Source organism: Amia ocellicauda, chromosome 3 (assembly GCF_036373705.1).
Source record: "Amia ocellicauda isolate fAmiCal2 chromosome 3, fAmiCal2.hap1, whole genome shotgun sequence".
Taxonomy (NCBI): Eukaryota; Metazoa; Chordata; class Actinopteri; order Amiiformes; family Amiidae; genus Amia; species Amia ocellicauda.
The window spans coordinates 3878020-3941776 of record NC_089852.1 but is presented as its reverse complement, the minus strand read 5'-3'; the positions used below and the strand labels follow the sequence as shown (position 1 = coordinate 3941776).

The 63757-nt window shown below is 40.0% G+C and overlaps 4 protein-coding genes across 4 annotated transcripts; 2 read left to right on the top strand and 2 right to left on the bottom strand.

Annotated features, from left to right (window-relative positions):
- Window positions 1-3794: 3794 nt before the first annotated feature.
- Window positions 3795-8828, top strand: fbxw12 (F-box and WD repeat domain containing 12). The gene is made up of 10 exons (XM_066697777.1): window positions 3795-3983; window positions 4870-4907; window positions 5468-5631; window positions 5776-5897; window positions 6218-6424; window positions 6737-6901; window positions 6984-7194; window positions 7514-7695; window positions 7782-7912; window positions 8450-8828. Exons 1-10 carry the CDS (start codon window positions 3885-3887, stop codon window positions 8547-8549), a joined length of 1419 nt encoding a protein of 472 aa, XP_066553874.1. The 5' UTR covers window positions 3795-3884; the 3' UTR covers window positions 8550-8828.
- Window positions 8829-20290: 11462 nt separating this feature from the next.
- Window positions 20291-26864, bottom strand: LOC136747010 (tripartite motif-containing protein 54-like). The gene is made up of 4 exons (XM_066699964.1): window positions 26688-26864; window positions 25168-25326; window positions 24722-24892; window positions 20291-20908 (listed from the first exon to the last, which is right to left on the bottom strand). Exons 1-4 carry the CDS (start codon window positions 26862-26864, stop codon window positions 20291-20293), a joined length of 1125 nt encoding a protein of 374 aa, XP_066556061.1.
- An 827-nt stretch (window positions 26865-27691) lies between these two features.
- On the bottom strand, window positions 27692-45757 carry ptpdc1a (protein tyrosine phosphatase domain containing 1a). Its single transcript, XM_066697776.1, has 10 exons — window positions 45591-45757; window positions 35942-36037; window positions 33723-33894; window positions 33184-33264; window positions 32537-32655; window positions 31792-31929; window positions 30322-31511; window positions 29895-30080; window positions 29566-29676; window positions 27692-29316 (listed from the first exon to the last, which is right to left on the bottom strand). The coding sequence occupies exons 1-10, from the start codon at window positions 45661-45663 to the stop codon at window positions 29182-29184; spliced, it is 2301 nt and encodes a 766-aa protein (XP_066553873.1). The 5' UTR covers window positions 45664-45757; the 3' UTR covers window positions 27692-29181.
- Window positions 45758-55529: 9772 nt separating this feature from the next.
- On the top strand, window positions 55530-59245 carry barx1 (BARX homeobox 1). The gene is made up of 4 exons (XM_066697774.1): window positions 55530-56227; window positions 58071-58362; window positions 58507-58591; window positions 58901-59245. The coding sequence occupies exons 1-4, from the start codon at window positions 56029-56031 to the stop codon at window positions 59051-59053; spliced, it is 729 nt and encodes a 242-aa protein (XP_066553871.1). The 5' UTR covers window positions 55530-56028; the 3' UTR covers window positions 59054-59245.
- The last annotated feature ends 4512 nt before the right edge of the window (window positions 59246-63757 follow it).

Genomic DNA, 63757 nt, shown 5'->3' with positions numbered 1-63757 from the left:
TATATTATTGTATCGTTTAAATTAATTATAATAAAGAAAATGACTTGAAATTTGATTAGTCGGCTTATCTATTCTACTCCAGTGTCTTTTGATGGTTTTCTGTTTGTCCTGTTTGGTATTTAATTGAATTTGCGTTGCATGGCCTAGCTGTTATATTTTTGCTCATTGAAATGCTTGGTAACCCTACTGTTGATGGGTTGTGAAGTTGACTAGAGTGCAGCTCAGTGTTTGTGTCCTTTGAAAAGGCTGTCTTTACCCCTTGACCAAAGCTTGTGTAACTGCGCCACCTGCTGGACTCTTATATCCAGACTGAAAGCTAACAGTGCAGTTCAAATACAGTCCCATTGTCTTCAACTGTATGTGAACGAGTTGTTGTTGTTGATTTACCTCACGACCCAGTTTATATGTTTGTCAGAGGCATTTACAAACACATAAAAAACAGATGAAAACAGAAACAATTCCTCACAAGGTGAACTCTACTGTTAGGAATGGCCCATTATGTTCACTTTAGTATCTGCTTAATTAAGTTCTGTAGGAAGCTGTTATCTTGAACTTGAACTTTAGGATATTATGAAGTTTATATACATTCGTTATGATCCTGAAGAAAGACACGTTTCAGGAAATTGTATTTCAACGGTGTCTGCATTTAATTGTAGCCTTGGAAACCTCTAAATCAACACTGCTGTGTATATCATGGATGTTGGCTGTCACGTTTGGAGTGATATTTGAATTTGTTTATGCAGATCAGTTCTTCTTGTTCAGTGTTCGAGAGTAACATGGTCCAGTACATATAGCGACACACAGGCAGATGCAGTGTTTGGTGTTTGTGAAGATTTACAGGGTTACCTTGAGAAGGCAGTTATCACAGCTAATCCGCCCTGTCGAGGTCCTTCCTACGGATAATTATTGTAGCAATGATTCATCCCCCAGTCCAATCCCAGCCCTTCCTCACTGCAGCCGTGCGCCGCAACTCCCTGCAGCGGCCCTGGGTCAGGCTCGTGCCACACATGTCTCTTCCTTCTGGGCATCTTGACAAGAAATGGGAAGCCAAGGGTCACGTTTCCCTTATTAGACCTCTGTCAGCCGAAAAGTCAGCCCCAATACTACTAATAGGCCTCCACTGCCTGTGTGGGACTTCAGGGCTCGGGAGTAACGGCAGGGAAGGCGGAGCAGCTTCTCCTATCAGGGTCGGGGAAGCACAGGCCTCGCCGTGCTGAGCTGAGCAATCTCACCACGGCTGTCTCCGACGGTGCAGAGTTATCGTCCGCACATCCTGACTTCGGTTCGTCACCTCATTAGTTATCATCTGGCAGTGCAGATATGTGTGTAAGTGGGGTACCCATCAGGGGAAGGGATTAGTTCATTTCTTCGGTTTAGGAACATTAAGGGATGTGTTAATTTATTTCTACTCCACTTATCGGCTTTAAAGAATATATTAGGTGTTTTACACAAGGTCTGTGGGTGGCGTGTTTCTTCTTGCTGTTCCTTTCTCCTCTTTTCGATTTATTATAAAAGGTTTTCAGAGGGGTCCTACAGATTGATGTAGTGAGGCATGAACCTAATCATCGCTCTCATCACTTCAATAGGATGCTTTTTTTTAATGAATTTCTGTATGTATGCCTTATGACGTCCTGAGCAAAGAGATTCTGCAGCCATTCTTCAAGCAGCAGTAAATACTATAAAGCAGTTTCATCAAAATAAAAAAATCCAAGAGAGAAAATCTGAAATGTTTATACACACTACATATTAGTATACGATACACTTTCAGATCTCATATTCTGACTACTGGAATGATATTGAAAGAGTGTCAGTTTGTCCCCCCACTTTAATACAGACAAGATCATTCACCGACTTTATTTACATGGTGTATGAAGTCCCGCCTGAACTCTGTGCCCCTGCCTCCTCCTATCTTGTACTTTACTGTTTAATTATAAAGTATAATACATTTTTTAAAATTCCCCTTAACCTGGCACATCTCACCAGCACAGTTTGTTTTGCTTTGTAATCATTTCTCCAGCAGTGGCACAGAAAAGGGGCTTTCCTTGTTTCAATTGCTCATCTTTTGGTGTGTGAGACATGCACACACTGGCACAGAATGTATGACAGCTTTGGAGTAAACATGGTAAGTAGCTGCGAAAACCAAGGGGCCTTTGTTTTAGTCTTCTAATAGTTTTAGTCATCAAAAATAATTAAAAATTCTCCGACGATGTACTTTCAACAGGTATTGTGATTCTTAATCTGAGCTGCGGTGGCTAACTGGAAAATAAACTGGAAATGTGGGAATCATAACCACATTACTGACCTGTATAAATATTTGGAGTATTTGCTAACGAGCATATGATAATCTTCCGGCAACATTCAAACCTAAACTATATCTACCACCAACACCAGTCAAACTGCATGTACAGGGGCTGCCATCTGACCCCGTAACACTTCATTTGTGTCAACATAAGGGATAGGTAAAATCTCTTATTTTCGCATTTCCCCTTGATGTCAAGTCTGTCTTCTAGCTGTGTATCTCATCATGTTTAACCTTCACCAAACAGGTAGCGTCCACTTATAGTAACCAATCTCTTTGTTGACTGACGCCCATAACAAAACGTCTCAGGCACTTGTGTTTTGGTTTTTCAGCTGGATCTCGCCTTGAACCCTTGATTTATGTTTTTCTATGCAAACTGCAGTTACATCTGTGAGCCTCTGGTGACCTTTGTTCAGAGGTGAGCTTATCATATCCATCTCTTCGAAGCTGTGGAAGCTGTGAGGTAATTGGCGAGATACATTTCTTCTCAGAACAGTAAGCCATTATTAAGTGTATTCATTTAGAGGTGGGGGGCAGGGGGTATTTTCATAAGTTATACATAGGAATGTATTCCATCAAATTAGCAGGATCAAGCAGTCTCCATATCTGTCTTCATTAAATCATCACAGGCAAGCTGGATTCTCCTCTTTGTTTTGATTTCTTCCTTTCCGTTAATCATATTAAATGCAGTCTTGGCAATGGAGAGCAAATCATGTGCAATTTCAACTGTGAAAGAACATAACTTAGCTTTTCAGTCAAAGTACAGCAAAATGTGTTTAAATAAACTATGATGCCTGCCTTAAGAATAAAAAAGACCAAATAAACAGTCTCTCTGAGGCTCCACTCATCTTAACTCAAGCTTATCATTTCATTTTGTTCCCCAATAAGAGTCAGCATATTGCTTAACTGCAAATCTTTGTCTCTTAAGTGTTGTCTGGAAGAAGGGTGAATCACACTGAAGAGCTTGAATAATTAACTGCAAAAGGAGACAACAAAAAATGCATTTAGCCAATCTGTTGGCATTACTTACAATCCCGTTAACACATTTATACACAGAACACCTGTATAAAATGGTGAAAAAATAACTAAAAACAATGCTGTTGTAAACATATATACCCAGAAAACAATGACTGCTGACTGCTCCTCTCAGAAGTCAATTAAAAAGAAAATCAAAAACTTCACACGCCAGGGCTTTGTCACTTGCCAGCTATAGTCCATTCATGGTGAATTACACAGCATTAGGTATATATTAGGTATATAGGCATATCATTAGGTCAGCACCAGTGAAAACAAAAGAGAACAGGCAGTCCATAAAGCCACTAAATCACATGCTAGACCCTCCTGGACCACTTCCCACCAGAGCAGCGATGTTCCCGCAGAAGACAATCCACAGGAAACTGTTTGTACAGCTCCGAGCGGTTGTAGGACGAGAGGATGAGATTTGGATACAAGGTAGAGAACGCATTTTCTCATGTGTCCCTCCTGGCGCACTGTAGCAACAGAAAAGTCCAGGAAGTGAGACCCAAACACGGACCGATGGTGGCAGCAGCTGCAGAGCCGCCGTTTGCGTCTCCGTTTTGACACCATGGACTGCGACTCACCTGAGCTGACTCTGGACTCTCTGATCTGCATCTTCTCCTACCTGGGGGAGGAGGACCTGATCAGAGCTGCTCTGGTCAATAAGGTAAAATCCTAGAAACAACAACAGCCCATATTATTATTGTTGTTGTTATCATCATCATCATCATCATCATCATCATGTCGTCTTACGGCGCAGATTACAGATCCTGGATATTATTGATCTGTTTAGGCTCAGTCATCGTTGGTCGTATCTGTAATATTTGAGGTTTTGCATATTTCTAGAAATAAAATCGTGATTTAAATCAGGGATTCCCAACCCTGGTCCCGGAGGACCCTGGAGGTTTTGTTCCAAACAAACTCTCAATTACTTAATTGAACCTTAATTGAAATGACAATCTGCTTAGATTTGTCTTTTTAAATTAAATTTAAAAGAGCTGGTTCTTTAATAAATTCTTTATACAATTCTATACTTGACTTAAACCCCCTACTGTTTAAAATAATTAAAAGGCTCTGGTTTAGGAAATTATTAGTTAAATTAAGGGTGCAATTAAGTAATTGACAGCTCTGTTGGAACAACCAGCAGGGTGGGGGCTGCTCCAAGACCAGGATTTGGGGACCACTGACGTAAATGAAAAGGAGAATCCTAATTTAGAAAATGTTGCCTAAGCTATATTTGATTTAGGGACACAGATGGAGTTAGGACTAGACTTCAGTCATGATTACATTTAGGTTATGTAGAAAGCATTATTATTGAATCAACTTTTGAGTTAAAATTATCCACTTACAAATTAATGTTTCATCAAATTAATTACGATTACATTTGGGTCAGTTTACAGTTAGTGTTTGAGTCTCTGGTAAACTTTTTCGTTGGCTGGCACTGGGGTCAGGCTGCTGTTAAAGCCTAAAATGGGCTTAGTAAGGTTTTAACTCATGCATGTGTGTGTGTGTAATGTTTATTTCTACTTTATTATACACTTTCTTCTGCACAGTTCTGGAATGAAGCTGCGGAGACGGCCTGGCTGTGGCGGTAAGACTGCGCCTCTTCTTCTAGAACTGGTTACAGTGCATCTTCTGCTTGGCATCTGTGGCCACTTCACTGGTATTACTTAGGGTTCAGACTAGGGTTCAAAGTGACCAAGGTTTTGGTTAGATTTCACAGGAAACCTAACTGTGATGATTGGGCTAGGGTTCTGGTTAGACACTGGTCAGACTTCTATCTCATTATGCGTCCATTTTGGTGTTGGCCAGGGTTTGAGGTCTAGCCAGTGTTCATAAAATATTAATAATATGATAAAATAATATAAACATAGAATTATTCTTCACAGTGAGATTGAGTCCACTCCAAGTTCAGAAATCAATGTTAAGTGGGCTCTTAATTTTTCCAAGCTGTATATTTACCACATCAGGTGTCAGGAGTGATATCTTTATGTCCACTAGAGGGCATGCTAAGAACGTGGTTCTTAACGGGTGATTTACGGTTTCTAATTGGTGTCAGACAAAGTAGTGCTGATTCCTAATCATCTGTTTTAGAAAACTCAAATTGTTGAAAGTGTGATGTATAATTGTGAGACTCTGCTCTCTCCACAGACAGATGTCTCTTAAGCGCTGGAGTTTCTGCAATCTTTCTCAGCTCCCCGCAGGAATGCAGACATGGAAGAATTATTATCTGCGTCGGTCCAGACTGGAGCGCAACATGCAAACCGGTCGTGCTGCGGCTGACTACACCGCTAAAACCTTGAGAGGTCACACCGGTATGCACTGTCCTTTCACCCCCCCCCCCATGGAAACCATTCATTTCAATATTCAATCTCTTCCCAATCCGTTGGCTGAATGTGGAGAATTAAGTGTTTTTGTCTTTGTCCTTCAATCCTCCTTTACCTTTTTTTTTTCCCAAGGCCGTATTGTCGGTTTGGCGTATGTCTTGGGGAACAGCAGTCTGTCCGATTCGTGGAAGTCCATGTCTGTCGTCTGTAGTGCCTCCACGGACGGCACGATTCGAGCATGGAATGTTCAAGAGGTAATGTATCAATTAATCTATTTATCTATATAATGCCATCCATATAGAGCTGTGTCCATGGCAGCACCCAATATGGATGTCATTCAACTTTCCAGCAGATATTAAAACTTTTGAATTGACATTAAACCATAACGCACTTAAGCACCAAATACAACTAAGTCCGTGAATGTCGGTCTAGAAGGCATCTATCTCCCTAATTTTATTTCAATATCATGTCAAACTGTTTCTAGGGTTCATGACAAATACACTTTTTTGACAATGAGAATAAGGGCAAATTAACATTTCTTTAATTGGTGCCAGTTTTTTCGCCCCCTGTGCAGGGGGTTCACCTGTGGACGACGTCTGTCCAAGAGCCTCTGGGAATGATTATAGCTGACCAGCAGAAGGGCCTCCTTTTCAGCGCAGACTCCCAGGGAACAATTAAGGCGTGGAAGGGGCTTACTGGAGAGGAGCTAGGATCCTTCCCCACCTCCTCGTCCGCATGTTCACTGCTGTCCCACACTGTGGAGGATCAGTCCTTCCTGATTGTAAGTGTCTCTGTTAGGTTTTCATGAAAATAATCTTCCAGGTGAAGTTTAATTAACTAATCAGATGTTTTTCTTAATTAGAGTCCCAATCACATTTGTGTTTCTCATAGACACGCAGAAGCCAACCGATTTTTAAATTACAATGGGATTTCTACAGTTTATTTATTTAGAACTTAGAAGTAACATTCATAAAAACACCTTCAAGTTTGGCTTAAGTTCATTTTATGGCATTGAAATTAGTGTCTGCGGTCGTGCCGTATTACACTTCAGATGAATCTTAATTTGTGCCCATACTTGTGTCCGTCTCTCCAGGTTGGCTCAGCTGGGGGATCTCTGTACACCTTAACAAGTCCTGCCCTGTCGCAGGTATCCAAGGTGGTTGCGTACGACACGTTCAAAATCAACGTGCTGACTGCCTCTCCAGACAAGCAGTGGGTTATCGTTGGAACAAATGAAAACTTTGATCAGTTTGTCAAGGTAATGTTGAAATCCCTCTCTAGCCTCAACAGTCATCCAAATCCATCAAATACAATCTTAATATCTGTTCTACCTCCTCCAGGTCTTCTACGCTGAAAGTCTGACCTGTCCCTGTAAAGACGAGCCTCTTGTTTCTCAGTCATTACCAGTCAATGGATGTTCGTCTGCCTGCTTCTTGCCCTCAGAAGCCGCCAGAGTGCTGATGCTTCACAGCGATGCTCTGTCACACCATAAGAAGATCTCAGTCTTTGACATCAAGTCCAAAAAATCGAAATACAAAGTGGAAATCATAGGTAAAGATCATGAAAATTTTACATATATTTGTTTTTAACGATCGGCGATCTCTTCAGTTTTCCCTGAGACTGGAGCAGGACTGGAGATCCAGTACATCAGTCACATCTCTCCACTCATTCAGAATGGAAGCAGCTTTATTCTAATGCCTAGTCCTCACTCGTTCTTCAGTGGCACCCTTTGTCTACACCTGTCCCTAGCCTTTCGGCAACTGTTCCCATAAATGCCACTAATTTACTCAAGGCGAAGGTGTCCAGATCCGTCCCCTTATGTCAGAACTATGAGAAGAAATGTCCCTAACCGTGTACTTGTGTCCCAAAGCTGAACAGGTGGGATCGTTCCAGTTAGAGACTGGTGGCTGGCACCCAGAGACCCTCCTCCGGGGTTGTGGGAGTGGCACGGTGCTGACGGCCTCGGGACACCATCTGAAGGTGTACACCGTCAACGGCACCATGCTCGCATGTTTCAAAGACCACACCGAACCCATCACCGCCATTTGCGCCGTGAGTATCTGAGGTCTGGCCGGGCACAGTGACGGTCATGCTCACAACGACACGCATCTCTGACAGCGTGCCGCTTCGTCCCGCAGGATTCGTTCCGTGTCGTGACCGCGTCGCAGGACCTGTCCCTCCGCGTGTTGACCTGGCAGCAGCTGAAAGACAAAGGCCTCTCCCTGGACAGTCGGTACCACCTGCTGGGAGGGTCTCACATGTTTTCCAGGTAGGGAATCGCACCGACTTATTCAGTTCATGGATTAAGAAATATATGGATGATTTCCCTTCAAACTTCAGTTTTCATTATTGGAAACTGGAGACAAGTTATGGATGCAAGATGTGTGGAATTAGGGTGTAAAAGCATACTGACAAATAAAACGAGTGTAATCGGTTCTGCATTATGCTGTTTTTAGAAGGAAAATTGTCTAAGGTAGTGGTTTTCAAACCGGTCCTGGAGTACCCCCTGCCCTGATGGTTTTTGTTCCAACCGAGGTCTTAATTACTAATTTAACAGTATATCACTTTGTTAGTTCAATTAAGGATTCAATTAAGCAATTAAGTCCTCGGTTGGAACAAAAACCAGCAGGATAAGGGGTACTCCAAGACCAGTTTGAAAACCACTGGTCTAAGGATAAGTAATACTGAAAGATATGTTGTGAAAACTTTCAAAAAGCATTCAAACATGAACTCTATGAAATCTTACAGCTACCTGAGCCCCAATTCATATGTGTTTCTCTTCTGGCTTGCTTGTATGCCGTTACAGGGGATTTACCAATGTGGCCTGCGATTACGCGAGCATCGTAGCGTCTGTCGCAGGCAAAGATGGGAAAGATGTCCTAAAAGCCTACGTTTTCAACACATAAAATCAGCCACGCAGAGCTGCTTGGGGGATGCAGAGTTTACTTTCGATGCTGCACTTTGGAATTTATTTACCATATGCATCTCTCTCTGCGTATAATAAAAAAAACTGTCGCCATCCTTTTCTAACGCCTCGGGTGTTTCAGTAAGGCCCACACTGTCTACAAAGCTTTATGTATGTAACCACGCTAACAAATGTCAAGTCTGGTGTATTTCTATGGGGAGAAATGTAACCAAAGAATGTTTTTGTTCTGTATTTAATAATACACGCCGATGTTGATGCAGTTGTTTGTTTTATTCTGCTTATTGAGATTTATGTTGTGAAGGAAAATGAACTACCTTAAAGCTAATTTGATCATACAGCAAAAAGGAGTTCACACTCAAATATGTCGTGAAACATTTTTATTATTTTATATCAACATACAGAAAACTCATTTTATGGATGTCATTTGGACATTAGAAGACATTTAATTACCTATATTTCCATAAAGCGAGACCTTAATACAGCATATCGATAATTAATTCAGAGCTTCTGCTTCGAGGCGGACACCGAAACAACATTAGTTCAGAAGCAAATCGATGAATTCAATTACTGGATCAGTAACATAATAGAGCAACATTGGTGATACAGACAGACTCTTAATTAAGGTCCTAGCTACTGTTTTACTGCTATAATGAATAACAACCACAATACAGGAGTGATCATGAAGCCCTAAGAAAGGCAGCAGGTTGTATAGTTATCGTCAATGGGGCAAAATCCCTGCCCTACAACTATGCAATCTGCTACCTCTGCCCAGGAGCCCACCGGTTCCTCTCAACTTCTCCACACAAGCCCCGAGTCTGGGAGCGCCACGCCCGGGTGCCCCATGCCCAACGACCCTGAGCGTTAAAGGGAGTTCCCTCTGAGCGGAATTGGTTCTCTGGTATATAAATATCCACTTCTGTATTCTCACCTCACGTGTGAACTTCTATTCAGTGCACCGTGCCAGGCGCCGTTTCTTTTCTTCTTCACAGCGCAGTGAATCCCCGTTTTCTCGCGAGATGTTGCCAATCCCCCCTTGAAACTCACTTCCTGTTATGGTGCCACTTTAAATGAACCATAAACGCCCTTTTTTCTGTCCTTTCATTCCCTAAAAGGAGCCCCGTGCCTCTTTTAAAGCCCGGCCTGAACCGCAGCATCCGTGTGCCGAATGCACGTCTGAGACTGGGAGGACCGGGTGAGATCTGGGTCACCTGTCTGGCCTGACTGGGTGGTTCACTGCGGTGCAAAGAAGGGCATCGAGGGCAGGCGCCGAAACCCTGAGGTGTATATACTCTACGGTACAAGCAAACATTAACTCCAACACGAACCATCACAAAGTAAAGGGGTACAACTGTTTGATCTGCATATATACATTACACAACAGATAATATAATCGGTAATGGTGCTTTTCTGCTCCTCAGGGAAGGCAATAGGTTGTATAGTTATCTTCCAAACAGGGTAAAATCACTACCCTACAACTATACAATCTACTACCTCACACTGACAAAGCACTGGGAAGATATACAGGTACACGTTTCACAGATGTCTACACGTATGATACACGTATTTATGTCTTCTGATGAATCTTGAGATTTAAGAAAAAATAAACATATTTCAAAATGAGGTCAGAAAAAGGGAATGGCAAACAAACTAACATACAGTGAAATAATCCTGTTACTTTTTTTACACTTTATAGTAAAACATTTTTACATACGATTATAAAATATAATAATTCTTAAAACATTTTAAAAAGTACAATATACTCGGCTGAATACAGTGCACTTGTTCTGCTATGTTAGGCTGCTTATGAAAAAACAAAATGCAACAATCCCTTGAATGGAACATTTCCGGCAAATCCTCTGCAACCTTGAGAGTGGAGGTGGGATCCTGGGAAACGCGGGCGCACAAGATGCCCTCCGTGCGACGTCGCTGATAATGTGCGGACGCTTTGGGAAAGACAGTAGGTTGTGTAGTTATCTCCCAGTGTGGGTGTGACCCTAAAACTATACAACCTACTACCTCATCCCACCGCGCACACTTCCTCCCGGTCTGCACACAGCCTCTCTGCTAGATTACAGACATATGCAAGAATAGAGGATGTTCGCTTACAACGACACCACCTGACAATTCCCCACTTACAAAGTCACTTTATAAATAGGAGGACTATTTTCAGACTCGACACATCCCCTTGTGCACAGTGTTGCTGCCTGTCTTTTGTCATTTCATTCCGTTGGAATTGCCATGACTGGGGACGTTCCTCTTTTCACTGGACAAAACGGGGTTAACTGCACGACACTATATGGACCGTACTTTGAGGAAAAAGACACTGTTACACACACTGGCAGAGTCATATCAACTGTATAGAAGATGTGACACAGCATGTATAACCGACCGCAACAACAAAACTGTCGTCTTTTTCTGTCTGGGTAAACAAAATAGCCTGTGTGAGAAAGTCAATTAGGTATTCCCTGCACTGACGAGCAGGTCCGAGGGGCAGTGACTGAAATGAATCCCCCTCTACAGGAGGAATCTTGGCAGACAGCTAGCCATGGGTCCAGTGTGCCATTTCCCTTCACAATACGGATAAACAGTGCAATGTGACCAGGATGCTTGCCATGGCGCTGGCTGTCTCACTGCACCAGGAAGCCATGTTTTTATTGTGTGCCTTGTTTGGCTGCTCCCTGACTTTTGTTCGCCTTTAAATGCCAACACTTTGGACCGCTGTTCTGCGTCCCCATTAAATGACTTTCTCCATTTACAGCGAGAAATGCAAACCGTTAAAGAGACAAAAGCCGAAATGGTTAGTCTCTTTCTGGAGAAGCGCGTCTCTTGGTTTTCTTAGGAGTCGGTCGCCATCTTGACTGTTTATCAGCCCTGACATCTTACTGCGGCCGAGTTCATAATGTGACTGCAGGAAAACAATACATCTATTTCTTTATTTCATACTTGTATTCTATGAGTTTAAAAGCAAAGCCTGCTCTTCCAGACCCAGTGATAACGGTTTCATCATTAAATCAAATTAAGTCGTACATTCAGCATCATTATATCATGTTTGCAAGACAAATGTATGTATTTACTTTTATTTTTACTCGATATAGGCTATACAAGATGGCTGATTTACCCTTTCAAAAACAGTACATTGTCTCCCCCCCGCCCCCCCCGCCTGAAAGTGTAATACTTGCCACCGAGACATGCAAGAATTCGGCATCCACTTCTTGGCATCGGCCCCTCTGCAGAAAACAAAAAGAAGCCATGAACATTTTTGCGGAAGAGGTGACAAACATGAATAGAAGGAAAACACAGAAATAAAAATGGAAAAACCTTCAAACTTTGGTCGCTGTGACACCAGCTACATACGTTACCTCTCACACCGAATTATTTCAGCTTTCCAAGGATAGCTAGCTCTAACACTGAGACAATAAGTACGTCTTTGAACAAAGCCTTGATGAAAAGACGAGCCTTACTTCTGATGCATGCTAATTCACTGACAAAACTAGCCTCGCATTCAGCTGCATTAATATTCAAAAGCAAAGATGACGTTCCTTCAAGCAAAATAAGCGCAAATCCTGAGTACCAAATGGATATTTGGAAAAAACACAACACTAACACACACACTCACACACATGCGACCTGCCTTGTTCTTTTTTAGCAACATATGAATAATTATTTTTGTTTAGCTACTCGTTTTAAGATTCTGCCAGGGCTTGGCATCAATCCCAGATCTGCTTTCGTGAACCCACGGTACCCACCGTTAGAATTTAATCAAAAGCAGTATTTTTTTTGGTGGGGGGTGGGGGGTATTTTAGTATTCTAGTGCACAGATGGGCGTAAGCAGTTGGTCCAAAATACCCCCAAACAGACAAATAAAGAGTCGCACTGGCACAGGAACAAGAATCACTAACCGTTATGAGACATTGGCACCAGGCCTTCATTAGATTAGCTCTATAAAGGATCTCGCAGGGGCCCTTGGCAAAGGAAAACCATTCATAGGCAAAAGCGACAGCATCTCCTTCCTTCTATTATTGTATTTTGGGAGATTTCGTCTCCCTTCTATGTATCTGTATACCAAGTACTTACCAAGGAAACCCGGCTCAGATAGCGCCGTACGGCACAGGCTGTTAATGAACCTGCCGACGCACACCTCACTCAGTGTCTCCGACTGCGTCAGAGGATGAGCCGCCGACCGCATTGTCATAAATCTCTCCCTCCCAACAATAACCCCGATGGGATTTTCACTCGAAATTGGGCTGATTTGTAACAAATACAAAACTCAGCCACATTTAGACAAGACAACTTTCTCCTAAAATACCATCATCTTGCATTATAGAAGACACCTATAATGAAGGCAAAAATGTTTTTTTTTTGTATTTTAATTTGTATCACTATATTGTTTTAGGTAATATTTCAAGCATATCGGTCTTTTAATTGCTTTAGAAAAATTTACTCGCCACATTCGTCCACTTCTTTACCTGAGGCGAATGGGTTGATTGCTTTCTGAGCCACGCAGGATGTCTTCATCTAACGTAAGACACGATGAGAGCTAGCAACATTTCAAATGTGATATTTATTATCATTATTACATTGCTATTATTAACCACAAACGGATGTCTTCTTTTTAAACATGGCCAGTGCATCGTGTTTTATCTTTCCTGTGACAATTAGCAAGGTACAAGTCCCATAGGTTACTCATCTGAAGCCTCTTGAACTGACCAAATTGAGAGCAGTATCTCAACTTCTGAACAGTGGGAAAATACAAAACAGCCTCACATAGTGGTGTATGCAGCTTTCGCTTATCTGTTTGCCTTCCCACTTCATTGTGAATGAAGGTCAGTTTGGGACTCCGTGGAATTCAACAAAATTAAGGACGGAGATACCAGGAGGTATTTGTCTGAAGAAAGGAGACCTAAATGCATACAACTACAACCAGATTGCGATGGCTTCTAGATGGTTGAATTGTGCCAGTGTTACATCTCGCCATTTTGTCTTCGCCATGTTTCTTCAGTTCTGATTGTCATCGCTACTCACCTTCTTCCCTTCCTGTCAATTCAGCGCAGGAAGGGAACACCTCCAACCAGCAAGCACTGCTGACGTTCATACTTCAGTTCCTACTAATGAATCTGTTTCTTCAGAAGTTGGCTTTTAAACTCGCAACATATTACTGTGTTTTCCTGAATCGAGTCCCAGAATCGGGCCCTGCTCTATATGCTTCTTGCATTAAACAGTGTTTTGTAGCCAAGCTCGGCATTAAAGCCCAAGGCAGAGAAATACAGAAGCTTTTACTATCAAAGTTTCATGTTTTCATTCATTTTCTTTCCACTAACAGCTCCAGGTGTCTTTAACTGTAATCGGTCTGGGCAGCATTTCAATCGAGATTATTCTAAAACTTGACATAAACAACCAAACGCGTCTTTATATTAAAGGCGTTTGGTTCTGGAGGAGCAGATATATATGTCAGCGTGGAAGCTTTTAGAAGTTCATCTGCATACTCAAATATTTTATGTGGATGAAAATAGATTTAGATCTGGTTTCATATTCACTGTACTGCCCCTGTTATGCACTGAAATTATACTCAACAGTAAGATATTACAAACTTTTGCAGCTTCCATGGCTTTACTAAAATGTTGCTCAGCATTGTGGCTTCAGTGTTTTAGTAAAGGAAAATCACTGAGATCCACAGGATGAACTATTTTACAAGAGAAATGTAAATTCTAACGAAACTGAAAAAAAATCTAATCTCAGACAGCATAGGATGCTAAAATAAAGCTCAATATCCTAAAATTTGCAAAATGTGTATTCTGTAAGTCTTCAGATTTCCTACATTTAGATCAAAATTCCCAAACAAAAGTAGTAAATAAAACAGATCTCAGCATGTCAATTTTGTTTTTAACCATTCACTTGCCTCCTGAATGGGTGCTAGTTTTCCCACACAGTAACTTAGTGTATAAAAACTTATATTTTGTATTACCATATCTTATTCTCCACATGATTAAAACATACTTAAAATGTTGGTATGTATGCATGAAGGGTACTATAGCAGGAAAGTGTGGCACCTACTTATTAAAACACTGCATTAATTCGCTCACACCTTTATTCATCTCAATAGCGTCTCTGATTTCTCAACAATATTAACATAGCATCATGAAATATAAACTTTATAATACCCAGTAATTCTGGTTGGCATCAATTAAAGAGATTGTTGTTTAAATCTGTTCTGCTACCTCTGAAAAGGCGTAATATTACAAGACATTTCAAAGCATTAGTTTGAAATGAGGTAACTGTCTTTTGCTCAGTATGTGTCATTTATCCTCAGTATAAATTGTAACAGGTTGTGTGAGGCATGAGAACAATTTGCATGCTGGATATGTTTGTTATCTGCACAGTGATAGCAGGCATTTTCTCGTTGTGTTTTCTCCTATGGAGCCATTTATAAACCATTATGAAAAAGGTGCGTTTATGTGTATAATATATTTAACTGGGCTGGGCCACATATTGGACCCTATATGTGCAGCTCCTGTCGCTGGATTTTCAAGTCTTTAAATTAAATATAAATATCATCCTGTGCACGTTCCCAATATATACATGTGCTCACTTATTTCGATGTATTTATATGTATTGGTCTTGTAGTCCGCCACCATCTCCGTTATATAGAGCGAAGAATTACGGACAAGCCTCCACTCCTCCCTTCCCCCTCCAGCTCTGCAAGGCCAAGGTCTCCCACTCACATGAACATGGTAGTGGAAGTGACGGGGGTTGGACATACGGACAGCGGCTTCAGCCAATCAGAGAGCGCACAACGGTCCGGGTTAACCAACCAGAAGAAGAAGGGGGCGGGATTTGGAGCATCAAGGTAGGTTGAGAAGTCGGTCCAGATCAGTAAATGTGACTGATGAAGAAGAAGAAGGGGAAAAAATGAAAAGTAGTGGCTAACGTGATGAGCACACGGTTACAATTCACCGCGGTTTTAAAACGCGCACGACGACAATCCAGCACACAGTGGGCTTGACCTAACTACACGATCATCTAATGAAAGTGTTAGTTAATTAATTAATTAATTAATTAATCGCAGCCCGTCCAGTCCGCGAGGGGAGGCGAAGGCTTTGTAACGGCCACGCGAGCCACGATCTTCACCATCCCGCCGTGAATCGCCCGGATTCAAACCCCGGATCATGCCCGGATCATGCCCCCTCTCGCACATGTAGGAATGCGCAGCATGCATGACCGTAACGCACGATTCCCGTCCATTGCGTATTCTGATATGTTGGCACATTATTAATATGCTCTTATGCACATGTGGGGATTCAGTTGCACCAGAAATGGGGCTGGGGGGTGGGGGGGCATCTTACCGTGTCTAGGATGTATTTTCCCCCAGATGGGACAGGGTAACACACGTTGCACGGCTCTTCCCCTCCCCCTAGATGTGATACAATAACCCCATTCCCTCCAAACAGGACACAGCCTCCTGCCACCGAGCTCCCAAACTTTCCGGCTGCACCCTATCCCCCTCTGCCCTGCTCTGGAAAATGGCGGTGTGCACACAGACGTGGCTGAGATTTACTGTCCGTGATTCCCATTTTTATGAAACTGGAGGAGACTGGAGGAGGAGGAAGCCCCACATCTCACTCCAGTCTGCGCCGTGCGGGGGGAAGCCCGTCTCCGCGCCCGTCTCGCTCAAAACCCCCCTCTGGGACCCGCACGAATGCATTTGAAATATACAAATAAGAAAAAGTTGGTTATTTTTCTTCCTCCTGCATTTTTTCGGGCTCCCTCCCCCTCTCGGGTCCCCCTCACTTACCTGCTGGCGGCGGCCGCTGCTGCTGTGTCTCCGTACTGTAGTACAGTAACCCGGGGATGGAAGTGCCCGGATGTAGCTGCTCGCCGCTCACTCTGCGCTCTTTCTAGTCGGCCGTGCATCACAGCTGTACATGTGCTTGGCATGTTGCAGGCAGTCACACCTCCCTATCGCCGTGTGTGCATACTGGTCCAAAAAGTATCCTCAGAAATGTTCACACCTTCAGTGGATCGGCGTTGACTTCCAATGCATTGCACATATACTATTTTTAAGCTATAGTTATTTGCAATGTGTTTGTTGTGTATTATATTTAACCTTTTGTTTTAACATCGCTTCCCCCTCCCTCTTTCTCTCTATTCTATTTTTGTTTCTCTTATGTTGCTGCTGCGACCTTTGAATATGTAAATCTGTGAAAGCAGCATGTTTTTTGCTTCCCAAAAGGCATGTTTTTTTCTGTTTAGCGCTATGCAAATGATATTTAATTTTGTTTTTCGTGTTTATATATTTTAGCAGGTTGCAGAAGTATTTGAAAGCCGCTTTTAGAATAAGAACCCAAGGAATTAACGTTAAATTTCAATAATATAAACTTTATTATAGTAGTACATGTAGTGTCAGGTATTACTGGCCTTAAATGTATGTGGGTTTTCTAAAAGAAAGGTTTTTAGGGTCTCATATGAAGCTCTGTGTGAAAATCGTAGCAGGCACTGCACTTAGTTTTAATCCCCACCTAGGAGTGTTTGATGTTTTCTAATGGAAATAGCAATGAAACTCTAATTAACCCCCTAATTATCCTAGAAACATTTTGGTCAAGGCTAGATCAAGCAGAGAAGTAGCTGATGCTAATTACTGGACACCTCCATGGAATTCCAGACGGGCACAGGTGGAGTGTGTTGATAAGGCAAAAATAACTTCTGCTGCTCGCTTTTCAATGACTAAGATTCCTAAATATTTAGATAAAAGGGCTATTGTCTGTTGAGGGACCACAGCAAGGATCTCAATGTCATTTCCTGGAGTGACAGGACACCCTCTGGCTTTTGTTTTGTCTGACTGATCTCATAACTCGATAAGATGGATGCATTTACCACTTCAGTCCATGTTCCATAATGTTCTACCGCCTCGGGCACTATACCTTCAATTAATAACACCTTTTAAGCCATCAACTGCGTAGGGAGGGTTGGGATAAAAACATGAAGAAATCCTAAATATGTCCAACTGAGAAAATAATGAGATTCAATTACGTTATGATGGACTCTTGTGGGAATGAACAGCAAAATGGCTGTATTTGAATTGGAGGATATGATGCAGGGCAGTGGTCAGTGTCAGGGAAGATAAACTACGCAATGCACAGAGCAAGTCTTCCTGTGTGTCATTTGTGTTGCGAATATATTTTATATATCTGTAACACAGTGGTGGTTCCACTGGCTTTTGCAGAGCAGAGGAAAGGAGGAAATGCTAGAACTAGAGTACGGATCAAAACTCACAGCTTAGCAAAAGCAGACATGACTGGCTCCTAGCACTTTTTTATATGTAATCACAAAACCACACTTCCTCTCATTGGGCATGGGTGTCGTGGGTGCAGACAAGCCTGAATGAGTCATGATGAACAAATATTCAGCTGTATTACTTTTTCTTTAAAATATTAACAGGAACAGTAATTACAGTATATATATATATATATACAGTGAGGGAAAAAAGTATTTGATCCCCTGCTGATTTTATACGTTTGCCCACTGACAAAGAAATGATCAGTCTATAATTTTAATGGTAGGTGTATTTTAACAGTGAAAGACAGAATAAAAACAAAAAAATCCAGAAAAACGCATTTCAAAAAAGTTATACATTGATTTGCATGTTGAGGGAAATAAGTATTTGATCCCCTATCAATCAGCAAGATTTCTGGCTCCCAGGTGTCTTTTATACAGGTAACGAGCTGAGACTCTCTTAAAGGGAGTGCTCCTAATCTCAGCTCGTTACCTGTATAAAAGACACCTGTCCACAGAAGCAATCAATCAATCAGATTCCAAACTCTCCACCATGGCCAAGACCAAAGAGCTGTCCAAGGATGTCAGGGACAAGATTGTAGACCTACACAAGGCTGGAATGGGCTACAAGACCATCGCCAAGCAGCTTGGTGAGAAGGTGACAGCAGTTGGTGCGATTATTCGCAAATGGAAGAAACACAAAATAACTGTCAGTCTCCCTCGGTCTGGGGCTCCATGCAAGATCTCAGCTCGTGGAGTTTCAATGATCATGAGAACGGTGAGGAATCAGCCCAGAACTACACGGGAGGATCTTGTTAATGATCTCAAGGCAGCTGGGATCATAGTCACCAAGAAAACAATTGGTAACACACTACGCCATGAAGGACTGAAATCCTGCAGCGCCCGCAAGGTCCTCTTGCTCAAGAAAGCACATGTACAGGCCCGTCTGAAGTTTGCCAATGAACATCTGAATGATTCAGAGGAGAACTGGGTGAAAGTGTTGTGGTCAGATGAGACCAAAATTGAGCTCTTTGGCATCAACTCAACTCACCGTGTTTGGAGGAGGAGGAATGACCCCAAGAACACCATCCCCACCGTCAAACATGGAGGTGGAAACATTATGCTTTGGGGGTGTTTTTCTGCTAAGGGGACAGGACAACTGCACTGCATCAAAGGGACGATGAACGGGTCCATGTACCGTCAAATCTTGGGTGAGAACCTCCTTCCCTCAGCCAGGGCGTTGAAAATGGGTCGTGGATGGGTATTCCAGCATGACAATGACCCAAATCACACAGCCAAGGCAACAAAGGAGTGGCTCAAGAAGAAGCACATTAAGGTCCTGGAGTGGCCTAGCCAGTCTCCAGACCTTAATCCCATAGAAAATCTGTGGAGGGAGCTGAAGGTTCGAGTTGCCAAACGTCAGCCTCGAAACCTTAATGACTTGGAGAGGATCTGCAAAGAGGAGTGGGACAAAATCCCTCCTGAGATGTGTGCAAACCTGGTGGCCAACTTCAAGAAACGTCTGACCTCTGTGATTGCCAACAAGGGTTTTGCCACCAAGTACTAAGTCGAAGGGGTCAAATACTTATTTCCCTCATTAACATGCAAATCAATTTATAACTTTTTTGAAATGCGTTTTTCTGGATTTTTTTGTTGTTATTCTGTCTTTCACTGTTAAAATACACCTACCATTAAAATTATAGACTGATCATTTCTTTGTCAGTGGGCAAACGTACAAAATCAGCAGGGGATCAAATACTTTTTTCCCTCACTGTATATATGTGTGTGTGTGTGTGTGTGTGCCGGGGGGGGGTTGTATATAGTTCTGCAGATATTTATATATACATTAATGTTGTATGTTATACACTTGCTTTCTGAATGTACTTATTAGTCACAGATACTAAGAAATCCATTTATTATGTATAAATATATCACTGAAACGAGAAATAAATGTGTTTCAGTTTTGGCAACTAATCAAGACACTCTTAAACGAGACTTAATGAAACAGCATATAATCTATCATAATTTACATATATATGTTGATGTAAACCTAAATAAAAGAGCGGCCGTCATTAATTAGGATGTATACCCTGCTGAAGAAGATGTAATGAATCAAACCTTATTTTCTGAATGGGATCTAAAACTATGTTGCTTATGTATACAGCAGATGGTGCTGTGATTCCCATTAAAACAACACATTGTTGGCAAGGAGGTTTGTCAAGCCTTCATAGCCATTCTTGCTTTCCAAGGCATCAAGTATGTGACCTTCACCGCCTTAGCTGAAAGAAAAAAGAATGAACTGATCCCATCGCCAAAACTGTAGTACAAATGGATTAGAATGAGATCTTATTTTTGTAATGTGTTTGGATGTCATTTGTCATGCATGTTAGACTGAGAAGTAATGCACCCCACACAGGAAGAATCAAGCTGATAGTGATGCACTGTATTTGTTTTTCAGAAAAAGTGCTGAAGCCTTTCCTCCATGTCTCCATCCGTGCTGCTCTCCTCGGACGAGCTTATGCTACTGGCTGAGTCGGGATAGAGTGATGCAAATGACACAGAATCACGTATCAGCTGATCCAGGCCATCATAGGAGGTTAGGTCAACGTTTGAACAGCCTAATCTCCATGCATTGTATTCCTCAGAGAGTCTCCCAAGAATGCTACTTGGGCCTGACTTGGATACTTTCTTAATTTTCACACTTGTCAGCAGCATCTCTACATACATCCCAATGGAGATGCTTTCCTTCTTCAGCGGCGGTGGCACGATGTCGTCTTGAACGCGGTTCTCGGCCTCGTCACTGAGGTGTGTGCATTCCTCCAGAAACTCAGCAGGGCTGCTGTGTGTTTGCAGCAGTTTCTGCATTTTCAGGAAGAGCTGCTGCGGCTCCTCTAGTTCACGCAGAGTGTTGTTCAGATCACCAACCTTCAAATCGCACTCGATGTCCACCATCTTCTTCAGGACAGATACTTTCAGTTGTATCTCCTTTATCATGCTGTGGCCCAGGCTGTTAATCAAGGCTTTAACTTCTTTGGAGGTTGAATTGAGATCATCCTTGAAGTCTTTCAGTTGCTGAAATAGGGAAAATATAGGCACAAATACAGAAAATATGTCATTTCTAAATTAGGAGACAACTACAGAAACCAACTTCCTGCATTAGAAATTAGAATCAGGAGTGGTACAAATGTCTGCTAAGCATCTATCAAATGTGTGTGTGTGTGTGTGTGTGTGTGTGTGTGTCATCACCATCAGCCTATATCTATCCACATCTGGATGAAGGCCTCTCCAAGATGTTTTCACTTTACTCAGTCTATAGCTTCCTTTTTCCATATCATGCCTGCAAAGTTGATTATTTCATCTTGATGATGATATACACTCACCTAAAGGATTATTAGGAACACCATACTAATACTGTGTTTGACCCCCTTTCGCCTTCAGAACTGCCTTAATTCTACGTGGCATTGATTCAACAAGGTGCTGAAAGCATTCTTTAGAAACGTTGGCCCATATTGATAGGATAGCATCTTGCAGTTGATGGAGATTTGTGGGATGCACATCCAGGGCACGAAGCTCCCGTTCCACCACATCCCAAAGATGCTCTATTGGGTTGAGATCTGGTGACTGTGGGGGCCAGTTTAGTACAGTGAACTCATTGTCATGTTCAAGAAACCAATTTGAAATAATTCGACCTTTGTGACATGGTGCATTATCCTGCTGGAAGTAGCCATCAGAGGATGGGTACATGGTGGTCATAAAGGGATGGACATGGTCAGAAACAATGCTCCCAAAGTAGGCCATGGCATTTAAACGATGCCCAATTGGCACTAAGGGGCCTAAAGTGTGCCAAGAAAACATCCCCCACACCATTACACCACCACCACCAGCCTGCACAGTGGTAACAAGGCATGATGGATCCATGTTCTCATTCTGTTTATGCCAAATTCTGACTCTACCATCTGAATGTCTCAACAGAAATCGAGACTCATCAGACCAGGCAACATTTTTCCAGTCTTCAACTGTCCAATTTTGGTGAGCTTGTGCAAATTGTAGCCTCTTTTTCCTATTTGTAGTGGAGATGAGTGGTACCCGGTGGGGTCTTCTGCTGTTGTAGCCCATCCGCCTCAAGGTTGTACGTGTTGTGGCTTCACAAATGCTTTGCTGCATACCTCGGTTGTAACGAGTGGTTATTTCAGTCAAAGTTGCTCTCTATCAGCTTGAATCAGTCGGCCCATTCTCCTCTGACCTCTAGCATCAACAAGGCATTTTCGCCCACAGGACTGCCGCATACTGGATGTTTTTCCCTTTTCACACCATTCTTTGTAAACCCTAGAAATGGTTGTGCGTGAAAATCCCAGTAACTGAGCAGATTGTGAAATACTCGGACCGGCCCGTCTGGCACCAACAACCATGCCACGCTCAAAATTGCTTAAATCACCTTTCTTTCCAATTCAGACATTCAGTTTGGAGTTCAGGAGATTGTCTTGACCAGGACCACACCCCTAAATGCATTGAAGCAACTGCCATGTGATTGGTTGGTTAGATAATTGCATTAATGAGAAATTGAACAGGTGTTCCTAATAATCCTTTAGGTGAGTGTATATACACCAATCAGCCATTACATTATGACCACTGACAGGTGAAGTGAATCACACTGATAATCTCGTTATCAGTGGGTGGGATATATTAGGCAGCAAGTGAACATTTTGTCCTCAAAGTTGATGTGTTAGAAGCAGGAAAAATGGGCAGCGTAAGGATCTGAGCGACTTTGACAAGGGCCAAATTGTGATGGCTAGATGACTGGGTCAGAGCATCTCCAAAACTGCAGCTCTTGTGGGGTGTTCCCGGTCTGCAGTGGTCAGTACCTATCAAAAGTGTCCAAGGAAGGAAAAGCGGTGAACCGGCGACAGGGTCATGGGCGGCCGAGGCTCATTGATGCACATGGGGAGCGAAGGCTGGCCTGTGTGGTCTGATCCAACAGACAAGCTACTGTAGCTCAAATTGCTGAAAAAGTGAATGCTGGTTCTGATAGAAAGGTGTCAGAACACACAGTGCATCGCAGTTTGTTGCGTATGGGGCTGCGTAGCCGCAGACCAGTCAGGGTGCCCATGCTGACCCCTGTCCACTGCCAAAAGCGCCTACAATGGGCACGTGAGCATCAGAACTGGACCACGGAGCAATGGAAGAAGGTGGCCTGGTCTGATGAATCACAAGGTCAAGGTGTTGACTTGGCCTCCAAATTCCCAAGATTTCAATCCAATCGAGCATCTGTGGGATGTGCTGGACAAACAAGTCCGATCCATGGAGGTCTCACCTCGCAACTTACAGGACTTAAAGGATCTGCTGCTAACGTCTTGGTGCCAGATACCACAGCACACCTTCAGAGGTCTAGTGGAGTCCATGCCTCGACGGGTCAGGGCTGTTTTGGTGGCAAAAGGGGGACCTACACAATATTATGCAGGTAGTCATAATGTTATGGCTGATCGGTGTATATACACAGTTAGGTCTATAAATATTTGTACAGTGATACAATTGTCATCATTTTGTCTCTGTACACAACCACAATGGATTTGAAAGGAAACAATCAAGATGTGCTTTAAGTGTAGACTTTCATCTTTAATTTGAGGGTAGTTAAATCCAAATTGGGTGAATGGTGTAGGAATTACACCCAGTTTTATAGGTGGTCCCCCAAATTTGTTGGTCCCCCCTGTAGCTGTCTTTAGTTCCTGCTTGTTCTTGGGGTGTTTTGCCTTCAGTTTTGCCTTCAGCAAGTGAAATGCTGCTCAGTTGGATTCAGGTCAGGTGACTGACTTGGCCATTGCAGAACATTCCACTTCTTCACCTTAAGAAAGTCTTGGGTTGCTTTCACAGTATGCTTCGGGTCATTGTCCATCTGCACTGTGAAGCGCCGTCCAATGAATTCTGAAGCATTTGGCTGAACCTGAGCAGATAATATAGCCCTAAACACTTCAGAATTCATCCTGCTGCGTTTGTCAGCAGTCACATCATCAATAAATACAAGGGAACCAGTTCCCTTGGCAGCCGTATATGCCCATGCCATAACATGCTTCACAGATTAGGTGGTCTACTTCAGATCATGAGCAATTTCTTCCCTTCTCCATACTCTTCTCTTCCCATCATCCTGGTACAAGTTGATCTTCGTCTCATCTGTCCATAGGAAGTTGTTCCAGAACTGTACAGGGTTCTTCAGATGTTTTTTGGCAAACTCTAATCTGGTCTTCCTGTTTCCTGTTTCCATCTTGTGGTAAACCCTCTGTATTTACTCTGGTGAAGTCTTCTCTTAATTGTTGACTTTGACACAGATACGCCTACCTCCTGGAGGGTGTTCTTGATCTGGCCAACTGTTGTAAAGGGATTTTTCTTCAGTTTGTTGGTTTGGTTTGATTTCTAAGGCAAAACTGAAGGCAAAACACCCCAAGAACAAGCAGGAACTAAAAACAGCTGCAGTGCAGGCCTGGCAGAACATCACCAGGGAAGAAACCCATCAACGGCTGATGTCTATGGGTTCAGACTTCAGGCAGTCATTGACTGCAAAGGATTTGCAACCAAGTATTGAAACTCTTAATTCATGATTATGTTAGTTTGTCCAAATGCTTTTGAGCCCCTAAAATTGGGGGGACCACACATAAAAATGGGTGTAATTCCTACACCGTTCACCCAGTTTGGATGTAACTACCCTCAAATTAAAGATGAAAGTCTACATCTCAAATGTTTCCTTTCAAATCCATTGTGGTGGCATACAGAGTACATATCATTGTGGTGGCATACATATTTATGGACCTAACTGAATATGCAGATTTCTGTATCTTAACAAGGTTATCAATTTATCAATCTTTATTTTATATTACCATCCATTATTCTGTGTACCTGGGTGGGTTGTTTCATTGCTTCGTCTTTCGAAACCAGTCCTTGCATCAGCTCAGTAAATTTTTTCTTTTTTTCCTCGTAGAAATCTGATAATCTGACCACCTCGTGAGTGCTGTGGTCCCCAAACAGTTTGCAGACACCACAAATCAGAACTTTATCATTCAGGCACACCTGGGGAACAAAGCAGATGACAAATCAAATAATGGAAAGAGAATACGTTGGGGGAAGTTTTAATCCAAGTTCATTTTTACCGTTACATTACAATATTTGTCATTTAGTAGACACTCTTATCCAGGGCGACTTACATTTGTACCCATTTATACAGCTGGGCATTTTACTGGAGCAATCCAAGTGAAGTGCCTTGCTCAAGGGAACAACAGCACTGCCCCACCCACTACTCCACAGTGCTGCCGTTAATACAAATCAATGCCAAGTAGAAAACGTACCAGGTTTTTTAGTTCTTCATGCTCGGTGCACGTTTGTGACTTGAGTCTGCGTTGCTTTTCTTCATCATTCTTCATCTGCTTCTTGGTTTTCTCCAGTACATTCTCAGCAAAGAGATTTCGTTTTAGTCCATCAAGCCCTTTGCCTTTTAGGTAAGTAACCTGGAAAATGAATGTTATGTGCTTTAATGTATTTTCAACATGCATCTCTTCTGGGTTTACTCACACCTTTAACATTTGGTGTTACTTGATACATTAGCATCTATTTTTACAAATGCAACCAAACAAAGGTAACATGCTAATGCAAAGTATTCCATTAGTCCTCATGGCCTAAGAAGTGTATGTAACATTTATTCCAATAGAACAAACCTATCCACGTTCTGTTACTGTATATTACAGAGAGGCAGAAAATGCAAGTTTGGTTTTAGTTTGGAAAAAAAGTTTGGCTTTAAACACCAGTGGAAATATGCATTAGCAATAAAGCGGGTTTGCATAATAATGATGATAAATGTATTGATCTTAATCTGGCATTAATATGAGACTTATCATTAATTATACACACTGGGCTGCTTCCACAGGCCCAGATCAACACTAGACTTAGACTACCCAATCTTATTCTACATAGGGTTTAGATTAATGCTAATCAGCGTCTGTGATATCAGCAGAATATGTTCTGAAATCTTAAAATATTTAGAAAAGCTAATCATTTTAGGGGGTTTATTTTATCAACATTGTATTCTCATAATCTTAATTTTTAAAAGCAATTTCGATTTTGTTTCTGACAGACAGACAATGGAAAAAGCCACGGCTTCAGAAGATTTCTGCAGTGCACTCTGTCCCTGTGCTCTCCTCTCAGCAGGGCTGAAAAACACAGACAAGAGCTCCTGACCAAGAAATCTAGGGTGCAGAAGAAAAAGGTAGGATTTTCATATTCCTTACAGAAGAGTTAACATGAATAATATAGAGAACTACTTAAGTGTAGGTAGGAAACAAGAGAAAGTGATTTGTTTCTAGTTTTCTTTTTAGTAGCTTAAGGATCTTGATAAACCATTTTTTGAAAGAGTAAAATGAACTCTCTTCCACAACAGTTAAATGCTGATTTATGCCCACGTATCTTTGTGCAAATAATGGCCTCCTATTCTCTGCAATGATGTCCATTTGTGTCCTCCAGCGCTGGTTTCTGGGTTGAGGCAGTGGTTCGATCTGACTTTAATCATCCGCTTAAAAAACTGAAATATCTCTGTCGCATGTCTCCCAAATCAAATTTTTGTTCCTAAATCAATACATTTGTTTTGAATTGTCTCTTTGAGGGCATCATTCTGGTTGCTCTTCTGTGATCTCTTTCCAGAGCTGCACAGTTATTTATTTTTATCTTTTGTCTGGTGATTAGTTGTTAGTGGAGCATTCTTGGATTGTGTGTCTCAGTGCCGGCACTTCAGTGCAACTACTTTCATCTGAATAAAACCGAAACGTTAAAATATATTCTACAAACATTTACGTTCCAGCGTTAAATAAACTCTCACCTTGCGACACAGGGGGCAAAAGAACTGTCCTTTGCCAGGAGTGTAACCATGAGAGATCATGAGATTCAGGTGGATGCACTTTCTGCAGAAGTTATGAGCGCAAGGCAGCTCCAGCACTGGAGGGGTGAACAGCTCCAGGCACACGGGGCAGGACAGCTCCTTACAGAGATCCTCCATCGCTGGTCGCTTGTGTCACTAGTGGCTTTCTGAGAAGCTTGCAGGTAAAGGGATCTGGCCTCACAAGTTCTAGAATCCTTTCCAGAGTTCCAGAACCTGTGTGTGGCATTCCATGACCGCAGTTCTATTATGACAAACTTATTTTTAGATTGGTTGTCTGGCAACTACAGTTTACTGTGTGTTGATCTAGTAGTCCTTTTAGGAAAACAAGTGCTGCCTGTAATTATTTTCCCACACAGTGGCACAGTTAACATCACAAATAAGGGGCATATATTTGAAGTGCGTGTCCAGAAAGCAGTACATAGATTTATTTACTTTTAAAAAGAACAAAACAATTGTATTTTATTAAAAGTCACCCAAAACTAGAAAGACTGCAAATTAATGTTTCTGGGTGATATTTTAAAAGCATGAAGAATCAGAGAATCTGTGCCTGTATATACAGGGCCCAGCCCAAGAATTCAGACCATCTCACAGTTTAAAGCTTGCATTCGTGATACTCCACACATTCACAGCAAAGAACTTGGATAATTATTATTAAATAAAAATGTAAAAGTAATGATTGCATAAGACCTCTACATACAGCAGTCTATTTTAAATTAATTTACTGCAAACGATGGATTACTTGAAATGATTGGGGATAGCAGGATTTAAATATATAGCTCATAATCAAATGCTAAAGTAAATTAGCCACCAAACCTGAGTGAGTTATATTGACACTGTAGACTTGGAAAAATGTCTCATGCATATAAGCTAAGTATGTACATAAGCACTAACTGAATACTGAAATATGAATTAACCTTCCTTTAATTACATTTTTCATCAAAGTGTGATTAGAAGGGAAGTGTAATAACCTGCACAACCTTTACGGATTAGATGAGACCATTTTACTTATGGCAAAAATATTTTTAAGCCAGTTTCTTTAAAAAAAAACATTTATTAAATTAACAAGATATGCAACAATTAAAAAGTAAAAAGACACACTCCTGTATATAATTCAAGAAGCAGCTGAAGACACTCTTCAAGTGCAACTCATAAACAGTAATTACAATACAATTATTTATTTTATTATATATATATAATATCACTGGCCCTTCAATTCCTCAGTTTTGTGCAAATTAGAAACTGACTTTTGTAAACAACTAAACCCATCTGTAAAATAATTGCATAATATATTAATATGCAAAATCTTCCGAATTACCAACTGGTGTCCAGGGCTTGTGTGACTTGCGCTAGCGTGTCGTGACAGAGAAACAGAGCAGGGTGCAGTAGTCAGTAACCACCAGTGCCTTCTGAACTAAACTGATGTTACAAATGAATACAAATGTCATATTTCAATAATGTTTTAATGTAACTTGTTTTTTAAATTATAAAATATAGATTTGATTCCTGAACTAGGAATTTGTCTCATGAATAAAGGTTTTAAATTTTTTGTAGTTGATTTGTATAGTTCAGTGTATTATTTGGGTTAAAAGACAATCAATAGTAACAAAACAAGAATCTATTTGATTTAAATATTGTAAAAATACACTATTAAACAACGATACCGTAGTCAGCAAAGCTTAAACTAAGATCACACATATACCAAATTGAATGTAATCTAATTAAACGGAGTTCTGTGAACAACAAATTCTAGAGCTTTGCCATCCCACAGCCTTAAACATGTTCAACACAAAGTGAACACAGTTATCAATAATACACTTGGAGAGTAAAAACATTCAAGTCCACGGAGTTTACAAAAGACATTGTACACAATAATATTGACTGAACTCTAAGTCACGTTTCAACTGAGCATCATGGCACTTAGTAATATGGCAGTGTGTGAAACAGAATGGTTAAACTGAAGTGCAACAACTAGTTTGAAATGCAAACAGCTCTCGATGCAGAAAACATCACGTTGTTTTGAAACAAGAACAAATCGCAAAATAGCAGCAGACACAAATGTTGCTCTCGTTCTCAGCTTTCTTCAATATCAGAACAATTTGCTTTCATCAGACTTTCATCCCCACTTCCCTGCGTCAGCCCCCTTCCCTTTACAGCAGGGGTTTTCACTCCCCACTGCGGGGAACACACATACACACACGCACACACAGACACAAACACAGACACACGCACACACAGACACAGACACAGACACAGACAGACATGCGCACGCACACACAGACACAGACACAGACACGCACACACAGACACAGACACAGACGCGCACACACAGACACAGACACAGACACGCACACACAGACACAGACGCGCACACACACACGCTCACACAGACACACACTCACGCACAGACGCATGCACACACAGTGCTGCGGAGGGCTCAGGGGACGTGTACACAGTAACACGGATCCTCTGCCTCGGCCATAGCTCGCTTTCTCATCTCAGACAGGACTGGTGTTAAGATTGTTTTCAGGGTTTTATAAACCATCGGCCCATCATCTGAATCCAATCCAATCTGGTTAAAAAGATAAAATAAAAGTGTTGTCAGTCTTATACAGCGCATCTCTGTTCACCCCAAAGGAAGCAGGGACACTTTCATAATCTCATTAAATTCGTATTGCAATCGAACACGCTCAGAAAAACAGACACATATTTTGATTGGCTTGTGGTCTGGATGACGCATTCAACAGATTTGCATTAATTAAAATGCATCATAGAAACGGAAATTAAGCGTGTGTTTGAAAGTGCCCTGTTTGACACCCACCTTGCTAAAAGCTTTTATGCACCGTTCAAGAAAAGCTTCTTCCACTTCCTCTGGTATCGTCTGTACCCGTGCAATACAGTCCACTATACAGACCAGGGTCTGCTGAGGCCCCTGAAGGAGAGAGAACCACAGAGACGGTGAAAGCTATTCAGAGCAGAAAAAATAATTAAGAGTCAAAGAAATACAGCACTAAACGATTTGGCTGGTGAATTGATCTATATAACATTATTAATCAGAGATCAGGTTTACAAGACGTATTAGTAGTAGTAAACTCATCAGCTATTTGCATGAACTTCTCAGTCTGTCATAGAAACTTGACTGTGTCCCACCTTGTCCAGTGAGTAAAGGGCAGTATGAGGGTCACTGCTTTTCTTTGCTAATGTTCGTACGTCGTCTTTGGTTATTATCGGTTCCTTCAGCTGCTCCAGCCAGGACCACATGAGGCCGGACAGGACAAAAGGGTCTCGCTCTGTGCAGATCCTCTCCCAGGCGCCTTCTCTGGAGTTAAGCTCAATCTGCAAAGCAATAGAAAGCTTATATAACGCATATTTCATATCTACAACACTGTCATTAATCCTTTACTGTATGTCTTCTGAAACGCAATACTTTAGTGATTAAACTATAGGTTTAACATCTCATATAGTCCTCTGAGAAACATGCAAATTATGTGCAGTGGCACCGTCTAAAACGTGTTCATGCTGCTTTAAAGCTGAGGACAGGAAGACCTTTCACGGTACTGAGGGCAAACCTGCATACCTGCCAATTTAAAACTCTCTCCTTGTGGTCTTCCTCTTCTTCACAGTCGATGTCAACGGCAAGTGCCTGGGCCACCAGCAGCCTCCTGGAGTCCAGCGTTAGCTCTGACTGTAGAGTGATGCAGGGGATCTCCTCTGATCTGTCTTCGTCTGCGAACGCTGCATGAGCCACCTCGGAGCTGCTTCTTCTCTCAGCGCAAGAAGCATATTGACCATTCACCGTGTTTCCCCTGTCCTGGGTTTCGGATCGATTCCAAGCTCTCTCCAGCCGCTCGCTCTTCTCCATGGATCCCAGTGAGAAGGTCCTGCTACGCAGCACTTCTGTTGGATGTTTCCGCCTTTGGAAAAGGGGAGATCCGGGTCTTTGTTCAACTGTGCTAATGAGTTTTTTTTGGTCCCAAACACTCGTGGACGAACCGAATAGAGGGTCTGGTGTTCTGCTGCCATTCTGGGCATTCTGAAAGGGAGCGAACTGCGTCTTTGCCGGGTCGCAGGACTGTACTAGGTTGTTCTGAGACAGACATTGTTTACTGAGCGGGCTGGAGTAGAGCACGTTGGTAGGCACAGTCAGAGGGGGACCTCCTTGGTGGACTATTAACCCAACAGTCGTCAGGTCAGAGTCACTGTAGCTAAGGCGCTTTCTAAGGTAAGAAAGGGATTGGCGACGCCCCCAGAGCGGGTTCAGTTCATGCTCGCTGGAAAGCCCAAAATTGCTGGGTGCAGCTGATGGCAGCTTGGGTAGACGCGGCGAGGACACAGGAATGCCTTTCCCAATTAACTCTTTGTCCAGCTGCTGGATGGCCTGTTGAGACACTGTCTTCTCAATCTCAGCTGAGAGGTCTGGAATCTCTAAAATCTCTTCTTCAATGACCTGCCGGTTCTCAGCAATGTCCAGCAGCAGCTTGCAGACCAGTTGGACAATCTTTGGCACATTTTTGAGCTGCCGCGCTTCGTAGCCGTGCAACAGGTGGCGCTGGCGGATCAAGTACTGGGACAGGGTGATGGCGTGGGCTTTGGGTTCGGCGCAGGCAAACACATTCCTTAGGGGAGTGAGAAACTGAGCAAACTCCCTGACACACAATAACTGTCCTCGGGTCTGAACTGAGTTGGGTCTTTTTGCCCGTACGAACAGAATGGCTTGGTCAGCACTCATCCGTGTTGTAAAAACTAAATAACAGGCTAGCAGAACACCTGCAAGAAGCGAAGGTTGAGATCAGTGAGTCAGAGCTCTGCCATTTAAATGGAAAATAATAAAGTATGAATGCTGCAATACACATTTTGCAGATAAGTTATTGTGGCTTTCTTTACTAAAAGAAAAAAAAGTAATCTAATCTTGCTATTACTGTGAATAATTATTCTGAGAGATCAAAGCATTATCTGGATTGAAAATGTTATCCATTTCTTTTTGTAATTAAAAAATCTCTTTGGCCAATAAACAAGATATATCACATGATTGTATTACGTTTCTTACCCGTTCTTCCAAGCCCAGCGTGGCAGTGAATAGCCATTTTCCCTTCCTGGATCGCAAACGACATGACTTTCACCATGTCAAGGATAGTGGTAAGTGATGCCACACCATAGTCCTTCCATCCAAAATTATAAAAATAAACTAAAAGTGAAACAAATATATATTTACTTGAAGTATCGATATATTTAAATGTTTACAGAGTTGTATTTATTTTTTAAATGTGAAATGATGAAGCATGAGAAATTCAGGCCTTCAGTTCGTAAATTATTAATACACAGTGCTTATATTTATGAGCCCTCAATGACTGGATACGACCATCCCTGTCTTTAGCAGGAATACATGCACATGTTCCTGCTATTGTTTGGGACTTTAGCAGACAGGTTCCATACTAATTTTTGTTTTACATACACAAAGCAAAACTGACAGCCGATTGTTCCTTTAGGTTCCCTATAAGCCACATACACACACTGCCAGAACAAGCCACGGTCTGTTCTGAATCGGCGTCTGGGGCACATGAACTGTGACTGTATGTGACATCCGGAATATGCACAGCAGGCAAAAACAAACGCGGTCGGCGTATGATTACAGTGTACGATTATTTAAATGTAATTTAATTTGTTTACAGCACCTCTTTAATTATCACAACTTTGCTGGTAGTTGATAATTAGCCCTTTTCCTTGGCGAATAAGCAGAAATCCATTAGTAATTGTGCTAATGAAGAGTAAAGCGCACGGAAGGGGTGACTCACTTCCAGCCTCCATGAACGTCTCCGGCCGGTAGGTGAAACCGCTCGCTTGCTCCAGCGGATTCCCACAGCTCGCGTGTTCCCCCGGGCGCTGCAGATTAATTACGGTCTTTACTCCATACCTGAATCAGCAAGCATCACAGTGAGACAGCGATTACAATATTGACACACACCGCTGTGAATATTCTCTGTGACTGTTTACCACTGTATATAATACATCTTCTGAAGCGAGGATCCCAACGTGGCAAAGAAAAAACACGTTTTATACAATGTGATGGACATTTTGTAGCTCAACTGTGACTTAGACAGTTGAATCTGTCCATGTTAGATATCCAAGCAACTGTACAATACAGATATTATTCTTCAACCTATTTTAATAATAAGTAGCACAGGAAAAAAACAGATTAGTGGTTATATTGCATGATTTTAGAAGAGGACAGGAAAATCCACTACATTGTGAAGTCTGACTCTTTGTGAAGTTACTTTGTATTCAACTAGTATTATTTATATACTTTTTTGTTCTTTTTTTCCTTTTTCATAAAGCTCTCTCTGCAAAAGTATGTAGAGGTATAGGTGCCGGGCTCAAGACAGTAACAAACTAAAGATTACATGCAAACAAAATTATTATGTTGAAATTTAAATGTTTTTACCTTTGAAACTGCTCAATAATGTTATATTTTTCAATGATCTCCGTTGAAGGCCTTGCCATAGCCAGCAAGTTGTCTGTAATCCTACAAATTCATGAAAATGAAAATTAGGGCATTCTCCTGTATTTTGTTCAAACATATAGTATACACAAATATACATTTATCTGAACAAATCAACATATTTAACAAGGCAATGTTAATTTTTTCCTTAACATATCACAGCCAAAGCGCAGCTCCTATTGGTATTACAGAGATTCCCTGACTTATGTAAGGGCCCTGTTTGGAGCTGTTGTACATCAAGTGCTGCTCAAAAATGGTCGTCTTTTACATCCATAATCCACCGTGAAAATAGACGGAAAACATCATCCTGACAATAAACTAAAAATATCGGCAATTAATTCTATTTCAGTGAACATCATATGCCTGGACTGCCTAAATCCCCTTAAAAACAAATAATTTGAGTTCAGGGTATATCAAAGGTCATTGAAAAGCTTGCAATATAGCATTGCTCCCGATTGACAGCGCGAGAGACTGGCGTTTACCATGAGGAGTAGAGTCCTTTGATGGCTTGCTCCTGGTCGCTCCAGCGGGATGGGTTCTCGTACTTGCAGGCCCGCCCTCCGCAGGTCATCGAGCACTGCATGTGGCTGGGAATGACATGCCGCAGTGTCTCCCCCACTTTGGTGTACTTGGCGGTTGGTACTCTGGTGCTTACTATATAATACAAAAAAGAAAGGTAGATTAATTCTTGTTTTTAAAAGTATCCCACCTCCCTCCAGCTTTTGTACATTTAGGACTGAATTTAAATAAAATCTGAAACATACACGTCTATCACATTATTTCTGAAGCTCTATGATATAAAAATATTAAAATACACTCTGGTAAGAAAAGTCAATTATATACAACACAAGGGATGATTCCACACAACACTTTCCTAGGTATTACTATTAGGATTTTGAAGAATAAACTACGAGGCTATTCAGCCAGTAAGGACAAGGAAACAAAACACACAACACAGGCGTCCGTCTCTCTATAAAGGACACAAACAAATGCATTCCCGGCCCCCAGCGGCATTACGTTTCCCTCCTCTGAAGTCCGTGTGAGCCTCGGCAATGCTGACCGCCACCATGACGCGGTGAGTGGATGAGGACAGGGTCTCCAGGGCCGTGCTGCGCCGCCTCTGGACCCCTCTGAGGATCACGTCCGAGGCCGAGCGACTCTTCCGGAAACCGCTCAGAAAATCCACCGCGAGGGACCTTCTGCCGGGACCCTGCATTTCGACAATCCTCCTTCGCTCTCTGCCTGTGCCAACACCGGCTTCGAAGGCTGAATGCCACTCGGCAAACAGTGAATCATCAAAGTACAATAGCCCACTGGTATAGAAGTGTTATGAAGGCCCGATACAATCCATCGGCTCATCATTTGTGCTTAAAGTGTTTCCATGACAACCCACTACTAAGTCATCAGTTAGAGGCTGTTTCGAGTTTCACGCTGCACACGGTCGCAGCTGGGAAGAGGTTCCCTATTGGGAGAACCTGGCAGGAGCCTGGTTAGATGTAATACTCTAAAAGGTTTCTGCTAAGGGCCCAGTCACGTAGGACTCTTATCAGACTGTTTCTGTTATGTAGATTCACAAATAAACAAAACACATAATAAGGTTCTTAGTCACTTCCACTATGTTTTGTTGGCCTCTGTTTATTGCCCTTTCATTAGTGTGGGAGGTAAGAGGGCAATCAGGCCCATGTGACTCATCCGTTATATAAAAAATCACGACATTTTGGTTCTTCCTTGAAAAGGTCTAACAAACTGCTTTAACGTCAAAACATATATGCATTAGTGGTGACTGACAAGTATCTCTGCAATAGAAAGATACTCCAATAGGTTTCCCCCAAAACACTGCTAGAACGAGCATGTTCATCTCAAGAATGTTATAATAACTAACATTTATTTATATATATATATATACACACACACACACACACACACACACAACCTTGGCCACAATCTTGTTCCATATAAAAATGGAAGGTTTGATACTAGATGTCCGATCTATTTCCCCAAGGCAGAAATGTAATTATTTGTGGTCTGATAGCATTAAAAAAAGATTATCCCGGGTAATAGTAACAGTTACTGTCGTTTAATCTTGTCTGGCAAACATCCCATCAGACGCAGTAACAGTATATTATAAATCATGTCAGCATCAACTGGCATCAGAAGTCCACCATGTATCAAGTTGGTTTGATTAAAACACACAAAATGATTACTATTCTAATAAATGCTATAGTGATAATTGCACTTTATAGCCCAAAGTAGTGAGACCAGTCTCCCGCGATCAGTCAGCCATTGTACCAGAGGTCATGTGCCAGACTTCAGTTCTCTGTCCGTGCGTATTGTGATATCTGGGACAACCGCGCCGTGATCTAGATGTAGGAGTTTTATGTGGAGGGCCGGGACACTTTCCAGAATAATAACGCAGATGTCATAAAGCTGGGGAGATAATGCACGGAGGTTCAAAAAGCATAGAGCGGAAAACATTTAGTGCACCGTCCGCTGTCCTGAGCTCAATCCCACAGGATAGACCTGGCGTGAGGGAATCAGGAATGGAGATCTACACTAGCATGAGAAACTACCTTGCAGGGGGAGCGGCACAGTATCCCTGAAGGACTACAGCCGTGGTGAAAGGATAAGTGAGGCCTGGTTTAATGAGTGTCCAAGGCTGGACTTTCTGGACTATATTCTCTGGAACGGTCGAGGGTATTACCTGGTAACATTTCTGGATTGGGATCGTCACCGTTTGCCGCAGTTGTCGAGTAAGGCAGGTCATTCAACAGAGTAACACCGGCTGCCATGGAAGTGCCTGTAAAATTGAGGAAACGTGCAGAGAATGATGCGTCTTATAAGTGTGTATGGTATTGTATTCCATCAGTCCCAGGGCTCAATCCAAATCACATTGCAATCCATCAAGCAGACGTTCATCACCTCCTGTCTAAAACAGACATGAAGGTCTGTTGTTCATTCACTGACCACTACCTGTTTGTGGGCACTGGTTATTAAATGTAACGTACTCTATATGTGTATCATTTTATTTTTGTAATTTTTTGGATAGTTTTAAATCCTGTCGGTCTGTGTCGGGACTGTTTTTAAATACTAGACTCTTTTCTACCACTACGGTTTGTTCCCAAAATAGATCAAAAAATAGGTCGGCCCCCTGGACACCCCCCCACAGAACTCACAGTGAGGTGCGAACATCACAAAATGTTGGCCCGCAGACATGCGACTGAAATTACCCACACAACAGTTTGTGTGAGAGTCATATCACTGAAACAAACAGAGCAACGCACCTGGATGAAGGCAAAAAGCATGAGGTGAAAGATCAAGAAAATTCTGGTCGGTATATAATGGTTTTAAAGAGAATAAAACAGGAAATACTCCTCCCACTGCCACTATTAGATCATAGGGCTCTTACTGTAACTTGCCTGTATACAATACTTCCATCTGTTATTTATTAACGGTCCTGATTCTGCTGGGCTGAACAGCATGTTCAACCTCTCATCCTTAACTAGTCCATTTGTTTTCTATACATAACTGCTAAAATGTTTGTGTTGTGAGAGCAATGCACCTCAACACACACATACACACATTAGTTAGACTGGTTAGTTGTCACACTGCCTATGGTTACGATGACACCTGCTGTTGTTGTAGAGGGAGTGCATTGTGCTACAAGAGTCCCCTTCACATCTGCACAAAAAAACCCGGCAAAAAAGCAAATCCCTGAGTGAATATTGAACTTGAAGGCACTGTAGAGAAAGAGGAGGCCTAGATGATTAAAGACCGTAATTAATACAGCCTCCATCAGCATTCAGTGACACAACTTATATTAAGTCAATTTACACATTTTGTTTACTTATTGAAGCAAATGATATTAAAGCATTAGTGGCAATAGTTTTTGAGGCTTTCGTTTTCCTGAGATGATCTCTGAATTTGTATTTCATCTTCTTCTTCTGATGTTTGGATTAACAGCAGCTCTGTTCTAGAGGGATCTGGGCAGGGAACCAGGTCCCCTGACACAGACAGTCTTGTGCTCTGAACTCAGAAGAGAGTGGAGTCGCATGTTTAATTCACACTGTAAGGTAAGAGTGTTGTGACTGCTGAGCTCTCCTATGACAATGTTCAGCCTCATTTACATTGTAAGGTATACATCTCCTTAAACCCTTAAACTTAAAACACAACTGTTCAGCAATGTTAAAACCATCCCTTCTTTTTGAAGCAGGAGCCAGATATGCCATTTCAACTAATTATATTAAGTGGATACTAAATATTAAGATGTAAAACCTTCATAAAATGTGTCATGAAGTAAAACACTCTTCCTCTAGCCTTTCAATAGCCGGGAATTTTCTGATGTTCTTCCTTCGTCCACATTATTGTTAAATAATAATAAAGAAGATTCTCTAAAGGCATCTAAGATAATGGGATCCAGCTCACAGCTTTTCTGGTTCAAAGGTTTCCCAAATTAAAGCTCATGGTTCCCTACTTCTAGATCTAAAATAGGCATCATGAAACTAAGTCTTGTAGCCAGTCCTTTACAGTGATACGCTTCTGGTCAGACATCTAGTTTGAGTTGTTGACTCGATCTCCTGAGGCAGGAATTCATTTAGGTTTTAATGAGAGTCACACAGTAAACCCCGGGGGTAACAGCCTACAGCTGATGCCTTCGGAAAAACAAAAACATCAACCCAGCCCGAGATTTAAGGTAGCATGATAGCCAAAGCAAACAACTGCTGAACACAGAAAACAGTTAAAACAGCTATGACTGGCTCATATACAAATGTTAATACTACACAACTGATGATGATAAAAAAAAGGGAATAATATTGAAAAATGTGATTTTGGTATACTCTACACACAACATAAGCTTGTGATGAATTGCAGCATGCTGTGTTTAAAGGGGTTTCACAATGAGCCTAAGTCATTGTAATGTTGAGGTATTCAATAATGTAAAACTGAGTTTCTTACACTATGGCAGCTGAGTCGCAGGATAATGTAAGATTGCACTTATACAACATTTTGTCATACTTCTTGCATTGCTTTACTAGTACTCGTATTATTAATTTTGATTTCCCAAATGCTCCCTTTCGCTCGGCCCTTGACTGTGACCTAACATCTTATCTGCACGTATCAGCTTTTACAATCTAGGATGTATGACCTTATATATTGTTTACTGTATATCTTGTACACACTTGTGTAAGTTTGAATTTGTAAAATATATTAAGCCTTAAACTACACTGTATTATTGCACTTTGTATTGCTCTTTGCCCTGGACAAGGGCGTCTGCTAAGAAACAAATAATAATAATAAAGTAAAATAACATTTAAATTAATCAATGGTTACTTGGTTCCTTTGGGGGGGTTTAGGTATGCTATTTTGTTCTATTCTCATCACTGTAAATAAAGCTAATTAACTTCTAAACAAATTTTTACTAAAGAAAATGATCTTTACCTGTCACCCAAACAAAGGGGTGGCTATAGTCATGGACATCTCCAGTGAAGGTACAGCCGCTGCGGAGCATAAAGAGCCAATCCACACGTATGGGAGAAAAGAAAAATACCTTTCTGTTGAAAATCTGAACTCGGGTGCTGTCCTGTTTTGGGAGAATATCGCCGCCCCTGCTCTCAAACCACTGTCAAACCATGACAGCGCGGCCACAGATCTCTACAGCCAGTCGCCATGTCCACTTTAATTCACTGTTATCCTCTCTGATCTTTTTGGGTATCCTAGAGAGACTACAACAAACATCACAGGTTCATTTAATTTCCCCCTGTGCCACCAGCCATCTTGTACAGCAGTTAGAGTGAGACCTGCCTATTCTTATTTCCATGCAAAACTCTGCAGAAAGTCCCAGAAATGTGCCATACTGCTTAGCTAGTGCATCTCTTAAGCATTAAACACGCTTCCTAGGCAGGACAAAAAAAACACCCTGCTATTTCTGACTCCTCCTGGATTAACTGCCTAATCCAATTATTCGAGGAATAACTACGAAAATCTAATTGGTGCCACTATAAAATTAAATAAATAATAATTAAAATGAAGGGCAGTTAAAAAAAAAAAGACAACAGAAAGATATAGATGTTCTCATTTGCTTGGTTACGGTGATATTAATAAATCAATAAATAGATGCTGAACGTCAGACCTTTCTTTTACAGCCGGAAGGTAAATATCAACTAAAGGATTCTAATGAAATATGACGTAAGTTTTCTCAGTCTGCCTTAGTGCAAAGAATTCTGTATTGAATATATGTTCAAATAGTCTGTCTGTTTTACTTATGACCTCTGTATGTGATATTGATCAAATTGTCAAGGCTAAAACCAGCATGGGTTAAAAACAACATGATGGTAACAAGTGTATATGCTAGAAAACACCAATATGACATCTGACATCAAATTCCTTTGTTGCTACTGTGCAAACTATAATTATACAAGAACTAAACCAATGGGGTTTCCTTTAAAGCAGTGTTGACCTACTCCTTCACTGTAGCTGATGCACAACACAATGCAGCGTCTCCTAGTAACCCCTGACTGGCCTTGATTGCTGCATCATAAAAAGTCAGTACATCAGCTAACAACTGTGATCTGTACACACGAAGTTCAGCAGTCTTTTAAAGATAAGCCATGACATGCCATTTCTAAGGCACAGAGTGTCTTACGAATTACAGTATCTTTTATCCTTACAGTTTAACAAATATTACACTAGTAAAAACACTGAGTATGATGTTGCAGAGGCTAACTGTGGATTAGAGTGAAATAACATTCTGCTGGTGTGTAAAGTGGGAGCTGAATGAAAATGAATTAAAGAAAGATGGTCAGAATGAACTGTAAGCGTTATTAGATATAGTTAATATGGTAAATCTCTTCAGCTATACTCAGAATGAGCTTTGGCACTTAAGAAACAGGGCAAGGTTTCAAAATGCGACTGCTTTTGTGTTAGTGGGATGCAGTTGATAACTAAGTTTTCTTTCTTGACGTTAGATGTGAAGTTGGTATACAGCCCTCGTTGAATGTGGACAAATAACACCCATCCACACGCACCTAGCGCTAACATCTGATAGTATCATTCATAAGGCAGCTGAAAGCTGCTTGGCTTACTGTAATGTCAACAAAGCTGATCAAGGAGGGTTTCTATAAGAAGGAAATAAGGTTAAACACACATGACGCACTGCAACGCTACACATAAAGCTCGTGACCCAGAGCCATTTCTGGACATCAGACAGCGCACACTGCACTACAGAAAGGCAGCAAATCAAGCGTTCCAGACTTACATTTCAACATATATTTAAAATATTGGTCAGATATTATACTTTCTAAAAAATATATTTTTAACAGTAGTTGTTTTTTTAAATGCAGGAACTGTTATGACTTTTCATTCCCACATATGAGTCTGGATTGTGGATGACAGTACACACTAATTCATATTATCTGACATACTTGAATAAAACCTGTGGTTGTTAAATGTGTATTGAGCAAAAATGATACATTTCTAAAAAGCATCAAAGTTACATTCTTCTAATTTCTTATACAAGGTCCTTGCAAGTCCTGGCACAGATATCTACTAAAACATTAAAATTAATAATACATAAAACACAGTTTCTTTAGACAACAAAAACAAAATATGAAGAAAAAATGGGCTTCATTTAATTACACTGATTATCTTAATTCCGGATTAGCATACATGTTTTATTTACAGGCAGCGGCTTACTTAATGTGGGCTAATCATTGCTCTAATAGGAGTTCTGGACTAAATACATAAAATTACTGGACTGACCTAAATGCTCCCTCTGATCTCGCTGCCAGAATTTGTGTTGCTTGGTATTTGATATTTGATGTACAGCAGTCAGTGATCAAACGTGACTACAAAATAATTAATGTGGAGGCAAGAACCATAGCCACCATTGTGAATGTATGGGTCTTACTATGAATAATGCAAAAATGGGTAATTGCACATTTTGGATAGATTTCACATTATTAGTTACCCAGGGTAAGTTGTTAGGGAGTTGTTACAAAACAACACATTTCACAAAACAATTACAATAAGAGCAAATATATATATACTGTATGTTTTACAGTTTGTAACGGTTTACAGTTACAGTTTAATTTTACAAAGAACAATTTGTGCATGTTTAATGTTACTTTGTGTTACAGTGTGTAACAGGTTTAATGTTAGAAAGTAAAATACATGCATGTACAGGTAGGAACTTAGTACAACAGCCAGTACCATTGAAATCTAAAACAATGCACAGTTTGTACAAGGCACACACATGACTGCTTCCAGTTTCCTTAATTAAAAGAAGGCCACTATCATAAATCACACATATGAGATAGCATATAGTTTAGTGCCGAGATCTCATACTCCATTCTGCAGAGTACAATATCTCTTAGTGCACAAAAAAGATTAATTATGCTTAGGCTCGGCTGCCACTTAGACTTGTTCAGACTTGAGAAATTATGTCAGAGAGTTGTTTGTCAATTAGTGCAATGCTAAAAAGCCCCATGTATTTCATCCTGTGTGTTCTATTAAGGGTAAGTGCAGGACTATGTTGCCAAGATACACTATTGCAATTATATTTTAAAACATTAGAATAAAGCCAGTGGATACGAGCTGTGTAAATAATGAAGTGGAATAACATGAGTGATTCTGGGTGTCCATGCTGTGTTCATTTGAATGTGTACACTATAAAGCACTGCATCCTGTAGGTCATGCCTGGCTGCTATCAATACTAAAGATGAGGAAAACTATTTATTAAAACGCTGAAGCACAAATTGGACTTTATCTGTGTCAATTACTTTTGCCATGACAAATTACAGTCCTGACAATGAAACACAAAAAGCTACCTTATAACGTTCAAAGCTCCAGGTTCTCTGGCCAACTCTACCCTACATGTGCAAATCTAACAAGGTGAATGTGGCCGAGATATTATTTGTTCAGTAAATCCCCTAGATTGTGTTCAGTGATTAAAAAAGTGAAGCAAACATTATGCTGGAAAAAAGGTCTCGATATGACGGACCACATTGGCTTTGTGTCACTTGTGTACACAATTTTGATCAGTGTGGCACTACTCAAAACACTAAACCACAGCTACGTCTGACAGTATTGTGACTATTACTTCACCTTACTTTCCATTATACTGCTGGAGAAGTTAAAACATTAAAAAACACACAACCTGAGTTTCCAAAACATTGCTCTTGCCTACACTACCAATGTCATTGAGGGATTGCATTTGGTAACAGCTGTATTACCTCTCAAATACCACACTAATTAAGATCTTTGTTTCTGGTTGAAGAGAAAGAAAATACAATCTGTCTTTGTCTGACTAGAGTAAAAAAGAATAATTATTATATATATATATATATATATATATATATGTTACGTTACTAAGGTGTGTCTAATGAAAGGATCACATTCATACTAATGATCTAATAATGTCAATATTTATTTTGTACATGCAGTAGAAGCCCTTTCTTAAATCTATCTTTTGTTCATTTGTTTTTTAAACCTGGAATCAGTGCAAGAAATGAAAATGCATGTTATTGATATATTGACACAGACCTCTGTGGGTGTTCTACCTATTTTGAAAGCGTTGTCCACAGAGTATGTTATCCCCAGTGCCTTAAATACTATGGCACCATACACTATCTCCCTGAAGGATTTACTTTCCAAGCTAATTGGCAGGGCATCAAGACGTCTAAACCTCGGACTGCTTCGCTCTGACCAAAATGTTGAAATGTAAGCCAATATTCGGTTATTATTTCTTCTTTAACATATGGAAGAAAAAGGATGTACAGGGAAATGTTGTGGTAAAGATCCAATACAAGTAATTTCACAGCGTATTTGCTGTATGGCCTTTGCTTAAGCACTTTAACTAAAGAGGGCTCTTGTTACTCAAATAACACTTACAGTAGGGCTGCATTAGTGGAGTAAGATCTGTTTTGATTAAATAATTGTAAAGCTATGGTGCTACAATAAATACTCAAAGGCTTATTAGTGCAATACAGTAGCACTAGACCAGCAGCCTAAGTGTTAGACTATTTACGGCAACATACGCCAAACCAACAAGCCATGAATGTTACAAAGCCGTTCTTCCACTGCAATGACAGGGAAATACCTAATGAACTGGAATCAATCTCTTCATAAATTATTAAACAACAGAAAAGAAATCAGCTCTGAGTGGAGATTGTGGCATGGCTAATGAGACAAGACAATGAGAAGATCAAGAGATTATTCAATTATTCATAACTTTGAAAATATAAACATGTAACGGGACAGATTCTTTTGTTCGATCCTCACAGTGAGCGCTCGGGTTTAAGGGCCTTCTCAGATTAGATGTGATGAGATTAGCGGTGTGATCTTCTGCTCAGATATTTGACAGCCTGCTAAGGTTACTCTACTGCAAATTAGATCTGAGGACTGAAAATGGGCTGCTTTTATTGTCTTTGGCTAATACAGAAATCTCCTTATACCAACAACAGTTAGGACTAAGACACAAGTTCTCTGAATGAATCTATTTGATTAGAGAAATGACCTGAAAGACTACACTGCTTCGGGGGTTCACTCAATTTGCAAGTGTAGAGAGGTTTGTTGAAGTCCTGCCAGCCAAGGCTCCTGCATGTGTTTTACACAGTGTTACCAGCAGCTGATTAGTTTTTTATGAGGTTACCTAATTTCTAGTGTCCAAACAAGTCAAGATGGGAGAAGTGTTAAGTCTCTCAAACACAAGACTCTGTCTCATATCACTGAGAGCCCAGGATTGTATTTTAATCCCATTAAGCTGCGTCTGCACACAATACTGTGATTGTCTGCCCTGCCACTGGAATTACAATTAATCTTAGACTTTCCTGGTAAGCGCCATCAGAGCATATGTCCCTGACTGTAAGGCAGAGACTAAACTTATGTAAAAACAACAACAAAAACACCTAGTAAGCTACACCAACAGAAATTCCCAGCAACCTATCAGCAAAGGAACTGTAACTTCTGCCATTCAGATCAAATGTCTCCGAGCGGGATTTTTATGTGATGATACCGATGGCCACCTATTCAAGGACGGCAGGTTTTTTAAGGATGTTGGTGCTCAAACTCACGTCCAACACAAACAGGGAAAATAAGGCATCACATCTAATCACATGGTCTGGCCAAGAACTGGATATTAACCCCCGTCAACAAGTGTGAATTATTCTGGATATTCTCCTGCAAAATACTTCCCTGGATTTGGTGCCAGGAGTGGGATGCAGTTCTATAAGACATTATGCATGATCAAATATTAAAATGCTAAGAATAGTAATACCATACTTCAAACATGACTATTAAATACATTATTGTTTTACTGGCAAAGATTCTCACAGCTTTGTATTGGAGGACTCAAAGTAATAATATATTTACTGCTTTAAATAAGACTAGGAAGATATATTCAAATGTGGGGAGGAATAGAGCTGTGCATCTTCTTTCTAGTTTTTTTTTTTTTTAACAGCTGTGTAAAGATACATCCTACCTTGTGTTTTTTGTGTAAGAGTGAAGGCCGTGTCGTTGTAAAGCTATTACGAACATCAGAGCCGTTGACACACTCCACATCTTGTACAGATACTTGTCACACATTTTACTGTGAGATGAATTTGAATCTTATCTCTGCTGCTGCGCACAGAGCAGCCCTCTGATGTTTGAAGCCAGTTCTGAAGTGACTCTTCAAAGTGGAAGATCATACAGCAAGCAGGTGGGATCAAGCCTGTCTCCTGTCTGTTTGTGTAATGCAGATGTCTGGATATTCATACACCTGGAATCCATATCAACAAAGCTAGATAGATCAAACTTGTTTTTACTCTTAAAGTAGCTATATGCTTAACAACTATATCACGTCAAAAGCTACATTTGTAACCTAGGAGGGATTCACTTTTGAATTGATGTTCATGGGCATGCATTTTCAATTCTTGTATTCACCAAAATGATCTAAGAAAAACACTAAAGGTTTTGCTTAGCATTAGCACAATTAAGAATTAAATGATTCTGGTATAATAGTACTTTAATTTAAAACGTTTATTCAAAACAAATTTCTAGTGAACGACTTTCAATTGCTGTCAATCCTATATAATGTATAACCACCGCGCTGCAGCTGTCAAAGGGAGGCACAATTAAGGCAGCTGATCCTGGACAGCTCCTGCCTGCTCTCTGCACTTTCACTGCGCTGCACGACGCGACGTAGCACACATCAGCAGTGCTGTCCTGCTTTTACTGCAATGAAACATGTCACACGAGTGTGAACAACGGCCGTGCATCCCCGTGAACACATGCACACACACTAACATCTGTGCATTATTATCCGCCCGCTGCCTGTGTTATTGTTGCAGCCGCCTGCGAGTGTCCCATCTCGGTACCTTTCCGTTGCCCTCTGCCTCCACAGCCCGGGTCTGGTGCTCTCGCTGCATGGCGACTCAGAGGGAGGATCATCGCGCTACTGGGCGCCCGTGTCCGAGCGCCGGCCCCGGGCTTGTGCGGACTCCGCGCTGCGTTTCGTCCGGATTTCCATCCTCCGCTCGGTGCAGTCGCGGCGCGGCCGGCTGTCGCAGCTCGGCCTCCCATTGGCCGGCGCGGAACACGTGAGGGAGGGGTGGCCGACGTGCGAAACGCGCCTGCGCCGAGCATCAAGAGGTACTGAAGTTTGATATTGTTTAGTAAATACCTTTACATTACACCGACCAGTTGACGTTTGAGGGAATCAACATTAAACGCAAGCCTAGGCAGCTCACTGGAGATCACATTAATCCAGCTGTGACAAGATTCACAAGATGCATCAGAAGTGTTCAGAAGTTGCCCGAGTCAGACACAGCACGGGTGAGAGAGAAAGCTACTCTTGTGTTTCTACTTTCAGACAATCTTAGCATTGCTAATCTTAATCTTATTCCAAGTTTGCCTTCATTGTAGTTAATTCAGTCCAGCTGCTGTGTTGGTTAGAGTAACGAGATTGAAGGAAAGGTGACCTAGTTAAGGCATGTGGAGGTGAGCTAGGTGTCCATTGGTGGCAGGCAGCTAAACCAGAGCTTCTTCAGCTGAGCTGTTTCTCAGTAACAGAAATGTCAAGCAGATGACTTGGGGACAAAAACCAAGAGACAGTGTTTAAGGCACCAACAACTTGCTAACTTTAGACACATGGGGCCACTACAGTGTCAGGTTTGCAGAACGATTTCCTCATCCAGGAAGATTTCATCTGTGAATGTTGTCTTCATGTTGAGGTCCTAGAGATCAGAGTCCGTGATCTTGAGGCTCAGCTTGTTGATCAGAGCTGTATTAGTGAGGAGGATGAAATGGTCAATCTGCCCATTAGAGAGATGGTGTGCACGCCAAAACCTAGGAAGGTTGAGCCCTTAGAGCAGGAAGGTGTAGAGAACAGCTGGGTTACAGTAGGTCATAACCATAGAAAAGGGCATGCACACACCTTAAAGACAACCCAAGAGCTAGAAATGCCCAACAGGTTCCACCAAGTTGGACAGTGATGGGAGGCCATGGTGCTCACTCCCCCCAGAACAGGGAGGTAGTTATAGTAGGAGACTCAATTCTTAGAGGCGTAGATCACACAGTGTGTTCTAGTGAAAAGGAGACCCGCATGGTATTTTGCCTTCCTGGTGCTCAGGTTGCAGATCTCCCTAAACTAGTAAACAGGCTACTAGCCAAAGCTGGGGGGAATCCACTGGTCATGGTCCACATTGGAACCGATGACATAGGAAAAGGTAGGGCAGAGGTTCTGCAAGACAAATTTAAAGAGTTAGGTAAGAAACTAAGGAGCAGAACCTCCACAGTTGTTTTTTCCAGAATACTGCCGGTACCACGTGCCAGGCCAGGGAGACAGGCAGAGATTAGAAAGTTTAACACGTGGTTGAAATCCTGGTGTAGGGAAGAGGGCTTCAGACTTATGAGGCTTTCTTCTGGGATAGATGGGACCTGTACAAACAGGAAGGTCTACATCTAAACAGAAGGGGGGCTAATGCATTGGCAGAGTGTATGTGCAGAGAAATTGAGGATCTTTTAAACTTGGGACCAGGGGGGCAGGGAGCTCTGACAATAGGAGATGTTTTTCTAATGAAAGAAAACAAAGAAAAACTGCTAGTAGCATTTTATATCAGAAATGACATTGAGGCAGAAGAACTCAAATTAGATCCCACTAACAAAACATAATCTTTGTGGGTCAAACTTTTGAATTAAAGAACCGGAGGATTAGTTGTGGGAGTGTGTTACAGACCACCCAACTCAGATTTTCAGCAAGATGTTGCATTGTACAGTGTAATCAGGACTGCATGTAGCAAGGATGTGGCTGTTATTATGGGGGATTTCAGTTTCCCAAACATAGACTGGGGGACTACTACATAGTTGGTACTACAGAAGCAGAAATAGAAATGGTTGAGATGGCAAACGACTGCTTTCAAACTCAATTTGTCAGGGAACCAACCAGAGAGAGAGCATGCATTGATTTGATATTTTCAAATGACCAAGATAGAGTCAGAGGGACACTAGTTAGAGAACCAATAACAAACTGCCATCACAAAATGGTTAGCTTTTAGGCATACTTTCAGAAAACAAGGATCAAGTCTAAAACAATGGTTTACAATTTTTAGAAAAGCAAAACCTGAAGATATGAGGCGACACTTAGAAGAGGTAGACTGGAGCACACTGGACACAGATTCAGTTTAAAATGGATGGTTATATTTTAAGAATATACTACGTGAGGCTCAGGAGAAATTTCTACCAAAACTTAGCTAACTGAGGCTCAAAAAACATTGGCCAAAATGGTTTAATAGAAGTATGCAAAAAAATATCAAGAGAAAGAAAATGTTGTATAGCACATACATAAGGGATGGAGATTAAACAAAATACAAAGAATATGTTGAACTGCAAAGAGATCTTAAGATAGGAGTCAGGAAAGCAAAGAGTGAAATAAAAAGAAACACTAATGCAAAAAGCTTTTTTCGATACAACAACAGCAAGAGGTCAATAAAGGAATAAGTGAAACAGTTAAAGGTATCTTAAAAAATGAACAAGATGTGTTTTTACAAAAGAATAAATTGATAACATGCCACAGGTTAACAATCAGTCCCGTCAAACCCTAAGAGAGATCAGGATAAATGAGGAGGAGGTACCAAAGGGACTAGCAGAATTAAAAGCACACAAATCACCTGGGCCAGATGGGATATTTCCAACAGTACTTAAAGAAATTAGGGAAATTATTTATAGGCCGCTAACTCAAATATTCCAAATGACACTTAGAACAGGGGATGTGAACTGACTGGAAGACAGCAAATGTCAAACCAATCCACAAGAAAGGGGACAAAACTGAGCCAGGAAATTACAGACCAATCAGTCTCACCTGCACTACCTGTACAATTTTGGAAGGAAATATTGGACAGAAAATAGAGGAGCATCTTAATGAAAACTCTATTCTTGGAGATAGTCAACATGGGTTTAGACGAGGCAGATCATGTCTGATTAATTTATTAGAATTTTGTTTAACAAAATGTAACCCCTTAAGCTGACAAACCCCTCTGGTCCCTTAAAAGGGCACCAAATCCGTGAGCTTCTCTTTAATCCCATGTGTACTCTTCACTGTTGTGTTTGATATCCCATGAAAGCTGAGACTCTCAGCTTTATAATGATGTGAAGCATTTTCTGATGTTAAAATTGTGTTTTTTATACCCCCCCCACCCCTCCAATATTTTCTGAGATTTTGTATTCCTACTCAGACCATTCTGAAAGGGGGGGGTGGGGGGATACTTGGTCTGAGTAGGAATATAAAATTTCAGAAAATATTGACAATTATGACATATTCTGGAACCAGACAGTCTACTGATCAAAACAAGGTCATCCACACCTGTAGAGAGCTCAAAATGTCAAGATGGAAAACTCTGTATACAGTGTACTAATACACAATGATTTTACATAATTGGATCTGAACTTCTCTGTGTTTGATAGAACATCAAATAATATATACTGGATTAATCGTTAGGTTGTTCTGAACAAAACAAGACTATTTGCAAAGAGATCCAAAACTGAGTGATCTGTGACCATCTGAATGAGACCCCACCCACCCTCAGAGCAGACTGCACGTCTACACCCCAGGCTCTGAATGACGGCGGGCGACACAGAAACTGTAAATCGGATGTGTTTGAGAATGAAACGGGCTGGTAGCCAAGAGAATAAGTTTTCAAACAATGTGCGCATTGTAGGAATACAGTGTACCTTCTATGTACAGGAGCTGCACGTAACACTGCCGAATAATGCTTAAGAGGGTGTAGTAACTCTCAAATGTACAAAATAAGATAAGAATTGGGTTGTAAAGTGATTTCTAAAACCTGAATGTAAGGCATTTGAAGGATTTCTATACAATGAGTTTGAGTATAAATAGTAAATACACATAACATTGAAAACCTATTTTGCCCCCTTTGAAAATCTGCATATTTTTTCTGTTTAATTAATAATTAAACTAAATGTTTTCAAAATAGATAATTTAATAATACATGTTTAGTTCTGTTAAATGTTGTGCAGTTCTGTTAAATGTGTAGTTCTGATTTCATTCAGTTACTGTAAGATGCCGATAATTATGAATGTTTTAGATTTGAATCAAGATTTTACTTTTTCATGGCGCTGTGTTCTGTTATTTAAGGAAAAATGCATTGTTGGGGCAGGATAGATTCCCCCACACTAGGGAGCATTTTCCCAGAGGAACGGGTCAAGACGACCCTTTTAAAAATAAAGTATTATTATTATTATTAAAAAGTTTACTTGGATTTGTTAATGTGGCATTTGTACATCCTTCTATGGACTTTGTTTCAACTTTTATAATTTTAGATTTCCTTCATGTGTGGGAATAAAACAAAATCTCCCTTAAGGGAGGCTTGAGACTTGGCTACATTTTATGTTTTTATTTTTCAACATAAAGATGCCATCTAGTGGATCAATATTGTAATTGTCAAAGTGTTATCCCTTGAATGTGATTCTAGGATTGTATTTTTCATCTCCATAAGGCGGCAGTACAGGAGGTTGGGTGCAGTTTGTTTAAACTGCAACAGTCCCACCCCCATTTTATTAAATACATAATTTAATTATTTAAAAGCAAACGTTTTTGTAAGTATCAAAACATGTTTATTAAAAGCAGCAATATAGGTAGGTGTCTGATATATGGCATAAAAAATGGCATCTGTTTAAGAGCTTATTTGTTTAGTAATTAGTAATGAACTAGGTTTTACTTGGAATGCATGCTGAGAAACTGTGTGGGCCTTTTGATACAATACAGATTTGGCCAGTTTGATCTTTGCTAACCCTGGACTTCATCTTTTGGGAGGTCTAACTCCCAAGTCCCAAGTGATTGGCTTCAGCCATCTGTTGAAATGATATCATCACGAATACCTTGTAATTTTCACTGATGTCATTATCAGCATAATACCCACAAAAATCCTGCATGGTAATAGAATTAGCCAAACACCTGTTCCTGCTGTTTCAGCAGTGTTGTTCTGACCACCTAATTATGAAACGTTGTTAACAAAAAGTGTTCTTTAAATACATCTGATCAACTGTTGTATACTGACTGTTGCAGATGAGCATATAATTTAGTATATAATAAATTGAATGTTTACATAGAAAATAATAAGATGTAGAAACTCTGCATTTAACTTGATATTGTCACATCCAAACCATTATTGACACTCCAAAGTGTGACTCTTCATTGTTTCAGAGAAAGCTCTGGTTCTTTGTTAGAATCATCTTCACTGAATCCAATTGGTCAGAATTTTACAGCTGTATTTTCTTTATGTGGGGATTCAATGCAGTTGAGTTAACTTTGTTTTTTCATTAAAACTAATCAGGCAACATCAAAGATTTCCTCTGTATATTCCCCAATTCTGAGGCCTTCCTTCCTAGTTTTTTTGTAAAGTCAGGATGTCACACCACTAAAACTGTTATCCTGCAAATGAGGATTTGTATGCACAAATAGTGATGAATACTTTGTGCAAATACGTTTACCATTCATCTTTTGGTTTTCATAATTGTTGAATAACTCGTACCATTCTCTACATATTATATTTTTAAAACGTGCCTCACTCAGCTCACAGCCAGCTGGGATTGAGGAAACTGCCGACACAACTATAATGTATTATTTTTTAATTCAGATTATACATATATTAATGTGTGCGTGCATTCCAGACACGACTAGTTTGCCCAATGCTGTTACTAGCACATAAATAACTGTATATGTTATTCAATACCCAGCACAAAGTAAATACAGCTGTAACGGAGGTCTGCTCTAAAGTGAGCATAGGATTCAGTTATCTCCCAAAGTCTCTCGGCAGCCTGGCGGTGGGGACCTGCTGCTGCTGGATCGTTCAAAATATGTGGCGTGTGACAGCAGTGCTTAAGTGCTCTGTTAAATTAAAACTGTGATGTCACGTTTTCCCTTAAATTATGGCACTGCTTGGGTTTCCTGAATATCAAATACCATTAGAAAGTAAATTAGGGGTTATAGTGACTAATTTCCCAGTTCATATGCCCTAAAGGGCTTTGTGTTTCCGCGAGTGGCAAGTAGGCCCAGACCAATTACAACCATATGCACACGGGACAGTGGGCCGTGCAGAAGGGGGTCCTGCTCGCCACCCACATACCTGCACAATGCAGCGCTAAGGAGTCCTAACTGCTCTCCAAGCTGCATCCAAGCTATAAATAATGACAGCTCACTATTTTTACTTGCATGTGTACCTCATTAGGTTCTGCCTAACAGTTTCTGACAGATCTCCCGGTATGCTTTTAATGATACATGGAAAAATGTATTAGCCTGTGCACAATAATGAAGGTTTTCTGGTCCTGTTTGAATGTAAACGCAGGACGGAGACCATGCGGCAGAGTGAAGGAAGCGATAACGGCACAGGAACAAGTCAAGGGAGAGAGAAGGAAATGACTGATATCAGCTGGCTCCGGTAGCTTTACATTCAGCAGCTTCAACCAGACCACAAAATTTAACATGCAAATAATATACGAGCAAAGACCCTCGTGGTCGGCATTATTAAATAACCTGTCAAAGTGTCACTGGGGTATATTTTCCATTTCGTCAGTGTTATAATCTTCTCTTCAGTTATGGGAAAAACAGCAAACCTAAACTAAGTGACACCAAGGCACAGCACAGCACGCTGACTGCAGTGATTTGTGTGGCACTCCACTCAAGTTTAATCTTAACTCTTTAAACATGTACAATTTAATAATTACGCCATAGAATTAACCTGTTATTATGTTGAAGCTGTGTATCCTGTGCCCATTACATCACTGATTGACCGCTTTGGTCTTAAAGATACATCCCGTGTAAAGTGAACAGCCATGTCTGATGTTTGCTGCTGTTGATTTTCTTTTCTTTCTTTCTTTTTTCATTTATTACCCCTTTATGTCACAGACATTTAGATACAACAGTTCAAATGAAGGTCTTGAGTCTGATTTCAACACTACACCATATATATTGTCCCCAGTGCAAGGACATAGAAGTATTGCCATTAAATTATGCTTTTTATTTATTGGTTTGTTTGTTTATTAATTCATTATTTTATTTATGTATGTATATATTTGTTTATTTGTTTATTTTTGTGTGTGTTTGTTTGTTTATGTCATTTATAAACCCGACTAATTCTGCTTTAAAACTATGTCCTCACTAAAGCTAATTTAAACTGAATAAGTCTCGCAAATTAACAGAATTACAAAATAGTCTGAACCATAGGAATATACAATAATGAGACTACTAAACCTATATGCATATTAACATTTCTTATATGAATGAAGCCATTCTTTTTTAAAACAAGCATTTAGACATTGACTTTAACTTTCAGTTGTCATTATAATAGTAGTTCTGATTCTTGGGCACCAAGATGCAAGTGTGCCAAACCCATTGAATACCAGTTGTTCATGTACAAGCTCCCTCTAGTGAACACTTCTATGATAGGTAGATATTGGACAGCCACACTTCGCACACTCACACTGAGGAATGAGGAATTGTAGAGAAAGGCAAATGTATACCTGAGGTCCAGATTGATACATAAAACATTCAATAAACAAGTGAACACCTTTGAAGACAACGTGTAATGTGAGTTATTCTTACCGATTGATATATATTTTTAAGTGATCTGCCAGATCTGTTATCTGATCCGAAGAGAGGTCAGGTGAAAGATTGAGATTTATCTCCAGGTCAGGTGAAACACTGAACAGGTCTGAAAGTTATGTTGGAAAGCCATCAGAAAGCCCAACATGTTCACCCGGGTTGGGATGAAATCATCAGAAGTATATGATTTTTAAATGGCATTTTGCAGGTACGTTTTGCCTCTTCCAAAAAAAGCATGTTAACCTTCTCTGTGCAACATAGAAATATATAGATTTATAAATACATTAAATTAAGTATGAATTATGCTTTAAATCCTTCTCTAAAACGCATATGTAAACGAATAATTATATCATATTCAACATAATATGTATTAATAATAGTTTTTATTGCAATAGTGTAGTTGCAAGAATTACGTCAGGTCACACTGTGATGCTAATAGGTGAAATAATGTACAAAATATGTGAATTAAATGTATAGTCTATATTTCTTTATGCATCGATAACTGAATACAGTAAAAACGTTTAAAAAAAACAAACACGGAAAACAAATTCGATTGTCTTTGTATCTAAAAGATTTAATTACGCCATTTATTATTATTTTAAATAATTTTAAATAATTTTAACAAATATAAAAGGTACCTTTATTAAAACAATTGCATTATATATATATATATATATATATATATATATATATATATATATATATATATATATATATATATATATATTATACACTATTGATTTACTTTTAAAAGCCAATTAAAATGTGTATTAATTAGGTGTAAATAAAGATTCCTCTATTAGAAAGTCAATATTAAATATAAACAGACTTTTTAAAGGTTGTATAATATTTAAACCTCTGGGCATAAGACGCTGACAAAATGAACTTGTTACTTACATTTGATTGTTAATAGGCTATATATAATTCACTTAAAAAAAACTGCGCTGTATGAAATAACCGATTTGGATGCATTGAAATTCAACAAAAGTTACATTATTGTAGCTGTTTTCCTTGTATTCCCGTTAACTCATTTATCTTGTCATGCTTTTAACAGCCTTATCATAACGTGTTACTGGGACGTCTTCAGAAATGCACTTAAATATCAAAGAAAGCATATTTTAATTAAATTAATCCTTAATTGATTTTAACTCTTTAAATTCTATAAAAATATCTGTTAGTAATACCCACATATTAAAGAAACAGTTTGTTTTAAAATCAATGCAATGTTGTCCTTAATCATGCTTCATTTTTAAAGGAGGAAAATACGTATTTTGAGTTTTGAGCATCTACTCTATTCCACTCCTCGATCATTACTATTATCTTTTTTTTTATAGATTTATATATTCATTATTACTGTTGTTGTAATAAATACTCGTTTCCATCTGCTAAATTCGTGGAAATGCATTTCCAGTGTTTTGCTTTTGTTGTGTCTTGTCTTGAAAAGCCTTAAAGAAATCCCAAATAATCTCATTATAAAAACATTGATACTTGACGCTGGGTCAAAGTTTTAATTTAAAATTTCCAGTATAACGATTCACGTTTGTCTTTCTTTTGTGTTCTTTTGTTGTTTATTGTTTGTTTCTAAAAAGCTAGACAGCAGTGTGCAGATGTTGTACAAGTTCGTTTTTTCAATATAAAAATAAATGTAAGTCAATTTGGTCTTTGGCTGAACATGCATTAATATAGGCTATTTGTGCGCATTGTAACAGAGTTTCTCCTCCTCTTCTTCTCCTTCCTTTAAATGTGTGGTATGGACTTTTAAAAATAGTATTATTATTGGTATTTATGTAATTATTTAAAAATATATATTATTTGTCTTTTAATTATTATTCTTGTAAATGCACAAGTACAAGGATATATCTGTATCCTGTATAATTTTGTATGTACTTAATCTATATTATCTTTAAATATTTGCTGTAAGTGCTTTGGCAATACTTGTCTAACCTTGTCGTGCCAATAAAGCTCTTTGAATTGAATATATGCTAGAGATTTCAATTAACTGTAATTCTGTTTTAAAAAGAGATACCAGTCAGTTTCACTGTGAAGCGATTATCTTCATTTTCAGGCTTGTGTGTTGTATATTGTTATTATGTTGTGATAACTCCCATCTACATGTGATGTCTGTCTCTCGGAGATAAAAAAGAGGCCCTATTACTTCAGGACGCATTTGGGGAGGAGCGCCCCCTTCATTAAACTCAGCACAGGGGCCCCTGAAGCCCCCCGGTCCCATGAACTTCCACACTTGATTCAAAAGCACAGCCACTGCTGCAGAACAACAGTAATAGGCTGTTTCACTCCCGGCTGGGGCGGGGATAGAAACTTTCTCATATGACAAGACTTTTGGACACAGTTGCAATACTTGTACTTCCCACTTCTGGGAAGAGCAGCCTCTGCATATCCTGAACCGAGAGGCGAAGGGAAGTTAGGGACGGATGTAACCCAGACCTTGGACTACTTTTAATCTGTGTTTTTATCTGTTTTGGATGCTTTACTGTCACCGCTTACAAGGTATCGGCGCTGGAGGAAAATGACGCTTTGGCTGTGAAGAGCGAAGCCCCAAACACCAGCATCTCAATGGCATCTCGAAGGAAACTCGCCGGCCAGCTTCAGAAGACACCCTTTCAGACCCTGCGTGTTTCCCCGAACTAAAACTTGGTCTTTCGTCTCTACCTGGATTTGTGGTTGCTATTCATTCCAGGATGCAGCATCCTTTGGATTTGGGAGCACATTACTATCCACCGGAGGTGCACCCCGACCACAGGTCCCATCGGTACAGGAGTTTCATGATCGAGGAGATCCTGACTGACCACCCGGACCACAAGGTCTCTGCCCCGGCAGAGCTGCTCAAGTTTGGAGTCCAGGCTCTGCTGTCAGCCAGACCCTACCACAATCATTTGGGTGAGTTTGAGTAAGCCATGTAAAAGTGAAAGCTCACTGAATATCACTTACCAGATGTCTGATTAAATACTAGCCTACACTTCACATTAGTAGCAATATACTCTGTAATTGAATTTAATTAGTTATTAATTGGTAATCAACTGAATTGAGTATGAATGCAAGCTTTGTAACTTAACCTGAGTGCTTTTAGTCCAACGAATTCATTAGTAATGCGCAATTGGCGTGTTGATTCCTAAATCTTTTAGCAATTCAGTTCATGGCCGTGAAACAATATTTTATATTTTTAAAATATATATTTGAAAACGACAACTAATATGAGTATATATATGTAACCTTCGGCGTAAATGGATAAGAAATCGTGTAGTTAGATCATAATTGCTTTTTTGATATTTTTTATTTTGACTTTGCAACAATCTCCTCTCTCTGATATTAAAGTGTTCAACATATCCGTCAGTCATTTATTATTAAATAAAGGTTATGTCGAAAACTGATAATGTTAGTGCATACGTATAGATATAGGCCTACTATATGTAACATAAACAGGACAAAGGAAACAATGTACAAAAGCAGTAGTTACTGAGAAACAATACAGCGCGCACACAGACACATACACACATATTATATTATGTAGGCCTACAAATATATTTTTAATTCATTTACTGAAATTAACGCCAGGCAAAGAAACTAAAGAATAAATGAATATATACAATTCAGTCAACATTCAGTTAATTAATTAATATTCAAATTTAAGTTAAAACAATCAGTTTAATGGAAATTGTTGTGTTGTTAGGCTATTATTCACACTGGGACCACTATGGCCAGTATGTACTGTGTTCTCTTTACCTGCAAAATGTATATGATCTATGTGATCTGATATTGTAGCCCTGCCATGTCAAGTATACTTAATATTTGGACATAGCAAAATCAAACATGTACTTTAGTTTGACTACATTTTGAATGTCATTTGTGTTAGGAACTTGGCCGCAGTACAGCTTACCGTAATATGCTGAGAGTCATCTGTTCCATAAATATTAGCACTCAATTAATTATATATGAGCAAAAACATATTAATGAATGCTGTGGTCTGGCAGATAAGTTAGTGTTTCCGCAGAAGAAAAATGAATAGCATAGCAGGGACTTTGTATTCAGATGTTGTTGTTAGGCGAAAAAGAAACACTTTAATTGATGCTACACTGGTTTTCTATTTCGCGATAATGAATGTACATTTTGCAGAGCACGAAGAGCAATTTATCAACATGGGCCATAAGTAGACAATATTATTTGGAAACGATTGCATGGTTTTGCATGGAAACTGGGGTATAAAGTAGGGCCTAATGTCGTGCCGCCTTCTGTAATTCAGTTTAAAATTACCGGACGTTCAATTCAGTCCAGAATTGTACATGGTAGTCCTGAAATGAACATGCAATCACATAATAAAATGTATGATTGGAAAGGAGGACCAAAAAAGGTATTATATGCTATTGAAATGTACATATCATATCTTTCAAATGTGTTTAATCAGCACGCGGTGAAATGCATTTGTATTTTGGATTTGAGTCATTTCTGCAGGAAACTTCATTAACAAAATATTGTAGTTTAGACCTAGTTCTCATCGATAATTTGTTTGTTACTTGAATAAAGGTGGTTCTACATGCCTAATGGCTTATTTGATTTGATTTGATTTTGGTTTAGTTTAGTAATTGTTCATGGTTTATTTATTTGTTTATTTTGTTGTTGTCTGTTTATCAATCTGTGGCTCCCCTGCGAAGGCCGCTATACAAATACAAATGTGATTGATTGATTGAGTTTTAATTAACCAGTTTTGAATTATGTTTCATTGCAGTGCTGAAGGCAGACCAGGCGGCTGTGTTTAAGTTCCCCATGCCCCCTCTGTCGTGCTCGCTCGGCGCCCCTCTGGGCTCGGCGCTGCTGTCCGGGGGGTCGGGGCTGCAGCCCGGCTCGGGGTCGCATCACCTGCCGCTGGACCTCCACCTGCGGAGCAAACTGGACCCGGGGTCCGATGGAGGGAGCAAGGCTAAGAAAGGCCGCAGGAGTCGGACTGTCTTCACGGAGCTGCAGCTCATGGGGCTGGAGAAGAGGTTCGAGAAGCAGAAGTACCTTTCCACGCCGGACAGGTAATTTCTCTAATATCACTCTTAATATTAACTCTTAATGGCCTAGTCCATCCTGATGTATGCACTGACCCACATTTGTAGAAGACACCAGCAGATGTGCTATAGCATGCCATCATTCAAAACACGTTTTCTTTATTTCCACAGAATAGACCTGGCGGAGTCGCTGGGTCTCAGTCAGCTGCAGGTGAAGACGTGGTACCAGAACCGAAGAATGAAGTGGAAGAAAATCGTAAGTCTGCTTTTATTTCTGTCACTAAGCCCTCTCGGATGAGTAACATGGATGTTGAATTGTTTAACCATGTGCGAAATGCTCCGCTCAACAGGGAGACTAAACAAACTCCCAATGTTGAATATCATCCAACCTAAACTTAATCCTTACAGCATTCTTGCGTTTCAAGGGCCTAGAAATAAGAGCATTGTGGTTGAAGTGATACCGGCGCAGCTATCAGCAGAATAACAGGACCCTTTTCAGATGTTGGTGGGTTGGTTGGTAAGCTTGAATACTCCTAATACAGCCTGCTTTGTTTTTTATTTCCAGGTGTTACAGGGGGGAGGCCTGGAGTCGCCCACCAAGCCCAAAGGTCGCCCAAAGAAGAACTCAATTCCCACCAGTGAGCAGCTTTCGGAGCAGGAGAGGTCGAGGGATGCGGACGGGTCTTCCTCACAGTCAGACGTCAATCAGGAGGAATAACCGGCCATCCGAGCCGAGCGACCTGCGCGGCACACAGAGCTGCTGAGGGGCCCCAGCCTGGGCCCGGCGCGCCGGCCTCTTTTCTGGGATGCCTCCTCAAACATGGACACTTTGGCACTAATGACTGATGTACCATATGTGGTAGTCTTTTATATATTTTTATTTTTTAAATAAACGTTTAGTTTTACGCAACTATGGACTCGTTTCTTTTGAATGACTTCTGTATTTTTATTTTGTTTCAAATGCCGCAGTCTTTTCCCCGGGAGGACGCAGAGACAGGACACAATGAATGAAAGGACTTTCATCGTAAAAGTGTGAAAAGTATTTTGTCAGCTTGCATTTGTCTCCTCGCTTCCGATTATGAATTAAAATCTCTTTCATCCCGGGTGTTTTGGATTTTCTGCAATGCTTTCTTGAAATGAGATTTCTGGTAAAAGCAACACGTTTAAATAGCCTATATCGGCTAATTGATATATTCGTCGCATTAGAGTCCCAATTGATGAACATGGACGATCTATATTTATTTTAATAAAAATGATAATACAAAATTATTATTATTATTATTATTATTATTATTATCACGTATAGTTCCTTTATTCACGCCCACGGTCCTCTTTAAGGTGTGTAATATTTGCCTCATTAAGAAATTGTCATTTTTACAAGATTTGTTGTTTTTGCTGTTGTCTGGTTCCTGTTATTATTATTATTATTATTATTATTATTATTATTATTATTATTATTATTATTATTAAATGACACCTCCGCATTCACAGAAGTAGCGTAACACCCTTTTTCAGTTGTATACATTGAAGGTGAAATATTGTAATTAAAATATTGGCTCAGCAGTATAGCCCAAAGTTTTTTTTTCTTTTCCAAAACTCAAAACAAAATAAATAAATATAATGCTGAATCATTTTAGGCCATATTATTTATTAACGGTGGTTCTTGTATCATGAAGAAATAAAGGACATATTGCATGACTTCAGTATAATATCCTTTCAGCATAAAGATCAAGAATTTAAACTGCAGTTGCCCAATTTATGTATCACCGACTGCCATGTCAAATGGCCTATTGCTCAGATAATACGGCAAAAATACAACGAATCAAATACAATTTCAATTGTAATGAACAAATGTATGCAGTATCTCTCGGCTTGAATGCAACTTGTTTTAAATATGCGAGATGAGTTCATATTTTGTATTGCTTTAAAAAAATGTTTATATTGCACTCTTTAAACAAATGCGTTGTTTTAACAAAGGTCTCCATGTGGTTAAACACAACACAGTGTGTCTTGGATACGACACAGATTCCGTGTGTCTCCTAATATTTCAACACATTTAGTGTTTCTTCTAACAGTTCAACACAGTTGCTGTTAAAATAACATACTTGCTCAAAGAATAGACTATACAGAATATTAGCATGCTATATGTTTATTTATATAGATACCCATATATATATATATATATATATATATATATATATATATATATATATATATATATATATATATATATATAAACAAATTGTAGTCATTAGAATACATAATTTAGGTCTTATGTTAGGCCTATTGTTAAATAACTAAAAACACTCAGATCACTTTCACTTTAGAAAAAAAAAAATCTTATAATCTTGAATATAAACTCCAGACATCTAACTCTTACTTTCCCATTAGATGCTCTCTTCACAAACAGGGATTTCCTTCCCGGCCTGTAATAAAGGACAGCATGAAGGAAGCTGTGCTCAGAAACCGAAGAGCCTGAAATGATTCAATATATTACTTCACTAAAGACATCGTTGCTGTTAGAGATCATGCTGTGTTTTATAGGATGTGAATGAAAATGTGTTTATCAAAGAGTCCGTGTAAAAATCAACCCTAAAAAAACGAAAAACCTTGCAGCTTATATGTCCTAATACTTGACGATTTTATATATGTATTTAGATCTTTATGTAACAGTGCTGCCAGAGCCACGTTGATCTGCTGTGTTTTTGTATGGAGACGGGTCCAAATTGAGGGAAATACTATTTTATTCTGCTAATGCAACACACCTGTTTGCCATTTAAAACATGCGTTTACTATTGGGTTGAAGAGCATTACAGTTGACTGCACCCTGTACAACCCTTAGGAATTGAGCTGAAATAAAGCTGCCTTCTTGGGATGAACACGTATATTTCTTTTTCTCTCTCTTGGAAGCTGTGACCCGGGAACTTCTTAAATATATCGGGCTTTTTTTCCCTTTCTTGTTTAAAGACTTAAAAAGAAAGAGGATCAGTTGCTGCTGCGAATTACAAGAAAACTAAATGAACTTTTTTTGTTTGTTTGTTTGTTTGTTTGTCTATTTTACTAAAAATGTGTTAAAGCAACATAATTCGGTGTTACATTTAACAAAGCCGTATTTTTTTTGCAGCAGACCAAGCATGATCTGTCTATAGTGGAATTTAACACAATCATATATTTATCCCAATTGTGCGATTCGGCTTTTTGTTGCTTCTGCTCCAGAGTAACTCAATTAGCCTATTCATCATTTTAATTGTATTTTATTTAAAAGGCTCCGTGGAAAATAAATATGTTCTACATCCTTATCAATCAATTAATGTCCGGTATAGGTCAAGGTTATCTGTGCCTAAACATTACACTCGTTTGTTTGAAAATTGAGATATATAATCACAAATATGACAACATTTCATATCATTACTATGATTTTCTTCAAAGGACGAAGCCATGCTAACATCTGAACTCAGTGTGCTTTACCTCTGACATTTATAGGTCAACACTTAAAATCTTCTGATGTTTTGTGGCCATTTTTAAAAATTGTTAGATTAACACTCGGTGGTAAAACCACTAGAGAAATTTCAGAAGAATCTATTTCCACAAACATTTATTTAAGCTGCTTTAAATAATCCAAATGTCTGTCTTATATAAAGGTTACAGCCTGAATGTAAACACTGGGTGATTTATTATAATATTCAAAAAGATCAATATTTATTTCACTTTCTCCCAAAACTACTTCTCATATGTTTGGCTGTGACAATATTGCCATCATATATTATATAGTAAACCTAGGAAAACCCTGAAAGTACAATATTGTGTTCTGAAGATGTTATAAAAGTGTTCAGTGCAATGATTTGTATTGATTCACTCGTGTATTTATCCTCTACACTTACTAGCACACTAACGCATTGAGAAGTCATTAAAGAAAATGGCACTGCTCTCTCTACATCAGGAAAACTGTTTTCCAAGGCTGCAAGTTTTAATCTTTCGAAGAAGTCCTAAAAATATATAGGTTATATATGTAACCTTGAACCACATCATACAAAGTGACTTTTAAGATCTTTAATTTAGGGCAGAAGTGTTTAGAATTAGAGTTAACTGCTTGGCTGTGGGAGATGCTTAAATAATGCCAATTTTCATTAAAACTTTAATTCAGGGAGAACTTGTTTACTCGGCAGTGTAAATATGTGGTGTGTGCCATTGAATAACACAACATCTTCAGAACTTTGAACCGAGTTATTTATTCTAGCAGAAATATTTACAGAAATCTTTTAATCACATGAAATGGCCTCAATGGCAGGACTGTTAAGCATTTGCATACATGAGGAATTCCAGAGCAATGCATGTCATTAGCATATTCTTGCTTGTTGAACTCCCAGCCTTACAACAGAAGCTGAATGGTGACTTTTTTTGTACACCTTATTACTGTACAGCTTTTGGGAAATATGAGTTTAACAGTTTTTTTAAGGGCGAGAGGCAATGAGAAATGAATGCTTCGTATCGTAAGTGACTGATCCATATTGGATAGTCTTTTGTGGATAAAGAATAAACGAACGCATTTATGTATCTCAATTAAGGGGGCATCTTCTCATTATAGCACAAGATTGTTAAACATGTCAGGACTCCACATTCAAATAAAAACATCTGCCAGACCACACATCGTAAAGGTTCAAAACCACATGAGCCCTGTGAAGCTCCCAACATTTCACCTTCTTCTCGCTTTTTATTTTCTCTGCACAGAAATGCCACCTATACTACATGCTAACACGTTTTTGAGGTCACCAAACAAGAGGCTCGTTAAATACCAAGTGCCAGGTAGAGTTTATGTTATTTCACGAAGACAAATGCAAAGTAAACATAATCAGAACTGCTCTCTATTCTCCTTCCAATTCCCCACTTTCAAAGTCATTCACAGATGAGTTGATTGAAGTAATTACCCATAATTCAAGCCCTGCTCAGCAACTATACACGCCTGCCAGTAATGCTTCTCATGTATTGTTTTGCAATTTCAACAACTGCACTTAACAGGATGAGATGCCAAATTTCACAACTTTTTAATTTAAACACACATACATAACCGATACATAAATATAGAAAGAGAGAGTATTTAACCATGAATTGAATTTTAAATAAATTAATAACATATTACAAGCTATGCATTTTACAGTGAGCTTTAGTAATATAATCACAAGTATCAGTATTCAACAAAAACAATATATAGATATAATACAAAGGTCTATCAATAAAAACATAAAAATAACTAAAACATTCCTCCGTGCACTTTTCACCAATAGCGCTTTGAGGCACATTTATAGGCTACATTTTCATCCGTAATTTGTAGACCAAGAGACAGATTAAAGTAAATATGGTATTAGTTATATTAATACAACTGTTTTCATTCATTTAGGCATTTCAAACGGATTTCAAACTACGC

Bases quoted from the DNA above. Each gene is read 5' to 3' on its own strand.
- fbxw12 (XM_066697777.1), top strand. From the start codon at position 3,885: ATGGACTGCGACTCACCTGAGCTGACTCTGGACTCTCTGATCTGCATC. The intron at 4,908-5,467 runs GTAAGACTGCGC...CTCTCTCCACAG, and splicing joins GAGACGGCCTGGCTGTGGCG to ACAGATGTCTCTTAAGCGCT. The intron at 7,913-8,449 runs GTAGGGAATCGC...ATGCCGTTACAG, and splicing joins GGGTCTCACATGTTTTCCAG to GGGATTTACCAATGTGGCCT.
- LOC136747010 (XM_066699964.1), bottom strand. From the start codon at position 26,864: ATGGAGGATCTCTGTAAGGAGCTGTCCTGCCCCGTGTGCCTGGAGCTG. The intron at 25,327-26,687 runs GTGAGAGTTTAT...TTCATTTTCCAG, and splicing joins TTTGCCCCCTGTGTCGCAAG to GTTACTTACCTAAAAGGCAA. The intron at 24,893-25,167 runs GTACGTTTTCTA...TTTGTTCCCCAG, and splicing joins ATGAAGAACTAAAAAACCTG to GTGTGCCTGAATGATAAAGT.
- ptpdc1a (XM_066697776.1), bottom strand. From the start codon at position 45,663: ATGATCCTCCCTCTGAGTCGCCATGCAGCGAGAGCACCAGACCCGGGC. The intron at 29,677-29,894 runs GTGGGACACAGT...TCTCTCCTTCAG, and splicing joins CCCTTTACTCACTGGACAAG to GGGCCTCAGCAGACCCTGGT. The intron at 29,317-29,565 runs GTGGGTGTCAAA...CTTTTTAACCAG, and splicing joins GCATAAAAGCTTTTAGCAAG to ATTGGATTGGATTCAGATGA.
- barx1 (XM_066697774.1), top strand. From the start codon at position 56,029: ATGCAGCATCCTTTGGATTTGGGAGCACATTACTATCCACCGGAGGTG. The intron at 56,228-58,070 runs GTGAGTTTGAGT...GTTTCATTGCAG, and splicing joins ACCCTACCACAATCATTTGG to TGCTGAAGGCAGACCAGGCG. The intron at 58,592-58,900 runs GTAAGTCTGCTT...TTTTATTTCCAG, and splicing joins GAATGAAGTGGAAGAAAATC to GTGTTACAGGGGGGAGGCCT.